Source organism: Sinohyriopsis cumingii, chromosome 6 (assembly GCF_028554795.1).
Source record: "Sinohyriopsis cumingii isolate HCF-2022 chromosome 6, ASM2855479v2, whole genome shotgun sequence".
Lineage (NCBI taxonomy): Eukaryota > Metazoa > Mollusca > Bivalvia > Unionida > Unionidae > Sinohyriopsis > Sinohyriopsis cumingii.
This window is the reverse complement of record NC_142966.1, coordinates 1456255-1528343: the sequence shown is the minus strand read 5'-3', so window position 1 is coordinate 1528343 and position 72089 is coordinate 1456255. Positions and strand designations below refer to the sequence as shown.

General features: G+C 35.3%; 1 protein-coding gene across 1 annotated transcript; it reads left to right on the top strand.

The window, feature by feature from the left end:
* The first annotated feature begins 14467 nt into the window (after nucleotides 1-14467).
* LOC149796265 (uncharacterized) lies at nucleotides 14468-64170 on the top strand. The gene is made up of 5 exons (XM_089960187.1): nucleotides 14468-14717; nucleotides 33942-34205; nucleotides 45944-46171; nucleotides 52674-52930; nucleotides 62647-64170. Exons 1-5 carry the CDS (start codon nucleotides 14567-14569, stop codon nucleotides 64168-64170), a joined length of 2424 nt encoding a protein of 807 aa, XP_089816313.1. The 5' UTR covers nucleotides 14468-14566.
* The last annotated feature ends 7919 nt before the right edge of the window (nucleotides 64171-72089 follow it).

Below are 72089 nucleotides of genomic sequence, written 5' to 3'. Positions count from 1 at the left end.
AGGAAAAGTCACGGTGAAACTCCATTTTCGAAAACGGTTCTCTCACGATTCGTAAGTAAGTCATGTATCCAGTGTACCAAGGGGTTGCACGACAGCGAGGACACGGTTTAGGAGACATGTTAAAATCGGCCTTTCGTTCGGTGGCCCCGGTGTTGAAACCGATGGTGACACGCGGATTGCACGCCTTGAAAGATGCGGCACTGACGCAAGGCAAAGAATTTCTCCAAAATGTCATCATCGACAAACAAAACCCTAAAGAAGCCTTCATGAGGGCAGGCAAAAATGTCCTGCTGCAAACGGGTAAAGACATTTTAGGCCGACGAGACACACCTATAAATGCCCTGCACGCTACCGAGTCAGGCATTCAGCAAGGACAAGGCAGAAAGAGACGACGAAGAAAACACCCTTTCACCAGACTTCAAGCTAGAAAAACCAAGAAAAGAAGAACCGTTCGAGACTTAGACGTTTTCGATTATTGAGACACAGAAAAAAATGATGCACCGAGAGTCATGTGCTTGTTCCAAGACGGAACTGGATATGTTTGCCATGCCCCCCACCATGATGACGATGCAAGAATCCCAGTGGGTGGAATTTCATCCCGTCTCCTCTTTGACGGATTCCGCTCCCATCGAGTTCGAAATCAAAGGACAACCCGAAGATTACATCGATCTGAATAGCAGTTACCTGTATTTGAAAGTCAAAGTGATCAAAACTGACAACACCAATCCTGGAGCCAATGATAGGGTAGCGCCCGTCAACAATTTCATGCATTCCTTGTTCAGCGAAGTGGACTTGTACTTGAATAACAAACTGGTCAGCAGCAGCATGGATACTTACCCATATCGTGCCTACTTGGAAAATCTCTTGACCTACGGAAAAGAAGCCAAGAATACTCATCTGGATGCTTGCGTGGTATGGAAACCTGACACGGCAGGTGCAGGCACGTTTAGCGACACAGCCCTGACAGAAGATGACAATCCTCACAATGTGGGGTTTAACACACGTAGAACTAAAATTTTGCAAGGACGTAGTTTAGAACTGATGGATCGTTTGCATTTGGACATGTGGTTACAAGAAAAGTATTTACTGAACGGAGTTGATATTCGCCTGAGACTGAATCGTAGCACTGCCGCTTTCCATTTGATGGCCCATGCCAACGAATACAAAACTGTTATCCAAGAAGCCAGACTTTACGTACGCCGTGTGGAAGTGTTACCTAAAGTGGGAAACGACATCAGTCAGACGTTGAGCAGAACGACCGCCAAGTATCCCATACGACGTGTGGAAGTGAAAACGTTCACCATTCCTGTTGGACAGTGATCCATGATCGAAGATCATCTGTTCCAAGGACAGTTACCCAAGCGTTTGATCGTTGGTATCGTCAGGAATTCAGCTTTCAATGGACTTCACAACGAAAATCCTTTTGAGTTTCGACACTCTAGCGTGTCCAAAATCGAAGTCAGTCGTGACGGCAAGACCTTGTGTACACGACCCTTTGAGCCTAACTTTGCCCAGAACAATTACTTGAGATCGTACTTGTCCCTGTACGAAGCCACCGGACAGTTAGGAACCAATACCAGTCACGGTATTACGTACGAAGATTATGCAGGAGGCTACGCTTTGTGGGCTTTCGATTTCACTCCAGACCAAGGCAGCGACGAGGGACATTTCCACCCTATAAAATCTGGCCAGATTCGTGTGGAAATTCAGTTTGCAAATCGAGACCCTGCTGATCCAACGTTGAACGTGATCTTGTATGCAGAATTTGACAATACGATAGAAATCAACAGTTTGAGAGAAGTCATTCTAGATTACTAGAAGCCATGGAAGACTGTTATCCCTCTTTACCTAGTGAAGAAACTTTGGACATGAAATGTGAGGAGACCGTGGAAGGAGAATCCCAAGACAAAGACGAAGAAATTGTCATGATGAAGTCGAGATGGCCAGAACAAGAAGCCCATTTAGTCTCCTGTTTTGCCAAACACTTGGTCGACAAAATGACGGAATTGATCAAGAAAAATTGTTATGGATGTCAAAACGATCATCCCAGTCAAATTCAACACGATAAATGCCTGATGTTGAGTCAAGAAGAAAAATTGGACGAGTATCTGGACGAAGCTTGGAGTCTCATCTCAAACAAAGACGTGTTGCACCAGTGGTATAAAGACTTGCGTGAACATTCTTGTCCACCATTAACCACTCAAGAGATCCATCGTATCGAAGCTCTCCTGAATCAGAGTGAGGAAACAGAACGAATAACCGTTTATTCGTCAGACATTTTCAAGCAAAAAGTCAGGATCGAATTGACGACTTATTATTACCTGTGAAGAAGAAAAAAACACAAATCAATGGATACCTGGGAACTTTATTACCTTTTGAACCATAGTTCGTATACGGCTTCTTGGAATCCTGTCGTCTGTGCTAAAGATGAACTCCCTCATCGCAAACCTAAAGACCATCAAGCTTACGTGATCAACACGGACGAAAGTCATCTCCCAGGAACCCACTGGGTAGCCGTCTACTTTCCTCAAGAAGGATGTGTGGAATATTTCGATTCGTACGGATTGCCCCCTTTGGAAGACGATATCATCGACTTTATGAGAAGAAATGCTCAAACCACCCGATTCAATAACGTGAAATTACAAGGCACAGATTCCTTGGTGTGTGGACAGTACTGTGTGTATTTTCTGCATCATCGCAGCCTGGGCTATTCCTTAGAACATTTAGTGACTCATTTTGATCCTCGTTCTTCTGCTAGAAACGATGTGAAAGTAGATCGATGGTTTTGTGACCATTATGCTTATCTTTTGTCTCAAGCTAGGAAACGTAGTGTCCATCAATGGCCTAATGATTTCCAACAGTGGAAATCACAATTTCATTCACAACGTTGTCAGCCTTGTTTTAAATTAGATGGTATTTGAAGAAAAAAATGTTTGTGATTTGAAAAAAATTGTTAGATGTTATAGTGTTGGATTAATGTTAAAAAATGTTAGAGTTGTTGTTGTTTAGTGTTAAGTGATTTTTGAATAAAAATGTTGTGTTTTGAAAAAATGCCTTTGTGGTTAGTTTAGCTATAAGAATATTGGATTGATGCTCTTTCATTTCTTACTATCCCTCTCATGAACGTTGCGGCTCGAAAACCGTGTGGGGGATGTTTTCCTTCACGTCCGCGCTTTCACTATAATAACCGGGGTTGTTTCAAGTCTAACCATCCATTGTCGACTCATCCTCCTAAGAAGATGTGCTCCAAACTAGCTAAGCTCAACGAAGCCTACGTGAATTTGCATAGGGTCAGACACAGTCTGATACCGAAGCCAGAAGAAATAGAGAATGTGAGAATGTTAAAAATCACTGAAGACCTAATAGAAGAGCTCTTCAGAGAAGAAGTGAACAGGGAAAAAGAAGAATGGACAGAGAAGTACAGACTTCAAAAACAGCAGCAACAACAAGAACAGCAGCAGCAGCAGCAGCAGCAGCAACCTGAACCTGACAGAGGCTTTGTCGATTGCCGTATCGACACCAAAGAGTTCTTCTTCTCTTTCCGAAGAAGCAGACCTATTGCCAGAAAGTCTATCCTCAGAGGACATCGCATTCTTAGAAACTAAAAAAGAATGCCATAGCAAAACAAAAAACAGCCCTTTTCAGGGCTACCCAATACTCTAGAAAAGAAGTAATGATCCATTTGCCAATGTGTGTAGGTAGAGTAGTGTGAAAATAAACACTAACTCTTCATTGATAGTGAGAGTGTATGTGTTTGTGTGTTAGTAAGTGAAAAAATAGATTGATGTGTATAGTAGATTAAAATGATGTTAGTTTGTTTTTTTGGGGGTGATTGAGGTGTATATTTGGGGTTAGATTGGATTGCCTTGCGTATGTGGATAGTCAATTGAAGTGATGGGTAGCATAAAAACGTGAGCGAGTGTTTCTTTTAGGTCCGCGCGTTGTTGTTGTTTTTTGGTAATGATCTAGGTAAGATGGATTTTATGTTTTTAGGGGATGTTTTAGTTCACGTCCGCGCTTTCAGTATAAATTGAAACTCGTTCGGCAGTCCAGCTACCCTTGTTGATTGATCAACACCAAATATGAACACGAGACTTGAGAAACTGTTGGAGCTTCATGTGCATCTGGAATATGCCAGGCGCATATTAAATGAACTGGCCGCGGAAGCCATTGTCGAGGAGGGAAGGATAAGAGAGGAGGAAAGAAGAAAAAAAGAAGAAGAAGAAGAAAGAAGATATAAAGAGGAAAGAAGAAACAAAGAAGAGGAGGAGGAAAAGGAGAGAAGAAATTTCAAAATCCCAGAGAGTGAAAATTGGGATTCTGAAGCGACATATCCTGCCTCTGCTCTCTCCCCCAAAAAGGTAAAAAGTAACTGGGGGATAAGATGTGTATGTGGCGCCAGGCCTGGAAGGTGCCACCATTAACCAGGTGCCCATGAAGTTCCAAACAAAACAGCCCTTTTCAGGGCTACCCAATACTCTAGAAAAGAAATAACTATCGATTTGCCAATGTGTGTAGGTAGAGTAGTGTGAAAATAAACACTAACTCTTTATTAATAGTGGAAGTGTATGTGTTTGTGAGTTTGTGTTAGTAAATGATGAAGTAGGTTGGTGTGAATAGTAGATTATGGGTTTCTTTATTGTTTCTTAGAGTATGTGGAGAGTATAGTTAGGGTTTGATTATATGAAATGAGAAAAGTGGGGATGTTTTCCTTCACGTCCGCACGTTGTTAGGTTATGATCTAGGTAAGATCCATTTTATGTTTTAGGGGATGTTTTCCATCACGTCCGCGCTTTTTGTATAAGAACCCACAGTATTCGTGGTTCAAACCATTCTGCAAAGAATAAAAAAGAAGATGGCTTCAAACCACCTTAACAAAATGGAAAAATTGCAAAACGTCATGGACAATTTAGGAATGTTTGAGCAAATGTTGGTTAACCTAAACGAGGATCACTACTCATATAGTCCCCATAGAGTGAAGATGGAGATAAACAATTTACGAAAAATGAAGGTAATCATCAGTGATCTGTTAAAAGAAATAAAGTAGGAAAAGGAGGATGAAGAGGAAAGGATAAGGATGAGAGAATGGAATGAAAAAATTGAAAAAGAAGAAGAAAATGAAAAGAGGAAGAAAGAAGAGGAGGAAGAGAAGAAGAAAGAAGAGGAGGAGGAGAAGAAAAAAAAGAAAGAGAAGAAGAGTGTAGGAGATAAAATAAGAAGTTGGTGGAGGAAAAGAAGAAATTAGAAGAAGAAGAAGAAGAAGAAGAAGAAAACCCAAAGGCCCTTTTCAGGGCCAGCCATATTTCTCGAAAAGAGATAGTCTTTGAATTGCCTACCCCTTTTTTTAAAAAAATTTTAAAAAATCCCATGTTAAATTCCCCTTGTCCGTAGATTGTCCCACGATTTATTCCCATGTTAAATTCCCCTTGTCCGTAGATTGTCCCACGATTTATTCCCATGTTAAATTCCCCTTGTCCGTAGATTGTCCCACGATTTATTCCCATGTTAAATTCCCCTTGTCCGTAGATTGTCCCACGATTTTTCGCCATGTTAAATTTCCATTGTCCGTAGATTGTCCCAAGGGGTTCTGTAATGCTAATTCCCATTGTCCGTAGGGTATCCCTATTCACTACTAGGGTTTTATAGAAGTCTAATGTAACGGGGTTAGGGTTTTATAGAAGACTAATGTAACGGGGTTAGGGTTTTATAGAAGACTGTCTATTTATTGATGATACTCTTGTACATTATGTGCTCATCGATAGTTTATTACAGTATTGTGTTTGTGTTATATATGTATCTATTCATGTAATATCGTGTCTGTGCTAGGAATGACCACTTTATATATTTTAATTTGCATTACATTTTTTATCTACTTGTTTATTTGCGTACAAATAAAACCGGTGTAAGGAATAATAGTTGTATAAAATTATGTGTATTGATGGCTCTCTGGTTTCTGTCTAGTAATTAATTTCTAATAGTGACGAGACCGCCGTTTTTGTACATATTATAATATATATATATATATATATATATATATATATATATATATATATATATATATACGTGCTGGCAATTCAATCTTGTGGAACTTAATTTTTTTCTCTGCGCCCTATTGTGAATGCGCCCTAGTGATAACCATCAATACACATAATTTTATAGAACTATTATACCTTACACCGGTTTATTCTTTGTTGCACGCAAATAAACAAGTAGATAAAAAATGTAATGCAAATTAAAATATATAAATATTTGGGCATTGAAAAACGCATTCAGAGACTGACGCTAATGTAAAAGGATGGGAACATTGATGCTATTGAACTGATAATTGTTATTAGCCATATTCTGAATCAACCCATTTAAAACGTAAAGTTAGTTAACAAATGTGTTTTTCATTCTGAATCAACCCATTTAAAATATAAAGTTTTCAGTTACCAAATGTGTTTTTCATTGTTCGCGCTCTAGTGATACTAATTCTTCGCGCTCTAATGGGATGCGCCCTAATAAGAATAGCTCTAGTAGGACAAAAATATTTTTTGCGCTCTAGTGTGATAAGCTCTAATGGTTTGCGCTCTAATGAGACGTTAGCATTCAGACCTCTCCGGTGGCCTAGTGGTTAAAGCATCCGCCTCGGATGCGGGAGGTCGCGGGTTGGTACTAACAGCTGTCTCTTGGCGCTCAGCATTAAGAGGTTAGTGTTAGGACTGGTCGGCCTGGTGTCAGAATAATGTGACTGGGTGGGAAGTCATGCTACATGTCTGCGGCATTATGCCCCAGTGCTAGACATCACTATAAACTGCCACACTGCAGACATTTTAGCGATATGACTGAAAATTGCTAAAGCTACGTTAAAAAATCCAAATCACACGCGTGCGCCCGCACATATATATTAAAAATCAACCAGTTTTTGTAATTTTCATAACTGATGCAGTTCCGTTATTGCAAATAAATCATATACGGGTATTTCTGATTTATTTTGTTATGGGATATTGGTATTCCTGCCAATACGTGTAAAATACAGTGTGACAATTTAAAAAAAGATTGTTGTGCTTTTGTGTTCAGCATTAAAATCGTCCTTTTTTGTTGCTGTAATAAGTTTTCTAAAACGCATTAGATAAAACAAAATGCAGGATAGATTAATTATTTAATTACAGAGAATTTTTCAAATTCTGTAACAGATTAGTCATATAAACGTTATTAAAATATATTTCCAACATTTGCACAACGCGGGACTGGTCAACAGTCTAAAGCTTTCCTTATCACCATAATGGCGGCCATGTACCTTTATAATATTACCAGCGGCTAGCCCACATGATTTTGTAATCACAAAGACGTTCAAGATCGGAGATAAACCAGCTATGCATCGCATCTGCCTCAGTCGTACATGACAAATGCATCATTTGGGGAAAATTCATATACCCACTAAAATCATAAAATCCCTAAGTGACAACACGTTATCAGCTCTCTGAAAGAATTAATTGTTTATTACCGGAAATAGCGATAATAAATTTAAGCCATACATGTAAAGGCGATAGTTCGATGGGCTTCCATGCGAAGGGTGAACCGACGGGAACATCCTTTTCATTTGTTCGCCTTCATCTTTGTGTAAGCGAGTCAATTCTTTTTAAAACTTTATATGGAAGGGGCGACAAGTTGACACTGGCATAAAACAACTGTTCTCTGTAGCAGAGTTGGGGTACTACTATAATACAGTGCCCCTAGCCCACCGGTGCAAAAAAAATCCCAAAACACTGGTCAAAGGCAAGCATTACCACTTTATTACACACAGGGGTTTTATCGCAGTCTATGGTTACACACACATACACACACGGTGTTGTTTATTTGTAAAGTGTAAGCATCAATACAAGACTTGTGGCACTGCATAGTCCTGGCCGATTCTGACTAGGTAGATCTGCATTTAAAATCTGAAAGGCTAACGTATTACAAACGACGTATAGTTATCTCTAACGTATTACAAACAGCTTACTGCTATCTCCAACGTGTTAGTTTTGCCTTTTCCAGCAGCTAATGTGCGACTTTATGGCAACAAGTTACTTCTTACCAGTTAATGTTTAGGAAGTTCATTTACATTATAACTTTCTTCTATCACGTCATTACTTTGGCCTTTTGACACATACGATAGTCACATAAAACAAAGAAAAGAAAGGAAGAAAAAAACATCTTGACTAGTAGTGGCAAACACAAAACATGTTTGATTAAACGTGATGCCCATTAATATCAAACAATGGGAGTTGAAAACGTATCGAAGCCTAGGCAATCAGATCTCCGCTGTCCTTCATGTATAACAATGGAGATCTGATTTTAATCAGATTGTCGAGGCAGTAGGACGCCATGGGGCAGAAAACCTATTCAAAGTCATCTTGGATTAAAACAGAAGCCGATGGAACATGATGCAATAGGGAGAGAATGTATGGACCAACTCAAAAACACCTTTGATCAAAATAGAAGCAGAAGGAATATGACGCAATGGGGAGGAAAGGTATGGACCAACTCAAAACATACATTAAATCAGAAGCCGAGGGAATATGATGCAATGCGGGAAAAAATTAAAGTCTCTTACTTCTTTGTAAAGGACTTTATTAAGTTGCTTAAGCTAATCCATAATCTCCATAAAGTCAAGTTTTCCTCAAACCTTATGACCTATTTATTTTGCAAGAAATTTACTTAGTTATGACAAAAAGGCTTTGCTTTGTATATGTTACTGTTAGGCTGCTGTCTGTTTGTTTTTTTTTTTTTTTTGTTTTTTTTTTGTAAAATGCTATTGACTTAATCTATCGCCAGTGTACACCTATTCATTCGCCTACATTATAATACAAAATCTAACTTGTTTCACTTGCCATTTCAACCGATATGATCGCTGCTGAAAATGTCACGAAGTATGGTGAATTTGTTTGTGTTGTATAGTACTAGTCGGCATGGTGATAGACATTAGACCGAGCACCAGTCATCTATGTACCAGACACTAGAATACTAGTCACTGTGACGGACATATCACAATAATATCCGTAAAACTTAGCATTGTTATCGTGATAACGTAATGCATTCTACATTTTTGGCGGTAGTTTTGTTATGCTGTCATTGGCTAGCAACGTTTATTTGACGTTGACATTCGGTATTATTCTAATTTGTCCACGGTTTTTGTAACTAAATTGCTAGTAAATAGTTTTATATGAATTTGTAATGCTTATTTCTCTTGGTGCACAAATACAGTTACATGACCTGTGTTCCCTTTGTGAGCAATGTAGCATTGTAATGTACATCGAAACTATGTAAACACTGAAAAATAAAAGTGTTTATCTGAATAGGTGATTATCTGACGCCTATTTCATACATTTGCACAATATGTTATTGCAGAACTGAAATTGGGAGATATTTAGAAAACAACTTTTAATGACGCCATTTTAGGTCATAGCGCTAGCATACACAAAACTGACGCCTATCGATGACTTCATAATGAAACAATCACGTCATTTTAAGCCACAAGTACAGCAATGAGTTTTAAAAACGTAAACAACCATAATTGCCGTACTTGGTAATTGTTTAAATGACGATAGTAATCTTGCACGCCTTACATGAAAGTTTTAGCTAATCTACGTATTTACTCTGGTTCATGCATTCACTGTAGACACGGCAGGAAAAGCTGGGGTCATGTGGGCGACACTGAGGTCAAGGCAGGTAAGCCTGGGGTCAAGTGGATGCCACTGAGGTCAAGGCGAGTAACACGGTGGTCAATGCATTGAAAAGAATATGATCTTTAAAACTGATGAGCCTCAAATTTCTGTGGACTGATGAGTAAGTAGATGGGACTGATGAGTTTGTGTTCATAGGACTAATGAATCTGACGGGATTGTATTCATGGGACTGATGAGCTTGTATACATGGGACTAATGACTCTGACGGGATTGTATAGATGGGACTGTTGAGTTTGCACACATGTGACTAATGAATCTGACGGGATTGTATGCATGGGACTGATGAGTTTGTGTACATAGGACTAATGAATATGACGGGATTGTATTCATGGGACTGATGAGTTTGTATACATGGGACAAATGAATCTGAAGGGATTGTATACATGGGACTGATGAGTTTGTGTACATAGGACTAATGAATCTAACGGGATTGTATACATGGCACTGATGAGTTTGTGTACATAGGACTAACGAATCTAACGGGATTGTATACATGGGACTAATAAATCTGACTGGAGTGTATACATGGGACTGTTGGGTTTGTATACACGGGACTGACATGATTGTATACAAGGGGCTGACCTTGCGGGCAGGGCAGATAACACTGTTCAATGTAGTTAAAAATAAACGATCTTGAAAACTGGTTTGCTTCATATTCGTATACATGAGACTCATTCGTGCAATGGTGTAAACATTTGTACATAACCTCGCAGTACATTCTGTCGTTGTCAGCGTAACACGTAACCATTAAGTCAGAGTTTTTCCGTATAAAGGGAACTTGGCTCAGATATCAGTAAAAAGTACACTTCTCGTCAAATAAATCAACCAGTGGACACGGGTCTGGAAATCTGAGAGACCAGAGAAGCGATAGAGAGATTTCTTAGATGATAAGCGAGTGAGGGTTTGGTAAGCACAAAGGTATTGTCTCAATCACATACCATATGCATTGATGTAAGTTTGTAATTATTTGTTGAATTTATTTGTTTTAAATTTTTACTTTAATTTTTCCTAGAGTTCAGAAAATAATCGTGCATACGTGGCTTGGAATGCTACATAATTCATGTATTGTAAGAATGTCATACAATAATTCGTTGGTATGAATGAGTTCGGATTTAGTGATCTGTATGTAATAGAACTCATGCATGTTAAAAATTGCATGCATTTCTCTGATACCGACTGTGAGAATTAATTTACCTGTGTCAAATGATGCATCATGTATGCTAAGAATTGAGTTTTCTATTTTTGGATATGTACGTCAATTAATCACTAATTAGCTGGATATGTAGTTAGGACAATGAGTGAAGTCCATTACATCGTTTGTGTAATTAAGTTGTGAATTCTTTTCAACCCTTAATCGATGGTGTTAGCATAGTCAGATACCAATTTTCAGCCCCTGATGGGGTGTAATGGTTTATCTAAGAGGTCTAGTTATATCATAGTTCCAGTAGGAATGCGAGTAGCCGCTAGAAAATACAAAAATTCACGTCATTGGGCTGTTTGTAACAGATCTGTTTGCAAACTTATCATAGATTAGTTCTGTTAAATTACGATAAGACAATATGTGACAAAATCAAGTGGGAAGAGTGTTTGATCCAAGAGGAAAAAAAGAATCTGACACGTGTTTAGGTTGGGTATTAAATTCTTATTTGAATGAAATAATAGCTCCATACCTGTACTGCATAGTGGAAAAGAGCGCAGTCTACAACCTAGATGGTCGATGACCTGAAGAGAGAGAGAGAGAGAGAGAGAGAGAGAAGAAGAAGAAGAAAAAAAAATACGGCAACACCGACATACCATCCACAGTAATTTGGAAAAAAGAAACAGAAGCAACCAAGCGATACTAACAAATCGGCAATTTTAATTCGATCAGTCACTCGATTATATGATGAACGTTCTGTTATCGGTATAACAGAAAGGCTATTTGAATTTCACATTTAACTCTGAATCATTAAAGTGTCATGTTCAATTTAATTTTGTTTATATAATTGATTAAACTGTTATACTTTACATACGTTGACTCGTGTTGTTCTATTATATATCCCTGCTCAGTTCGCTGTCATTCCAGCCATTTATTTCATATTTTATTCATTGTTTACTCGATCCGAGCAATAACACCGTGGTCGATATTGACCTAGATAACTATACCAAAACACCATAAGGAGCGAGGATCACTCCCAGATCACTATACCCAAAACACCATAAAGAGTGGGATCTCGCACCATACCACCTCTGAAAATGAGTTTTTTTACATGGGACTGACGAATTTATATACAAGGGATTGAGGAGTTTGTGTAAATGGGACTGATAAGACTGTATACATGGGGCTGATGAGTTAGTATACATGGGCCTGATAAGTTAGTATACATGAAACTGACGAATTTGCATACGTTGGACTGATGAGACTGTATACATGGGACTGGTGACATTGTACACAAGAGACTTATGAGTAAGTATACATGGCACTGATGAGTTTGTATACATGGAACTGATGAGACTGTATACGTGGGACTGATGAGACTGTATACATGGGACTGATGAGTTTGTATACGTGGGACTGATGAGACTGTTTACATGGGACTGAGGATACTGTTTACATGGGACCGATGAGACTGAATACATGGGAAGGATGAGTTTTGTATGCATGGGACTGAGGAGACTATACATGGGACTGAGGAGACTATACATGGGACTGAGGAGACTGTATAGATGGGACTGAGGAGACTGTATAGATGGGACTGACGAGTTAGTATAAATGAGACAGATGAGACTGTATACATTCGACGGATGAGTTATTTATTATACATGGGACTGATGAGTTTGTATATATGAGACTGAGGAGTTTCTATTCATGGGACTGATGAGAATGTATACATGGGACTGATCAGTTAGTATACATGGGGCAGATGAGACTGTATACATAGGACTGATGAGACTGCATACATGGGACTGATAATTTTATATACATGAGACTGATCAGTTAGTATACGTGGGACAGATGAGACTGTATACACAGGACTGATTAAATTGAATACATGGGACCTATGAGACTGTATGCATGGGACTGATGAGACTATATAAATGGGACTGATGAGACTGTTTACATGGGACTGATGAGACTGTATACATGGGACCGACGAGACTGTATACATAGGACTGATGAGTTTGTATACATGGGACTGGTGCGACTGTTTACATGGGACTGATGAATTTGTATAAATTAGACTGAAGAGTTTCTATACATTGGACTGATGAAATTGTATACATGGGACTGATAAGATTGTATACATGAGACTGATGAGACTGTATAAATGGGACTGACGAGATTGTATACATGGGACTGAGGAGCTTATATGCATGCGGTTGATGAGTTATATTCATATATATTTCCTTTGCATTGTGGACATATCATGTACAAAATTTTGATCTTATGTTATCCACCATTCATATTTGCTTTAGTAATACTAGAATCACCGGCGGACACTATTTAGCAAAAACAATATAATTGTATTATTTTTAGGAGTTTGTATCATTTTTCACTCCGTATGTAGATTCAATGTTCCACGCAAGTTTGTAAACATTCAAGGATTTAAACATTTTAATTTTTATTTTACTTTTCGAAATCGGCTTTTGTGTGGTGCCGATTTATTAAAGTATGCTAAATACAGATTAATAACCATAGCTAACGAAATACAGTAGTTAAAAGATTATGACACTATATACAAATGCCTTTGTGCTATATAACTAAATTGATCAAATTTGCACATGTCGAACACTAATGTGCCCTATATTTAAATATGCATTTACTGAGTGTATAAACCTGCATTTCTAAAAGTACGTCAGACTATATCACACACTGACCAATAGCTGAATCAAATGTTCATTTTCATCAACAGTTCCAAAAAGATATGACAAACTCCACCCCAGGGACGTCATTTCAACTGTTTTCAGTGTGTGTGGGGGTGGGGGGGGTGGGGGTGGGGCAAAATTGACGGGCTTGTTCATTTTCGTATATAGGCTACAGCAATTTTACAGCACATGCAAATTCGGGGGGGGGGGGGCTTATTCCCCCCCCCCCCCAATAACGTCCCTGCCCAACCCCTCCTTCATTTCAATTAACCAGGGCTATCCACCACTTCAACATCCTTGTTTAATTCCCTGATTAAGCAAGCCAATCCTGATTTGTTGTTTGTTTAAGTTTCCACATTTAGGATTTATTTTGTGGATTGATTGCACGTTTAACTGTTTTCGCAAATGGGGGACGGGGCTATTTTTAACAACACATATTGATCTATACAACTTTTCACTGTCCCCTTCAACGATCGTTCTTCATGCCCAGTTCTCTTCTCAATAAGATCTGATGAGAGAATAATAAATAAGTTTTTTAAAAAAAACTGCTGATAACGGCTTAAAATCACTGGAATGCAAATATGAACGTTAAAAATTTATATAACGTGTTTGTTTTTCATTTTTTTAAAAATCATTTTTGTCATTATTTCTTTTGTTCACTCTTGTTTCTTTTCATCTTTTGAAAGTAAACATTTAAAGCGACGGTTATGCTTGGCTTGACCACACCATGACCCTAATTGTTTTTATTATCTGACTTTTGAGATGGTCCCCAGTATTTATTATTGAGTAATGAATGACCCTCCAGGCATATAACAGGTAAGTGGAATGCAAGTGGAGGCGTTAGACTGACCAATACGCTAGACATAACACTGTATTTACAGCGCGTACAAACAGAACTGTGGCCAGTTTAAAAGTGATTTTGCAAGAGAAGGCACTACAAGATTTGATTGGGTGTCACCAAGACCTGCACTGTGCAAGTCCTTTCTTCCTACTGACTGCCCTTGGAAGTAATGTTTGCAATCATGGAAAGTAACAGCAAAGCCATTTGCGAGGACAATGAAAACCTGGAAATGCAGGATTTCAATGGGCACAAACCCACGAACGTGTATGACGAGTATGTTATCATAGAACTTGCTGATGTTTTCGAGTTAACCAAAACAGGTATCGCAACTTTCGTTACTTCGTTAATTGATAATACGAGTTTTATGTTACTTTATATTGCATTGTATTAGGCTGCATGTTGCATTTTTAAAAGTCCCTGTTTCCTTTACCATTAGGCAATCATGCTGATGTATTGTTAAACGTGAATACATAATTTTTCCCTACTACAGTAGAAACATCTTGCTTGGCACATGTTCATTCGTCAATCCAGCTGCCAGTCAATCCCAAGGCTAGTTCATTATAGTACGAATTTGACTAAGTAGTCTATGGTGAGACCCACAAGGTTAGTTTTGTTTTGTCTGAATGTTGCCTGTGTTCGCTGTCATTGACCGACATTTTGTTTTCGGAAGATCAAACCACTACCGCACTTGCACCTATGTACGCATGCGTGTACATTAACTACGCGGATTGCATATTTCGGCCATTACAGCTTTGGTCCATACAAATTTAATTAGATATCGTGACGGCCACGGAATCGTTGTTTGATAGATTAGGTCATTACGACTTTAATTTGAATTAACTGTCATGGTCGGCACAGACAATCCAACAATATCGGTTTCTGCAAAAGTTTGTATTTTTGTTTTTATCTTTACCTTTCTAAATGGCACACAATGCCCGTTTGTGGAAAGCGCATGTTTACTTCTTGAAATATTCCAGAAAAGATTGTTTTCGAAATTTAAACGTGAGGAAAACTGTTATTAGTAAATAAAAAATAATGAAAAAATATTACAATTATATCGGCCTTTTATGCTTCTTACTAACTTGCTTCAATGACAATGTCCCTGCGTCAAAAATTTATTAACACAGGAATTGGTAATGACCACTGTGTCCAGTGTTCTAAAACATGCAGTTGCTTTTAATTCTTGCAACTTATGTCAACCAAGAAATTGTAAATCAGGTATGTTACAAGAGGTTTTTTTGGTACAAAATGACATTTCCAATATCTTTTGCTGAACGATGACTTTGTTTTATAACTTAATAGGTAGACAAAACTGTTTAAAAAGCATTGGTCAAACATTTAAACATTTTGTCTTTATTTTTTGAATGGTCAAGGAAGGAAAATTGTCTGGTTATCTTCAAGATTTAAAACAATTATTGCAGCTTTTATCGGCAGGTGCTGGTTTTGATAGGATGATCACCTGGTAGAATATTAATAAAGCGGAAATAATAAATACGGCAATAGATGGCTTTTTCCTTTTAACTTTGGCAGGCGTGGTTCCAGGAATTTCGAACATTGGCGCGCATTATTCTTTGTTACGAAAATGTAAAACAAACAACACTACGTCTTTACTAAAAAAATATCCTGCATACTCAGTAATTTGTATCAAATTTAGAAGAATTTAATAAACATATTATAATTAACATATTCTGTTCATTTCAGCATACTGCTCAGTGTCCTTTACTGTTTATTTATATCTTACGTCCAATGGGGGGGGGGAGGGGGCATCTGGATTCCAACTCAGCTGTATGCCATCGTGATCGTCTAGGCTCATTTCCTCAGATACCATGCCCATGTTCACTACATCACTTCCACAGCTTCAACTTCAACATGGAGGTGCATGGTTTTTGCAAATTTTCAAATTTGTCGTTCATTCTTTGGATTATAGTCGCAGATCAAATGTAATGCATGTACGACCCCTTTAATGGCAAGCGTTTGCTTGCTACTTAATTAGAACGTTTAGCCACTATGCTAATACCTCCCTATCAAGCCACTATGCTAATACCTCCCTGTCAAGCCACTATGCTAATACCGCCCTATCAAGCCGCGAGAAAAGGGCGCGCATACTGTCTACGTACGTAGTCTTGTCTGTTCGCCTCTGCCTGCCGTCATTCACGCTTTATAAGTAGCTTCCCATTTTTAGTGGGGCGGTCCATAACCAAACGACAAACAGGTGTGACAGCAAAATACGATTTCCTACTGTTAATTATTTTTCATGTACTATGCGTATTCACCCTCCCCTCCCCCAAAGATGGAGCAAGTGCTGTTGGTTTCAAGTAGCCGGTACATTTAGTTATCTCAATTTCGATTTCGCGACAGTCGGTTCGTTTAGCAGCATTCCAATCATTGTCTTTTCAGGCGCTCGTCTTTTTACTCCAATAATCGTAAAATACAAAGTGGTCCAAAACATAGTTGAGTTTTGGTTGTTTGTGGATGTATTTTAGTTATAAAAGCTGTTATTTCCCCACCCTTTCTTGGTTTTTGATAAAAACTGTCCATATTGTTGGTTTCCGTTTTGTCTTTCCATCATGTGTTCATGTCTAAAATAAATTACCGAAACTTTCCGGACAAATCTTGCAAAATATCCGGTATGTAAATTTGATTTTATTACGATATTTATACATATAATGCATTTATGAAATTATAATTATACTTTATTTGAAAGTGATAACAAGAAAATAAACGTTAATAGAAAAAAATCAAGTAAAAGTATCAGTACATGTAAAAATATACACAAGTTTGTAATGAGTTATATGATTGACCTTAAGAAAATCTGTATAAAAAAATCAATATTAATCAAGTAAAAGATATTTTTGTTGATGCGAAAGAGTAATATGATTTCATGACTACATATAGTGGTGTTTGCTATCAATGGGATGAAGAGGCCATATGTAAATTACATTTATGTTTCGGGTTTGCTGAGTAAGAACACATAATGTTGGAGTAAAGGTTCTACAGACAGTTATAAATTTGTCCAAAACCAGTACTTGTTAAAATGTTACGCAAACCGTTCATTCTGCAGATTGGCGACGCCATAAATGGAAGCATTTTTTTTTAAATCAATAGGATGAGTTTCAGAGTAGCACCAACATGGGATGGAGTAATTTTCCTGACTGACTTAATGAAGGCATGTTTTTCGCGGAGTACTTTTGTTGTCTCACCACTTCGTTGTTTGAAGAGTCAATATGCCAAATTTAGTGTTGTGCTCGTGGGAGAAGCTGCAGAAAATGGCAAGTTCCTTTTGTACTGGTTTCCAAAGAAATTTAAGGGGGTGGGTTAAAGGACTTATTTAGGGATGAAATACTTTATGAAATGCAAACACATCGGTGTTCTTGGCACCATGTATACGGCAACCGTTGGTGCCCCAATTAAGCGAAAACTAGTAAAAGAAAAACACCCAAAGATGTATGGCCATCTTCGCTAGCCAGTGTTCCGATATGATAAGATAGGTTTATCGTATCGGAACCTTTGCTAGCGAAGATGAAACGTGACCAGTAAACCCTGAGTAAAAATCTTCTTTTCTGGTTAAACCACTCCTGAAACTTCATGAACTTAGCTTCTCACGTGTCACAAAATTGTAATCATTTATCTTGATTAGATGAGAGGTTTGCAATGTAACCCATTACATGAAGATAAAAAGCCATTTGCACGGGTTGATTTCGTCAAGGGGTTTAACATCTTTAGTTTTCCATTGTTAATAACTCGTCTATTTCTACTCCAGATTCTAATATCCTATTTGAGGCCTCTTCATGATTATCAACAATACACTGCTAACTGACCGTACAAGTCGACCCACAAAAGGTCTGCATGAACCTGTATACGGACAATTTGCTATAGGGTATCAGCAAATATTGACCTAGAACTTGACACAGTAAACCCTCTACTGTGTCAAGCGATATCAAAAATAGGAGCCTGTACAATATTATCCTGTACAAGAAATTTATAGGAAATTTGTTGTTACAAATATTTGTTGTTTACGCCAAAACTCTTATTACAATTTTTTTTCTTCAGTTTTTTTAAACAAAGCTTAAGGACATAGATGCAGTATATTTTGCAGTATACCCTTTGGATCAAAATTAGAAACATGGAAACAACTTAGTGAGATCCTGTTATCGTTGGGTTAGTATATATACCACCGGAAGGTTGTAAGGTTCAGAGTATACCCTATTTGCCGCGTTTAAGTCGATGCGGAGTACAAGTCAGATTTACAAAATTTTCTATCCTTCATCCATCTATTAAGTCGATGCTGAGGATAAGATGAGCCCAGATCAAAACATCAGCTTCATTTTTTTCTCACTTTGTTCCACACAGCATCTCGAATTTGAATTTTATACTATCTGTAACTCAGTAGATTTTCAGGTCAGCATAATTACATGTTGATAAAAGTATCCGATTTGCTTCACATGAAGTACTTTAAAGACTGACATATTCTTAGCTCCATTTGGTGAAGCTGACCTACAAATTTACTGAGTTACAGATAGAATAAAATTCGCGCTGCATTGTGGAATTAAACTTGTAACTTCCGGTTTCATGAATATTAATGGTATCACCGTATGCTATTTCAAATTAAAAGCAATAGGGAAGTTGCTTCACTGATGCTAAAATGCTTTTTGTCACATGTTTCGTTTTGAAGAGAGAGAGAGAGAGAGAGGAGCATGAGTATTCAATTGCATTTTTCTTCTTTGTGATACAAATAAAATATGCCCGATATGAGAGAGAGACCCCCAAGACATTTCGACTTAAAAAAAATCCCAAGATATTTCGACCCAAAGTAATTTGACCCCAAGGCATTCATTTTTAAAACAATAATTAGTGTGAAGTATCGAATTTTGAAGTACAGAAAATTTAAAGTTGAATATATTTAGCAATTAAAGTTATCGCAGTTAAGCCAGGAAAGTCTTTGTGAAGGGTCTCTCTGAACCTTCGTCTTTCATCTCCCCCCATGTCAGTGTAAACTTCAAAGGAACAATATTTCTGACCCAGTGAGATTGACTGGGGTATCTTAAAACGGTCTTTAGAAGTAAACATTTGAGCTACCAAACCTAGCCGCTTGGTAGGAACCTATGTCCACTTATCATATTTTCAAAGGAAAATTGTCACACACTGTCATACACAGATTTTGAGCTGTCTAAATCTGATGAAAGAATTTATTTCTTTGGAAAAGATTAGGGACCCTTGCCTGCGATTGGGTAGAATAAATTAGGGCGTACACTTTAGAACAACCTGACTTTAAAGTGACTACCTTAGTGTAAATTCTTTAGTCTGAAATTTTCCTAGAAGAGGAAACTTTGTCTCGACTCCGTGGAAGCCTAAAGATTAGCGCTTTCCTCGTGAAACAAGAAAGGGGACCAGTTGGTCGTCGCGTAAAAAGAAAGGCACGTTTAGTGCTTAGACGCTCAAGTCCTGAAGGAAAGAAACAAAAGAAAGAAAAACAGCGACGAGGAACAGCTTTTGGAGAGAAGGACGAGACAGTCCGAAGACAGGAGTACGGAAAGAAACAAAAAAGGACGATGTGAGAGTAAAAGGACCAGGAAGTCCATGAAGGGGCAGAACCTGGAGTTTTGGAAGGATGAAATAGGAGACGTTGAGATACGGTCAAAGTGAATGAAGGTGACGCAATCAGTCGTGGACATTGAGCTCTTTCACCTCTCGTTATGATGATGTAATAAATCCAAATTGGACACACCTGTTAAATTCTACTTATATAATCTAACTTGGATTTGAACTACTGTTTTAATTTGTTCTGATTAAATTTGTTATTATCGTGTCAAAGGGGGCTCGTATTGTTTTATTTCTTACCGAGTTCTCTGTTGAAATTCCATTCTTCTTTCACTCCCGCCAGGCTATAATATCGAGGCAGGTCATCCTCTGGATAACGCAGCCAAACCCAATTAACCACCCCTCTTTATAAGAGGGGGACGTTACAATTAGCATATTGCTAATGTCTATTCCCATTAAATACGGGTTGTTCATTGATGTCTGCAATTAATGAAGAGACTGACTTGTCAGCAATTAATTATAATTGAAGTCACTTTTTGAATTGATAAATGCAAGCTAATAATAATGAAAGAAATCAAATGTACCACATACTGTAAATTTGTATAAAAGAACCGAAAAGTTTTAAAACAAAAATTAGCACATTGCTAGTGGTCATACCCACTAATCACATGGTTATTCATCGTCTGCAATTACAGTACTGAGGCCTTTAATCCTTGGTTATTCATTGTCTGCAATTACAGTACTGAGGCCTTTAATCCTTGGTTATTCATCGCCTGCAATTACAGTACTGAGGCCTTTAATCCTTGGTTATTCATCGTCTGCAATTACAGTACTGAGGCCTTTAATCCTTGGTTATTCATTGTCTGCAATTACAATACTGAGGCCTTTAATCCTTGGTTATTCATTGTCTGCAATTACAGTACTGAGTCCTTTAATCCTTGGTTATTCATTGTCTGCAATTACAATACTGAGGCCTTTAATCCTTGGTTATTACTTTTGATAGTCGTAATCAAAACAGACCGCTAAGTCGCCGAAGAAATATGTTAACATTATATTTAAAGGTGTTTAGTATATTTTCGTGTAAATTTAGATTAATTTATATTAAATATAGCTTATATTGTGTCATTTGTGTTATAATCGAAATTCACTATGTTTTTAAACTAATTTAAATATTTATATATTTTCATGGCGATTGAAAATTTATTTTCATTGTTTGGCATAATCTGTTTTAATTTGTTATTCTGCTAAATATAATGCACTTAAACACTCGCGGAGAGAGAGGTCAACTTAACCTGCCACTGCATTTTACATATATTTACTTCAGGAGAAATTTATGCGTTCTTGAATTCTGCTAGGCGTAAAACGTTTATAATGCAGCGCCTCTGGTAAAACTGCATACATCTTTTCCCCATCAGACTAGAATAATAAAATTGCAATATAACAAGTGATTGAAGGACACAGTAAGATGAAGGCTAGTACAAAAATGGTTTCTTGATGAAAAAGACAAACAACAATATTCCAAATCGTACGTTGTATTAAATACGTGAAGGAAACATGCAACGGCGTAGCAAACGATGCCACGCTATTTAGAAGAAGAAAAAAGAAAAAATCAGAATTGCTATATGCATTTTTGTTTTCGGATAAATAAAAGAAAATAAAACCAGTGCTCAAGCTAGTGTTAACAAAATAGTGATAGTAAAGTAATGTGATTAATTAATTTGCCTTGTCCGTCAGTTGACGTGCGGTATATGCAGTGTAACGTGTCAGTAATTTTGAGGAGGATGTGACGCCTTACTGGTACTCTTCCCACGCTGACACACCGATAATATTCTCGCCTGCATTTTTTTTTGTTGGTATGTTTGTCTCTGGTCTCTTTTCTAATTTTCTTTTCGGATACCAATTGGGTCTGCGTAAGAATTGCAGTGGCTTCCACATAACAACAGGCAAACTGGCACATAGATCGGCTTTTGATCATACGAAGCCAACCCTCTACATCGTTTGCGGTTTGAACAAATCTTCGGAAGACAGTCCATGATAAGACTGGGAATGTTGTGTTTGTAATTCAGGTCAACTCTACATAGCCGTGTAACTGGGGAATCCTCGTAGACTATTCCTTAAGACGGCTGAAGGCATGGAAATGTTAGTGTCATCACCTTAAAACGAGGGACATAACGAATGCAACTTAAAAAATATAAAACACATTATAAGTTTTGTAAAAGTGAGGTAATCTAAAAAAAAAGCAACAAAGGAGATAATACATGAAAAGTTGCTAAATCTATGACAAACGTATTATCCAAAGATAATCACTGTCATCATGGCAATACCTGAAATGAAATATGTAACGGCTTGAAATATGGATGAAATATCTATTTATATGATAACAATTTATATGATTCTGGTGTTATGTTCTTACTGGGATGTGTAGCTTTGGGTACAAAACGCCAGCACGTGTTCTCGGCGGATTATCATAAGATATTCACTGTAATCAAGACAATACCTGACATCAAAATATGTAATAGTTTGAAATATGTAGGAACTATTTTTTCATATCATCTTGGTGTTTGCACTTCGATGTGTGCAATAAACAACCATAGTATTGGGCACGAAACGACTTATGTTTTGGGCACGAAACGACTTATGTTTTGGGCACGAAACGACTTATGTTTTGGATACGAAACGATTTGGGTAAGGAATGACCTGCTTCGAAGGAGTGGACATTTGTCGACTATTACATTAAAAGAATGAACAATTTAAAAAAACAAAACAAAAAATTAATTTTCTTTTTCCGCTTCACTGGCATCTTTGTACTGTATATAATTATTAGTTTGTGTTTGATTTTATTTCATAAAGTAAGGGACAAATGTCTTCAGCACCAAAAGCCGAGTACTTTCTTTGCTTCCTTCGACTTCGTAAAATAATTAAGTTCAACCATGTCATCCAAAACTCAAAGATAAATTTACTCCTAAAATTGCCGAATGACCAGTTAGTATAAATTTCAGGAAATATTTTTTTCAATATAATTTTTATTTATTACCGAACCAAATAGTTTTTTTATTATTTAAAAACATTGCAGCCCAGACCTGAGACCGAGGAAAAATCGTTTATATGAGAGAGAGAGAGAGAGAGAGAGAGAAGATATTTTGTTTTATATTTAGTTGCACTTGACATCGACAGTCCACTAAGGCAAGATTACCGCCCTCTTAAGCTTTAGTCAAAGAGAGAAAACAATAATAATTAGGAAATGGAACTATTAAAATACATGCCATATTAATACCATACTCCTTCAGTTTCAGTATTTTAATATTTATATCCATATAGACTATATTTAGGTTAATTCCCAAGAATGAAGATTTAGCATGCTATTTAATTTACTTTGCAATTACAACGACCTCTCCATTCCCAACAAATAAGATTATCCTTTATCAGTAAGTAAGATTATCCTTTATCAGTAAGTACACTTTCTGTAGTTGGGTGGAATTTGGTTTTGATCTTTACTCCAGCTAGTTGTTACTTGCTCTTGCTAGGTAATAATTTAAATCGCTGACAATTATGTCGGCGAGTACAAAAGGTGTCATTGGTTGAGAAACTGACATAAATAATCACCTCAGACATGACATTTCCTTTCATTACATGGAACCCTAATCACGTTACCCTATGGGAAGCTTTAGCTTTTTTTTTTGAAAGGATCATGGAGGATGCCTTGCATAATCACAAGGGCACTGTCAGCATCGGAGGAAGAACAATCACCAACCTTCACTTCGCAGATGATATTGATGGTTGAGCAGGAGATGAAAAAGAACCGTCTGACTTGGTTGTGCACCTCGACACAACCTCCACTGTATACTGTATGGAGATTAGCGCCGAAAAAACCCAAACTGATGACAAACAACACCAATGGCATCATTGGAGAAATAAGGTTCTGTGGACAGAAGCTGAGAAGAGTCAAAGCTTCAAGTACTTGGGATCAATTATCACAAATAAGGGCTCCAAACCAGAACTACTTTGCAGGATTGCCCAGACAACATCAGCAATAACAAGGTTGAGACCAATATGGAAAGATAGCAACATTGTTCTTGGCACCAAAATAAGACTGATATGCTCGATTGTCATATCCATCTTTCTGTATGCCTGTGAAACATAGATGCTCACATCAGATCTGCAAAGCAGGATTCAAACCTTCAAAACGAGATGGTACCGCAAGATCTTTTGCATCTCATACATTGATCATGTAAGCAACAAAGAGGTCCACAACATGATCCAATGAGCCATATGAAGACTCCTTGAATACTGTACAAAAAATGCGCAAACTTAAGTGGTACGGTCATGTATCAAGATCATCTGAACTGGCAAACCCAATCTTGCAAGGCACAGTGTGAGGGTACAGAAGAAGAGGTAGACAGAAAAAGAAGTGGGAAGACAACATTAAGGAGTGGAGTGGACAGGCATGGGATTTGGAGATTACCTCAGGGCAGTAAAGAACAGGAAAGATGGAGTGAGTTGGTTGTAAAGTCAAGTGTGATGCCCCAACAACCTCTTGGGTTAAGGGATTGATGATGATGATGAGCAGCTTGATTTCTTGCCTCACTAATTTGATCTGGCCTGCCGATCCTTGCTCTCAGACAGATGAGATCTTCGATGACCTTTCCACAGCTTTGATTACCTGACCACAGCTGTGTCATCTTTAATTAGTATGTGTATAACGCTGCAAAGTCATGTGCTTTTTGGGACAATACATACTGCAACTAAAGCATGAAGAAATTGTTTACTCAATGGTTCAGCTTTTGTTCAAGAGTAAGATCATATTGTCAGGCACATAAACAATTCAGATTGCTAACGTCCTCTCTCTTTCTCACACACTCTCTCTCTCTCTCTCTCTGGTATACTGAGAAGCAAGATGAAAAATGAAATGGAATACTAGTCGTCATGATTATGGTAGCACATAAGAAACGTTTACTAAAATAGAAAATGAAAGGCTGCATATTTCGAATAGCTCAAGTTGTATTTTTCTCATTGATGACTTTAATACCAGAATTGATAATTTGTCAAATAATAATAATAATAACTTTCTTAATACAAATCAACCAGAAATATTCAGTCTCAATACTGTGAATTGCATGAAGGGGACTGAGAGTCCAGACAAATATGGTACACAACAAGTCGGGTACTAACATGATTGAAACAGAAAATAGGTCCCATATGCATTTATTGAATTTTTGTAAACATGATGTATATTTGTAGTACAAGAGTGGGTGTAGATAGGGGAGCTGGAAGATGCTCATCCAGTGACAAGATTATTAAGAAGATTAATGACTCAATGACTTCCAATTATTAAAAGCTTGATCTTAATTGTTTTTAGACATTCACTTTGTATTCACATACAAAATTAGAAGTAATCAGCTGCATGTAATTGATGACTATTATATCATGGAAGTAACCATCTACATGTACTTTATTATTATATCATGGAAGTAATCAGCTACATGTACTTTATTATATCACAGAAGTAATCATCTACATGTACTTTATTATTATATCATGGAAGTAATCATCTACATGTACTTTATTATTATATCATGGAAGTAATCAGCTACATGTACTTTATTATTATATCCTGGAAGTAATCAGCTACATGTACTTTATTATTATATCATGAAAGTAATCAGCTACATGTACTTTATTATATCACAGAAGTAATCAGCTACATGTACTTTATTATTATATCACAGTATCACAGAAGTAATCAGCTACATGTACTTTATTATTATATCATGGACATAGTCAGCTACATGTACTTTATTATTACTTCATGGAAGTAATCAGCTACATGTACTTTATTATTATATCATGGACATAGTCAGCTACATGTACTTTATTATTACTTCATGGAAGTAATCAGCTACATGTACTTTATTATTACATCATATAAGTAATCAGCTACATGTACTTTATTATTATATCATGGAAGTAATCAGCTACATGTACTTTATTATTACATCATATAAGTAATCAGCTACATGTACTTTATTATTATATCATGGAAGTAATCAGCTACATGTACTTTATTATTACATCATATAAGTAATCAGCTACATGTACTTTATTATTATATCATGGAAGTAATCAGCTACATGTACTTTATTATAACATCATATAAGTAATCAGCTACATGTACTTTATTATTATATCATGGAAGTAATCAGCTACATGTACTTTATTATTACATCATATAAGTAATCAGCTACATGTACATTATTATTATATCATTGAAAATAGAACTAGAATATATCAGGATTTGAGAAGAAAAATTAATTCCTGTTGAATATAAATGTTCAAAATCTGAATTATATTTTTTGTGACTTGCAGGAACTTATAATAAAGGTAATATAACATGAGATGTAGTTAAGATAATCAATGACATAAGCATCAGTTTTATTACCTCTGCTGAACTGACATTTTCTTACAAATGACATAATCATCAGTTTTATTACCTCTGCTGAACTGACATTTTTTTACAATAACATAAACATCAGTTTTATTACCTCTGATGAACTGACATTTTCTTACAAATGACATAATCATCAGTTTTATTACCTCTGCTGAACTGACATTTTTTTACAATAACATAAACATCAGTTTTATTACCTCTGATGAACTGACATTTTCTTACAAATGACATAAGCATCAGTTTTATTACCTCTGATGAACTGACATTTTTTTACAATAACATAAACATCAGTTTTATTACCTCTGATGAACTGACATTTTTTTACAATAACATAAACATCAGTTTTATTACCTCTGCTGAACTGACATTTTTTTACAATGACATAAGCATCACTTTTATTACCTCTGCTGGACTGACATTTTCTTACAAATGACATAATCATCAGTTTTATTACCTCTGATGAACTGACATTTTTTTACAATAACATAAACATCAGTTTTATTACCTCTGCTGAACTGACATTTTTTTACAATGACATAATCATCAGTTTTATTACCTCTGCTGAACTGACATTTACTTACAATGACATAAGCATCACTTTTATTACCTCTGCTGGACTGACATTTTCTTACAATGACATAGCATGTTTTATTACCTCTGCTGGACTGACACTTTTTATTACAATGACATAAACATCAGTTTTATTACCTCTGCTGAACTGACATTTTCCTACAAATGACATAATCATCAGTTTTATTACCTCTGATGAACTGACATTTTCTTACAAATGATATAAAGGTGAAAGCTTATTGAAGGCACACATATGTAACAAAAGTATATTGCCCCAAATATAAATATGTAACAAAAGTACAAAGGCCCCAAATATAATTATGTAGCAAAAGTACAACAAAGGCCCCAAATATAATTATGTAACAAAAGTACAAAGGCCCCAAATATAAATATGTAACAATAGTATAAAGGCCCCAAATTTAAATATGTAACAGAAGTACAAAGGCCCCAAATTTAAATATGTAACAAAAGTACAAAGGCCCCAAATATAAATATGTAACAATAGTACAAAGGCCCCAAATATAAATATGTAACAATAGTACAAAAGGCCCCCAAATTTAAATATGTAACAAAAGTACAAAGGCCCCAAATATAACTATGTAACAAAAGTACAAAGGCCCCAAATATAAAAATGTACCAGAAGTACAAAGGCCCCAAACATAAATATGTAACAAAAGTACAAAGGCCCCAAGTATAAATTTGTAACAAAAGTACACAGGCCCCAAATATAAATATGTAACAAAAGTATAATGTCCCAAATTTAAATATGTAACAAAAGTACAAAGGCCCAAAATTTAAACATGTAACAAAAGTACAAAGGCCCAAAATATAAATATGTAACAAAAGTACACAGGTCCCAAATATAAATGTGTAACAAAAGTACAAAGGCCCCAACTATAAATATGTAACAAAAGTACAAAGGCCCCAAATATAAATATGTAACAAAAGTACAAAGGCCCCAAATATAAATATGTAACAAAAGTACACAGGTCCCAAATAATAATGTGTAACAAAAGTACAAAGGTTCCAGTTATAACTATGTAACAAAAGTACAAAGGTCCTAGTTATAACTATGTAACTAAAGTACAAATGTCCCAATTATTAATGTAACAAAAGTATAATGCCCCAAATTTAAACATGTAACAAAAGTACAAAGGTCCCAAAATTTAAACATGTAACAATAGTACAAATGTCCCAATTATAAATGTGTAACAAAAGTATAAATGTCCCAGTTATAAATGTGTAACAAAAGTACAAATGTCCCAATTATAAATGTGTAGCAAAAGTACAGATGTTGGGAAAGGATGGAAACCATAAAACTATGTTGCAGCAATGGAAGCTCCAAATTATTTTCATAACATTTTTACTACTTCACTATGAAACAGAGTGTGTACACACCTAGTAGCATTCACTATGAAACAGTGTGTACACACCTAGTAGCATTCACTATGAAACAGTGTATGTATACACCTAGTAGCATTCACTAAGAAACAGTGTATGTATACACCAAGTAGCATTCACTATGAAACAGTGTATGTATACACCTAGTAACATTCACTATGAAACAGTGTACATATACACCTAGTAGCATTCACTATGAAACAGTGCATACACCTAGTAGCATTCACTATGAAACAGTGTATAAACCTAGTAGCATTCACTATGAAACAGTGTATACACCTAGAAGCATTCACTGTGAAACAGTGTATAAACCTAGTAGCATTCACTATGAAACAGTGTGTACAAACCTAGTAGTATTCACTATGAAACTGTTTTTACACTTAGTAGCATTCACTATGAAAGTGTGTGTGTATACACCTAGTAGCATTCAATATGAAACAGTGTGTACACACCTAGTAGCATTCACTATGAAACTGTTTATACACTTAGCAGCATTCACTATGAAACAGTGTATACACCTAGTAGCATTCACTATGAAACAGTGTATACACCTAGTAACATTCACTATGAAACAGTATATGTATACACCAAGTAGCATTCACTATGAAACAGTGTATGTATACACCTAGTAACATTCACTATGAAACAGTGTATGTATACACCCAGTAGCATTCACTATGAAACAGTGCATACACCTAGTAGCATTCACTATGAAACAGTGTATAAACCTAGTAGCATTCACTATGAAACAGTGTCTACACCTAGAAGCATTCACTATGAAACAGTGTATACACCTAGTAGCATTCACTATGAAACAGTGTGTACAAACCTAGTAGCATTCACTATGAAACTGTTTATACACTTAGTAGCATTCACTATGAAAGTGTGTGTGTATACACCTAGTAGCATTCAATATGAAACAGTGTGTACACACCTAGTAGCATTCACTATGAAACTGTTTATACACTTAGCAGCATTCTCTATGAAACAGTGTGTATACACACCTAGTAGCATTCACTAAGAAACAGTGTATATACACCTATTGCATCTTTAATACTACACTGTGAAACAATGTATACACCTAGTAGCATTCACTTTGAAACAGTGCGTGTATACACTTAGTAGCATTCACTATGAAACAGTGTGTATACACCTAGTAGCATTCACTTTGAAACAGTGTGTGTATACACCTAGTAGCATTCCTTATGAAACAGTGTGTGTACACCTATTGTATCTTTACTGCTACATGATAATACAGTGTGTATACGCCTATTAGTATTCAACCTATTGTATCTTTGCTACTATACAATGAAACAATGTGTGTGTAAACCTGGTACCATTCACTTTGAAACAGTGTGTACACACCTAGTAGCATTCACTATGAAACAGTGTATATACACCTATTGCATCTTTAATAGTACACTGTGAAACAATGTATACACCTAGTAGCATTTGCTTTGAAACAGTTTGTGTATACACCTAGTAGCATTCAATATGAAACAGTGTATGTATACACCTAGTAGCATTCACTATGAAACAGTGTATACACCTAGTAGCATTCACTATGAAACTGTTCATACACTTAGTAGCATTCACTATGAAACAGTGCATACACCTAGTAGCATTCACTATGAAATAGTGCATACACCTAGTAGCATTCACTATGAAACTGTTCATACACTTAGTAGCATTCACTATGAAACTTGTTTATACACCTAGTAGCATTCACTACGAAAGTTTGTGTGTATACACCTAGTAGCATTCAATATGAAACAGTGTGTACACACCTAGTAGCATTCACTATGAAACTGTTTATACACTTAGCAGCATTCGCTATGAAACAGTGTGTATACACACCTAGTAGCATTCACTATGAAACAGTGTATATACACCTATTGCATCTTTAATACTACACTGTGAAACAATGTATACACCTAGTAGCATTCACTTTGAAACAGTGCGTGTATACACCTAGTAGCACTCACTAAGAAACAGTGTGTATACACCTAGTAGCATTCACTATGAAACAGTGTATACACCTAGTAGCATTCACTATGAAACAGTGTGTGTATACACCTAGTAGTATTCACTATGAAACAGTGTGTGTATACACCTAGTAGCATTCACTATGAAACAGTGTGTGTATACACCTAGTGGCATTCACTATGAAACAGTGTGTGTATACACCTAGTAGCATTCACTATGAAACGGTGTATACACCTAGTAGCATTCACTATGAAACTGTATACACCTAGTAGCATTCACTATGAAACAGTGTGTATACACCTAGTAGCATTCGCTTTGAAACAGTGTATACACCTAGTAGCATTCACTATGAAACTGTATACACCTAGTAGCATTCACTATGAAACAGTGTGTATACACCTAGTAGCATTCGCTTTGAAACAGTGTATACACCTAGTAGCATTCACTATGAAAGTTTGTGTGTATACACCTAGTAGCATTCAATATGAAACAGTGTGTACACACCTAGTAGCATTCACTATGAAACTGTTTATACACTTAGCAGCATTCACTATGAAACAGTGTGTATACACACCTAGTAGCATTCACTATGAAACAGTGTATATACACCTATTGCATCTTTAATACTACACTGTGAAACAATGTATACACCTAGTAGCACTCACTAAGAAACAGTGTGTATACACCTAGTAGCATTCACTATGAAACAGTGTATACACCTAGTAGCATTCACTATGAAACAGTGTGTGTATACACCTAGTAGTATTCACTATGAAACAGTGTGTGTATACACCTAGTAGCATTCACTATGAAACAGTGTGTGTATACACCTAGTAGCATTCACTATGAAACAGTGTGTGTATACACCTAGTAGCATTCACTATGAAACAGTGTGTGTATACACCTAGTAGCATTCACTATGAAACAGTGTATACACCTAGTAGCATTCACTATGAAACTGTATACACCTAGTAGCATTCACTATGAAACAGTGTATACACCTAGTAGCATTCACTATGAAAGTTTGTGTGTATACACCTAGTAGCATTCAATATGAAACAGTGTGTACACACCTAGTAGCATTCACTATGAAACTGTTTATACACTTAGCAGCATTCACTATGAAACAGTGTGTATACACACCTAGTAGCATTCACTATGAAACAGTGTATATACACCTATTGCATCTTTAATACTACACTGTGAAACAATGTATACACCTAGTAGCATTCACTATGAAACAGTGTGTATACACCTAGTAGCATTCACTATGAAACATTGTGTGTATGCACCTAGTAGCATTCACTATGAAACAGTGTATACACCTAGTAGCATTCACTATGAAACAGTGTGTGTATACACCTAGTAGCATTCACTATGAAACAGTGTGTGTATACACCTAGTAGCATTCACTATGAAACAGTGTGTGTATACACCTAGTAGCATTCACTATGAAACATTGTGTGTATGCACCTAGTAGCATTCACTATGAAAAAGTGTATACACCTAGTAGCATTCACTATGAAAGTTTGTGTGTATACACCTAGTAGCATTCACTATGAAACAGTGTGTGTATACACCTAGTAGCATTCACTATGAAACAGTGTGTGTATGCACCTAGTAGCATTCGCTATGAAACAGTGTGTATACACTTAGTAGCATTCACTGTGAAACTGTATGTATACACCTAGTAGCATTCGCTTTGAAACAGTGTATACACCTAGTAGCATTCACTATGAAACAGTGTATACACCTAGTAGCATTCACTATGAAACTGTATACACCTAGTAGCATTCACTAAGAAACTGTATACACCTAGTAGCATTCACTATGAAACATTGTGTGTATGCACCTAGTAGCATTCACTTTGAAACAGTGCGTGTATACACCTAGTAACATTCACTATGAAACAGTGTGTGTATACACCTAGTAGCATTCACTTTGAAACAGTGCATGTATACACCTAGTAGCATTCACTATGAAATAGTGTGTGTATACACCTAGTAGCATTCACTATGAAACAGTGTATACACCTAGTAGCATTCACTATGAAACATTGTGTGTATGCACCTAGTAGCATTCACTATGAAACAGTATACACCTAGTAGCATTCACTGTGAAACAGTGTGTGTACACCTGTTGTATCTTTACTAATACACTATGAAACTGTGTATATACCTATTGTATCTTTACTGCTACATGATAATACAGTGTGTATATGCCTATTAGTATTTAACCTATTGTATCTTTGCTACTATACAATAAAACAATATGTGTGTAAACCTGGTACCATTCACTTTGAAACAGTGTGTACACACCTGGTAGCATTCACTATGAAACAGTGTGCATGTATACACTTAGTAGCATTCACTATGAAACTTTGTGTATACACCTAGTAGCATTCACTATGAAACTGTGTATATACCTATTGTATTTACTGCTACATGATAATACAGCATGTATACACCTGTTAGCATTCAACCTATTATATCTTTGCTACTATATAATGAAACAATTTGTATATAAACCTGGTAGCATTCACTATGAAACAATGTTTGTATACACCTATTGTATCTTTACTACTGCACTATGAAACATAATGTGTGCATACACTAGTAGCATTCACTATTGTATCTTTACTACTACAGTATAAAACATAGTGTGTGTTTATACTTAGTATTCACTGTTGTATTGTTACTTATACACTATAAAACAGTGTGTATACATCTAGTAGCATTCACTATTCTATCTTTACTACTACACTATGAAACAGTGCATGTATACACCTAGTAGCATTTACTATTTTTAATTATATCTTTACTACTACACTATGAACTAGTGTGTGTACTTGTATACACCTATTGTATCTTTACTACTGCACTATGAATAGGTGTGTATATACACCTATTGTGTCTTTACTACTACATAATTAAAATAAGTGTGTATATATCTTTTATGTCTTTACTAATACACTATGAAACAGTGTGTGTATACCCTCATCAGCATTCACTATTGTTTCTGATGCTACTTGTGTTGGTTTTGTTAAGTATTTCATGCAACGAGCAGAGCGTGGTGTTTTTTAAAAATATAATCTGACCTGCATATCAGATGATAGGGTAATAAGCCCTTTGAATATATTTATTAAATGATTTTTAATTTATTTTTAGGTTAACCATGAAATAAAATAGCACCGTGCACATACCTCTGGTTTAAAAGAGGCAATAACCATATCCTGACATTTTCAGATACAAATTTTATAGTACTTTCAGTACTTTATTATCTTTTGGCATCACTTCTGGTTCTACATGTGTAACAATTTTCTCCTGATCATTCTCTAATTGACAAACTTTTCTTCATAAGCATTATATACCAAAACAAGAGTGTCACGAAGGGTACATTGTACTCATGCACCATGTTTAATTGTCCTCTATATAGGCACTGGAAGTTCATTGTTGACCATGTTTTTTTTTATTGATTAACTACACTCAGTGACCTTGACCTTTGGTCAGAGTATGTAGTCTAAAGCTTTGCATTAGGATCCAAGAAACCAATTAATCAAATTTTATTTGTGAATAAATTGTAATTTAATATATTTTCTTTTCAGATGCCCAGATTAATCAGGCACCTGTTCAGAATGGGCAACATCAAGTTGATATGGAGATACAGCAAGAACGATTGGAGTTGGAGAAGATTCTGAAACAGCTTAAAAGTCGAGCTAAGAAGGACTTCATCAAGCACTTGGAGAGTACGATTGAACATGTTTCCCGTTGCTCCAATCGGGGTAAAACTTGGCTTGAAATGGCTGACCATATACTGGACTTTTATGAGAGGATGCCATACAGAATGTCCACTGATAAATTGTACAAAGGTAAGCAGACCAGCTACAATTCCAATACCAACTTTGACTGATAAGCCCACCCAAATCCCAATTTTGTCACTGTTACCCCCATAACAATACCAATGTTAACTAAGCTTACACCAACCCCAACCTAGTCTGATAAGTCCACCAAAGCTCCAATTTTGTCCGATAATGCCACCCCAACCCAAGTTTACTCTTAACCCTAACCCGAAGCCCATCAAAATACCAACATTTCCTAAGCTCGCCCTGAACCAGCCTTGTCTGATAAGCCCATCCCAGCCCCAGTTTTGTCTGATAATGCCATCCCAACACGAATTAGTTGAAGCCTATCCAAACCCTGGCTTTGTCTAATGAGTCCACCCCATCCTCAATTTTATCTTACTTGCCAACTCCAACCCCAGTTTTCTTTAATAAGCCAATCCAACCTAGTCTTATAAGCAGACTCCAACCCCAGTTTTGTTTAATAAGCCAATCCAACCTAGTTTTATAAGCAGACTCCAACCCCAATTTAGTCTTGTAATCTGATCCAACCCCACCTTTGTCTGACAAGGCCACTCCAGCTATCCGGGAATTTATTTGTACTTAATGTAAAAGCATTAAATATGAACAGAAATGTACCATTACCACATAACAGCATTATTGAAGGTGGTTTATTTTCATCTTTAACTTGTCATGCAGTGAAATTGTACTTGTCTGGACAAGTTATGGTTATGTTATAGAAATTTTCTTCCTGGTATCTTCATAATTTTGATCACAGCTCCATATAGTACTAGTTTTCTATATGCAGACTAACCTGCCATATCCATCACAAGATCTAATTTAAACTGTGTGTTTGTCCATAATTTTTGAGGATTGAGGTTTGCCCTACCTGATTTTTTCATGTTTTGGGGGATGGTTATTAAGACTGTGTTCAAGACTTGGATTTTTCCTTAGGAAATTGTATTGTGTCTTGGGTTAAGTGAGATTAGTATATATATGATTTGGGTAAACAAAGTCTTTATCAGGACTTCATATATGTCTTTGGGACTCTATTATCAGAGTTATTAGATTTTGTGTTCAGATGTAATTTAAGAGGAATCATTTATTTAAATTATTCATTGGAATTACAAAAAGTGCTCATAGGTCTTTTGATCTAACACACTAGTTTTGAAATTGTCATGAATTCATTCAAAGACATTCTGGATTATGTCTTTGTGATGCTTCAAGACTGTTAGTACATAATCACATTTAAGACTATTGGTACATCAGTACATTCAAGATTATTGTTCATTAAGAAGATTCTTTACTTTTGGTTAGAACATTTAGGATTATTTGGGATATAATTCACAATACTGAATGGAATGAAAATTTCTGTAGTAAACAACTTACATACCTCTCCATTGATGTCACATAGCTGCCAACCCTCACGAATTTGGTGTGAATTTCATGACTTTTTCAGCGATTCATGGATTCACGCCACAAGCCAAAATTCATGAATTCTCCAATCCTCAATTATTTTAAATCTTTAATAAAATAAACAATTTCCCATGATATTCGCAGTTGCCAAAATGATTCGGTACTGCTGGCAGCGATATTAGCAGATCTACAGCCGGTTAGTGCGGTTGGCCCAAATTTTCCTGTGGAAGAACCAAATGTACTGCAGCTCCTGTGTATTCCTCAAAGCAACAGACAACAGTGATAGCAAAAGAGTATTTTCGATATTGAGGAAAAATAAGACAGACTTTAGTGCCTCCTTCGCTGCAGAAAATTTGTCAGCAATTTTAGTCACCAAGATCAACCAGCAGGCAAGAAGTCTGAAGTGTTTAGAAAACAAATTTACGATCAAGCAGTTGAGGAAGTCTGCCACAGTATCATTTCTTGATAAATAAATATTTCTGCATATATGTAGGGTTTTAGTTTTATATTGCGAACTTGATATAGTGTAGTTTTGATGGTCAGAGTGGATTATTGTCGTGGTATTTTTCACTAATTCATGTCCAAATTCACGACTTTATCCCTATTTTCACTAATTGTGAGCCTGAAAGGTTGGCAGCTATGTCACAATAATCATTTCTCCACAAACCAAATATGCATAGCATGTAATAATGGACAAAAGCCAACATACACTACAAACTAAATATACATAGCATGTAATAATGGATAAAGGCCAATACACTACAAACTAAATATACATAGCATGTAATAATGGATAAAGGCCAACACACTATACAAATTAAAAATACTGGTACGTAACATGTAATAATGGCTAAAGGCCAACACACAATACAAATTAAATATACATAGCATGTTGTTGTTGTTGCTATACTGTTTAATGCCATTTTTCAGCACACGATAGGCTATACATGGCGGCCAATATTGATGGTGGAGAAAGAACCTGGGAAAACCCCAGAAAGAATCAACAACCCATGAGAAGATACTGTCAAGCTTTCTCACATACCCACTTAGGCTGAATCCGAGACTCAGACCCATGCAGACAGAGGTGAGATGGCAGTGATCCGTAACAGGGAGCACTTTAGACCACTCTGCCACTCGGGGCCCCTACACAGGATGTAATCATGGATAAAGGCTATAACATACAATACAAATTAAATATACCTAACATGTAATCATGGATAAAGGCCAACACAATACAAATTAAATATACATAACATGTAATAATGGATAAAAGCCAACACAATACAAATTAAATATACATAACATGTAATCATGGATAAAGGCCAACACAATACAAATTAAATATACATAACATGTAATTATGGATAAAGGCCAACACAATACAAAATTAAATATGCCGAACTTGTAATCATGGATAAAGGCCAACATAATACAAATTAAATATACATAACATGTACTAATGGATAAAGGCCAACACAATACAAATTAAATATACATAATATGTAATCATGGATAAATGCCAGCACAATGCAAGTTAAATATACATAACATGTAATCATGGATAAAGGCCAACACAATACAAAATTAAATATACTGAACATGTAATAATGGATAAAGGCCAACGTAATACAAATTAAGTATACATAACAGGTAATAATGGATAAAGGCCAACACAATACAAATTTAATATACATAACATGTAATAATCGACAAAGGCCAACACAATACATATTAAATATACATAACATGTAATCATGGATAAAGGCCAACACAATACAAAATTAAATATACCGAACATGTAATCATGGATAAAGGCCAACGTAATACAAATTAAATATACATAACATGTAATAATGGATAAAGACAGGCACAATACAAATTAAATATACATAACATGTAATAATGGATAAAGGCCAACACAATGCAAATTAAATATACATAACATGTAATCATGGATAAAGGCCAACACAATACAAAATTAAATATGCCGAACTTGTAATCATGGATAAAGGCCAACGTAATACAAATTAAATATACATAACATGTACTAATGGATAAAGGCCAACACAATACAAATTAAATATACATAACATGTAATCATGGATAAAGGCCAACACAATACAAATTAAATATCCATAACATGTAATCATGGATAAAGGCCAACACAATGCAAATTGAATATACATAACATGTAATCATGGATAAAGGCCAACATACAATACAAATTAAATATACATAACATGTAATAATGGATAAAGGCCAACACAATATATATCAAATATACATAACATGTAATCATGGATAAAGGCCAACACAGGACAAATTAAATATACATAACATGTAATCATGGATAAAGGCCAACACAATACAAAATTAAATATACCGAACAAGTAATAATGGATAAAGGCCAACGTAATACAAATTAAATATACATAACATGTAATATTGGATAAAGGCCAACACAATACAAATTAAATATACCTAACATGTAATCATGGATAAAGGCCAACATACAATACAAATTAAATATACATAACATGTAATAATGGATAAAGGCCAACACAATACAAATTAAATATACATAACATGTAATAATGGATAAAGGCCAACACAATACATATTAAATATACATAACATGTAATCATGGATAAAGGTCAACACAATACAAAATTAAATATGCCGAACTTGTAATCATGGATAAAGGCCAACATAATACAAATTAAGTATACATAACATGTAATAATGGATAAAGGCCAACACAATACAAATTAAATATACATAACATGTCATCATGGATAAAGGCCAACACAATACAAAATTAAATATGCCGAACTTGTAATCATGGATAAAGGCCAACATAATACAAATTAAGTATACATAACATGTAATAATGGATAAAGGCCAACACAATACAAATTAAATATACATAACATGTAATAATGGACAAAGGCCAACACAATACATATTAAATATCCATAACATGTAATCATGGATAAAGGCCAACACAATACAAAATTAAATATACCGAACATGTAATAATGGATGAAGGCCAACATAATACAAATTAAATATACATGACATGTAATCATGGATAAAGGCCAACACAATACAAAATTAAATATACATAACATGTAATCGTGGATAAAGGCCAACACAGTACAAATTAAATATACATAACATGTAATAATGGATAAAGGCCAGCACAATAGAAATTAAATATACATAACATGTAATAATGGATAAAGGCCAACACAATACATATTAAATATACATAATATGTAATCATGGATAAAGGCCAACATACAATACAAATTAAATATACATAACATGTAATAATGGATAAAGGCCAAGAGAATACAAATTAAATATACATAAATTGTAATCTTGGATAAAGGCCTACACAATACATATTAAATATACATAATATGTAATCATGGATAAAGACCAACATACAATACATATTAAATATACATAACATGTAATAATGGATAAAGGCCAACACAATACATATTAAATATACATAATATGTAATTATGGATAAAGGCCAAAACAATGCAAATTAAATATACATAACATGTAATAATAGATAAAGGCCAACACAATACATATTAAGTATACATAACATGTAATCATGGATAAAGGCCAACACAGTACAAATTAAATATACATAATATGTAATCATGGATAAAGGCCAACACAGTACAAAATTAAATATGCCGAACATGTAATAATGGATAAAGGCCAACGTAATGCAAATTAAATATACATAACATGTAATAATAGATAAAGGCCAACACAATACATATTAAGTATACATAACATGTAATCATGGATAAAGGCCAACACAGTACAAATTAAATATACATAATATGTAATCATGGATAAACACCAACACAATACAAAATTAAATATGCCGAACATGTAATAATGGATAAAGGCCAACGTAATGCAAATTAAATATACATAACATGTACTAATGGATAAAGGCCAACACAATACAAATTAAATATACATAACATGTAATAATGGACAAAGGCCAACACAATACATATTAAATATACATAACACGTAATCATGGATAAAGGCCAACACAGTACAAATTAAATATACATAAGATGTAATAATGGATAAAGGCCAACACAAGGCAAATTAAATATACCTAACATGTAATCATGGATAAAGGCCAACATACAATACAAATTAAATATACATAACATGTAATAATGGATAAAGGCCAACACAATACAAATTAAATATACATAACATGTAATAATGCATAAAGGCCAACACAATACATATTAAACATACCTAATATGTATTCATGGATAAGAACCAACATACAATATAAATTAAATAACCATAACATGTAATAATGGATAAAGGCCAACACAATACAAATTAAATATACATAACATGTAATCATGGATAAAGGCCAACATACAATACAAATTAAATATACATAACATGTACTAATGGATAAAGGCCAACACAATACAAATTAAATATACATAACATGTAGTCATGGATAAAAGCCAACACAATACAAATTAAATATACATAACATGTAATCATGGATAAAGGCCAACACAATGCAAATTGAATATACATAACATGTAATCATGGATAAAGGCCAACACAATATATATTAAATATACATAACATGAAATCATGGATAAAGGCCAACACAATACATATTAAATATACATAACACGTAATCATGGATAAAGGCCAACACAGTACAAATTAAATATACATAAGATGTAATAATGGATAAAGGCCAACACAATACAAATTAAATATACCTAACATGTAATCATGGATAAAGACCAAGATACAATACAAATTAAATATACATAACATGTAATAATGGATAAAGGCCAACACAATACATATTAAATATCCATGACATGTAATCATGGATAAAGGCCAACACAATACAAAATTAAATATGCCGAACTTGTAATCATGGATAAAGGCCAACATAATACAAATTAAGTATACATAACATGTAATAATGGATAAAGGCCAACACAATACAAATTAAATATACATAACATGTAATAATGGACAAAGGCCAACACAATACATATTAAATATCCATAACATGTAATCATGGATAAAGGCCAACACAATACAAAATTAAATATGCCGAACTTGTAATCATTGATAATGGCCAGCGTAGTACAAATTAAATATACGTAACATGTACTAATGGATAAAGGCCAACACAATACAAATTAAATATACATAACATGTAATCATGGATAAAGGCCAACACAATACAAATTAAATATACATAACATGTAATCATGGATAAAGGCCAACACAATGCAGATTGAATATACATAACATGTAATCATGGATAAAGGCCAACATACAATACAGATTAAATATACATAACATGTAATAATGGATAAAGGCCAATACAATACATATTAAATATACATAACATGTAATCATGGATAAAGGCCAACACAATACATATTAAATATACATAACATGTTATCATGGATAAAGGCCAGCACAGTACAAATTAAATATACATAACATGTAATCATGGATAAAGGCCAACACAATACAAAATTAAATATACCGAACATGTAATAATGGATAAAGGCCGACGTAATACAAATTAAATATACATAACATGTAATATTGGATAAAGGCCAACACAATACAAATTAAATATACATAACATGTAATCATGGATAAAGGCCAAGACATTAGAAATTAAATATACATAACATGTAATAATGGATAAACGCCAGCACAATAGAAATTAAATATGCATAACATGTAATAATGGATAAAGGCCAACACAATACATATTAAATATACATAATATGTAATCATGGATAAAGGCCAACATACAATACAAATTAAATATACATAACATGTAATAATGGATAAAGGCCAGCACAATACAAATTAAATATACATAACATGTAATCATGGATAAAGGCCAACACAATACATATTAAATATACATAATATGTAATCATGGATAAAGGCCAACATATAATACAAAGTAAATATACATAACATACAATAATGGATAAAGGCCAACACAATACATATTAAATATACATAACATGTAATCATGGATAAAGGCCAACACAGTACAAATTAAATATACATAACATGTAATAATGGATAAAGGCCAACACAATACATATTAAATATACATAACATGTAATCATGGATAAAGGCCAGCACAATACAAAATTAAATATACCGAACATGTAATAATGGATAAAGGCCAACGTAATACAAATTAAGTATACATAACATGTAATAATGGATAAAGGCCAACACAATACAACTTAAATATACATAACATGTAATAATGGACAAGGGCCAACACAATACATATTAAATATACATAACATGTAATCATGGATAAAGGCCAACACAATACAAAATTAAATATACCGAACATGTAATAATGGATGAAAGCCAACATAATACAAATTAAATATACATAACATGTAATAATGGATAAAGGCCAGCACAATATAAATTAAATATACATAGCATGTAGTAGTGGATAAAGGCTAACACAATACAAATTAAATATACATAACATGTAATCATGGATAAAGGCCAACACAATACAAAATTAAATATACCGAACATGTAATAATGGATAAAGGCCAACGTAATGCAAATTAAATATACATAACATGTACTAATGGATAAAGGCCAACACAACACAAATTAAATATACATAACATGTAATCATGGATAAATGCCAACACAATGCAAATGAAATATACATAACATGTAATCATGGATAAAGGCCAACACAATACAAAATTAAATATACCGAACATGTAATAATGGATAAGGCCAACGTAATACAAATTAAGTATACATAACATGTAATAATGGATAAAGGCCAACACAATACAAATTAAATATACTTAACATGTAATAATGGACAAAGGCCAACACAATACATATTAAATATACATAACATGTAATCATGGATAAAGGCCAACACAATACAAAATTAAATATACCGAACATGTAATAATGGATAAAGGCCAACGTAATACAAATTAAATATACATAACATGTAATAATGGATAAAGGCCAGCACAATACAAATTAAATATACATAACATGTAATCATGGATAAAGGCCAGCACAATACAAAATTAAATATGCCGAACATGTAATAATGGATAAAGGCCAACGTAATACAAATTAAATATACATAACATGTACTAATGGATAAAGGCCAGCACAATACAAATTAAATATACATAACATGTAATCATGGATAAAGGCCAACACAATGCAAATTGAATGTACATAACATGTAATCATGGATAAAGGCCAACATACAATACAATTTAAATATACATAACATGTAATAATGGATAAAGACCAACACAATACATATTAAATATACATAACATGTAATCATGGATAAAGGCGAACACAATACAAAATAAAATATACCGAACATGTAATAATGGATAAAGACCAAAGTAATACAAATTAAATATACATAACATGTAATAATGGATAAAGGCCAACACAATACAAATTAAATATACATAACATGTAATAATGGATAAAGGCCAACACAATACATATTAAATATACATAATATGTAATGATGGACAAAGGCCAACATACAATACAAATTAAATATACATAGCATGTAATAATGGATAAGGGTTAACACAATACATTTTAAATATACATAACATGTAATCATGGATAAAGGCCAACACAATACAAAATTAAATATACCGAACATGTAATAATGGATAAAGGCCAACGTAATACAAATTAAATATACATAACATGTACTAATAGATAAAGGCCAACACAATACAAATTAAATATACATAAAATGTAATCATGGATAAAGGCCAACACAATACAAATTAAATATACATAACATGTAATCATGGGTAAAGGTCAACACAATACGAAATTAAATATACCGAACATGTAATAATGGATAAAAGTCAACGTAATGCAAATTAAATATACATAACATGTACTAATGGATAAAGGCCAACACAATACAAATTAAATATACATAACAGGTAATGATGGATAAAGGCCAACACAATACAAATTAAATATACATAACATGTAATCATGGATAAAGGCCAACACAATACATATTAAATATACATAACATGTAATAATGGATAAAGGCCAACACAATACAAATTAAATATGCATGACATGTAATAATGGATAAAGGCCAACACAAGACAAATTAAATATACATAACATGTAATCATGGATAAAGGCCAACACAATACAAATTAAATTGTTGTTGTTGTTCTAGGGTTTAATGCCATTTTTCAGCACAAGATAGTCTATACATGGCAGCCAGTGTAACTGGTGGAGGAAGAACTCTGGAAAACCCAGAGAAGAACCACCGATCCACGAGAAGCTACTGGCAAAGCTTTCCCACATACCCATGGTAGCCGAGCCTTGGACTCGAACCTACACAGACAGAGGTGAGATGACAGTGATTCGGAATGGTGAGCACTTTAGACCACTCGGCTACTCGGGGCCCCTATAAATTAAATATACATAGCATGTAATCATGGATAAAGGCCAACACACATTACAGATTAAATATACATAACATGTAATGATGGATAAAGGCCAACACACATTGCAAATTAAATATACATAACATGTGATCACGGATAAAGGCCAACACACAATACAAATTAAATAACATAACATACAAGAGTGTACCCAGTCATGCATAGTTTGCTGTGTTCAAACTTTACCAGAAAATGCAAGAGTGTATAGTCCTGCATAGTTTTCTTTATTCAGACTTTACCAGAACGTGTGAGAGTGTATCAATTCCCATATAGTTTGCTGGTTTTAGACTTTAGCAGTACATGCAAGAGTGTATCAATTCCCATATAGTTTGGCATGTTTACACTTTACCAGAACATGCAAGAGTGTATCAATTCCCATATAGTTTGCTGGTTTTAGACTTTACTAGAACATGCAAGAGTGTTTCAATTGCCATATAGTTTGCTGCTTTTAGACTTTACCAGAACATGCAAGAGTGTATCAATTCCCATATAGTTTGCTGGTTTTAGACTTTACTAGAACATGCAAGAGTGTTTCAATTGCCATATAGTTTGCTGGTTTTACACTTTACCAGAACATGCAAGAGTGTATCAATTCCCATATAGTTTGCTGGTTTTACACTTTACCAGAACATGCAAGAGTATCAATTGCCATATAGTTTGCTGGTTTTACACTTTACCAGAACATGCAAGAGTGTATCAATTCCCATATAGTTTGCAAGAGTATCAATTCCCATATAGTTTGCTGGTTTTACACTTTACAAGAACATGCAAGAGTGTATCAATTGCCATATAGTTTGCTGGTTTTACACTTTACCAGAATATGCAAGAGTGTACACAGTTGTACATTGCATGCTGTGTTCAAACTTTACCAGAACATGCATGAGTGTACACAGTTGTACATTGCATGCTGTGTTCAAACTTTACCAGAACATGCAAGAGTGTATCAATTCCCATATAGTTTGCAAGAGTATCAATTCCTATATAGTTTGCTGGTTTTACACTTTACCAGAACATGCAAGAGTATCAATTCCCATATAGATTGCTGGTTTTACACTTTACCAGAATATGCAAGAGTGTACACAGTTGTACATTGCATGATGTGTTCAAACTTTACCAGAACATGCAAGAGTATCAATTCCCATATAGTTTGCAAGAGTATCAATTCCCATATAGTTTGCTGGTTTTACACTTTACCAGAATATGCAAGAATGTACACAGTTGTACATTGCATGCTGTGTTCAAACTTTACCAGAATATGCATGAGTGTATCCAGTTATACCTGCTTTGTTAAGTTCAGACTTTACCAGAACATGCAAATCATTTTGGGACTTAATTCAAATTCTCAGAATACTAATAAGGGAAAATTAATGCTGAATTGATCTGTAAGCCAAATGTAGCTTGGATTATTACATGTTAGACTGACATATATCAAACTAAAATATTTATCCATTTTTTTACAGCAATGTATGCTGTGTTTGGTGAGCTCTGATGCAAAGAGCAGATGCTGAATTGGGTGAGACCCTGTTGCACAGGGCAGTTGTGCTGAATTCAGTGAGACCCTGATGCACAGAGCAGTTGTGCTGAATTCAGTGAGACCCTGATGCACAGAACAGTTGTGCTGAATTCAGTGAGACCCTGATGCACAGAGTATAAGTGCTGAGCTGGGTCAGACCCTGATGTACAGAGCAGAGAAGCACATGAAGTTGATAATGTACAACATATTCAATGAACTTAAATTAATTTTTCCCACTTGTTTTGTTACAGGAGTGAGTGCGGAGTTGAGTGAGATCCTGATGGACAAAGCAGAGAAGTACATGATGGTGAAATTGTACAGCAGCACATTCTGTCCTCCCACTACAGATGATGGGCAGAGTGACCTGAATATCCAGACCAAGATTGAGAATCTACATTGGATAGAAACTCGGCATATGGACGTGCCGATCAATGACCAGGATCCACAGGTCTGCAGCTTGTTTGTTCAGGCAATGACAGGTAACAATCCATTTGATAGATAAGACTGATTTTTCATTTAACCACATGTAACAATCCATCTGATAGGTAAAATTCTGATTTTTCATTCAGTACAGGTAATAATCAATTTTTTAAGGAAAACTGGTTGATCAGGGGATCACAAGTAACAATCCATTTGATAGGGAAGACAGTTGGATCAATCAGTGACAGGTATAAATCCATTTCATAAGAAAGACTGTTGGATCAATCAGTGACAGGTATGAATCCATTTCATAGACTGTTGGATCAATCAGTGACAGGTATAAATCCTTTTCATAAGGAAGACTGTTGGATCAATCAGTGACAGATATAAATCCATTTCATAAGGAAGACCATAGGATCAATCAGTGACAGGTATGAATCCATTTCATAAGGAAGACTGTTGGATCAATCAGTGACAGGTATGAATCCATTTCATAAGGAAGACTGTTGGATCAATCAGTGACAGGTATAAATCCATTTCATAAGGAAGACTGTTGGATCAATCAGTGACAGGTATGAATCCATTTCATAGGGAAGACTCTAGCCCTGTTTGTATGGTAAGAGCACACCAAGACGATCAGTTCAGATTGGTTTGGTTTTGTGGATTTAATATCATTTTTCAGTATGTGATAGGCTATATGGGGAACCAGACTATCATATATAGATCTACTGACACTGCTCAACCAGACTGTCATGTTTAGCTCTGCTGACACTGGCTCTTCTCAGCTTGACTATATACCATAAATGCCCTTGTAAACCAACCTCATCAATTTTATAAGGGAATAGATCTTAACTGTACAAGGTTGTTTTTGTAAAGTGTAAGAAACTGTCATAACTGCAGAGACTTTTGATGACAAATAATGAAATGGATCTTTGAAAGTTGTCCTGAAACTGCCATATACACTGGGAACCATGAACTGTATGTATATGGTATAACTGTATGTATATGGTATAAATGTGTATGGTATTACTGCATATGGCATAAATATATGGATATGGTATAAATATATGGATATGGCATAACTATATGTATATGGTATAACTGTATGTATATGGTATAATTGATGGCTGTGGTTAATTGGTTACTTTATTAAGAATTTGTTTATGGTTATTCAGGTATCAGAGTTATAAAATGTACGACACTTTTTGTTATTAAAATAGTACATTACATCTCTATTTATATTCAATACACTGCTCCATAATTTAAGGCTGACCAGATAACTTACAAACATGCTTCTGACAGTGGTACTGGTGTGGATACCATTTTTCGTTCAGAAAATACCAAAATGTTAGGTCCCTATTGCTCTGAAACCGAATAATAAGTGCCATCTTTTAATTTTGGTTTAGTGTAATAATCATAAATGTGATCTTGTATTCAAACATTGAAAAAAGTACAGATTATATATACATAACACAAATCAGCTCATTTCAATTCATGAATCAAATACTGTTTTGAATCGTATGTAGGTAACATAATTGAAATAAATAAGATGAATCAGTGGTTTTTCCGGATCGTAGACAAACACGATCAAAGTTAGGAAGGGACCAAAATGAAAATTATAGTCAATCCATAAAAAGCTTAGTTTAATAGATAGCAAAGTTTATAATGATCTTAAAATTCCTAAACTGAGAAGAAGTTTGGTGATTACTTGAATTTTTGGTTATTACTTGCAATGAAATTATGCAGTGATTACTTGCCGTGATTACATGCAATGGCATTTTGCAATGATTACTTGCAATGATATTGTGTAGTGATTATTTGCTATGTTGCCAAGTGGTCTAAAGCACTTTCTGTTATGGATCACTGCCATCTCACCTCTGTCTGCGTGGATTTGAGTTTCAGATTCGACTAATGTGGGTATGTGAGAAAGCTTGCCAGTAGCTTCTTGTGGGTCAGCGGTTCTTTCCTGGGTTTTCCTGGGTTCTTCCTCCACCATTAATACTGACTGCCATGTATAGCCTATCGTGTGCTTGAAAAATGGCGTTAAATCCTACAACAAAAACAAAAACTTGCTATGTTTATGTGCATTGATTACAGGCAATGATTACTTGCAGTGATTACATGCAATGACATTTTGCAGTGATTACTTGTAGTGATTACTTGCTATGTTTATGTGCAGTGATTACAGGCAATGATTACTTGCAGTGATTCCTTGCAATGTTTACTTGCAATGAAATCTTTCAGCGATTACTTGTGATGAAATTTTCACATGATTACTTGCAATAATTACTTGCAGTGATTACTTGCAATGAAATCACAGCCTAAATATTTTACTGACAAAGTAATAGAAAATCAAATATTTTACTGACAGAGTAAAAGAAAATCAAATTTTACATTGGTGAAAAACAAACTAACTGTTTATCTTTTTGAATCAAAATAATGATAGTATATATCCACATTCACATGCAAAATATTATGACACAGAAAAAAGTTTTTGCTGGTACACCTGTGATGTATTAAAACCTCTTTGAGTAATGTTTTAATAAACTTTTGCTTATCTTGAAAAGAAAGGTAATTATACAGAAAGGTAGTTATACAGAAAAGTTAACAAGTTCATTAGAAAAGTAATTTATAAAGAAAAGTAAACAAATTGAAAACAAAGGTTATTTATATAGATAAGTTAATAAATTGAAAAGTAAGGTAATAATAAGTGAATTGTATAATAATTTATACAGAAAAGTAAACAAGTTCTTTTGAAAGGTAATTTATACAGAGCATTAAAAAAATTGAAAGAAACTAATTTATCCAAAAAGATAACATGTTCATTAGAAAGGTAATATGGTATCTCTGTGTCCATTTGTACATACACATATATCTGTAACAGTTCTTACCTTGTGTCTGTCTGTCCATTTTTACTCTTCTGTATATTTAATTTGCATTGTTTGTTAGTTTGTCAATATTCTTTTCTAATTCATAATATGCAATGGATAATTGTATGTTGGACTTGACCTTGTCCAAAATCAAGTTCATTCCCTACTTGACCTGAATCATTGATTTTTTTATTTTATTTTGTAAACTAATAGAAAACTAAAATTTTCTCCATGAGTATGGGTTAACTATTAGGATTATTATCTTGATCTGAGTCAAGGACATCATGTTTACTGTGTTCTTTTTTATAATTTTAGTAAAAGAATTTCTAATAGTAACTAAGATTTTATCTTGTAAACATCTGGATGCTTCTAGAATGAAATTTTCTTTGGGTAATATGTTTTACAGAAATGCTAATTGTGACTTGAGGTCCAGTAGAGGACTATATAATCTGGAAAAACTATTTATTTGTGCTTTAAGATCTGAGCAGAATCAGTTGTATTATTGTTGTGTCCAGTGTTTCATTGGGCTGGAATTTATTGATTCAAATTATTTAACTCAGGTGATTCTTTGGAAATATAAATAGCTGAAAAATTACATTCTTGGAGGGGCCCCGAGTGGTCTAAAGCGCTCACCATTATGGATCGCTGTCATCTCACCTCTGTCTGTGTGGGTTTGAGTCGCGGGTTCGGCCTATGTGGGTATGTGAGAAAGCTTGCCAGTAGCTTCTCGTGGGTCAGTCATTCATTCTGGGGATTTTACTGGCCGCCATGTATAGCTTGTCTTGTGCTGAAAAATGGTGTTACACCCCACAACAACAACAACAATAACAACAACATTCATGGAAATAGAAACTTGGATTTAAAGTGCAATCTCAAATAAGGATATATTCTTGGATTGTATTATTTTCATATGGACAGAGTTCTTTTGCATACCAGGGCCCAGCAACGTGGAATGAATTGCCCACTGAACTTAGACACAAAGACACAGTGATCACATTCAAGAGGGCTCTCAAAACTCACTTATTTTTGACTGCAAGAACAAACTTAAAGACCTAATAATGTTTCCTACCTGAAATATTCTCAGCATTTTTTTTATATTTTAATGTTTTTCTAATTTCATGGTGTTTGTTTTTGTAATAATATTATTATATGTTTTTTATCTTATAGATGTTGTCTAATGTTGTAAAGTCTTTAGAGCTTCTAGAGATTAGGTGCTATACAAAGTCCTCATTATTATTATTATAATTATTGTGATTCAATAAAAGGCTGTTGGCACATCACCATGACACAGGCCACCTCAAGCATATCAACACTTCCAGCATAGGATTTATTTTGGAATATTACTAAAGTTTATTCACAACTTTAAATATTAGAACTTGTGTTAGAATTCACAGATTATTTGGAATTTTATTCCCAATAATGTTAGCTCCTTTTCTTTAAATTTTCACTTTTGTATTCTATCAAAATAAGTTATTTGTTGAATTTACAAATCGTGTTGGCTCATACTTGTTTTAAAACTATAGGGTCGTAATAATACATACATTCATGTTCGTGATAGTTCCTACCTTTTGAAATTTGGCATCTCTCTGCATGTTCATTTATAAACACTAGTATATATAAGTGAATTTTTTTGTCATTTCATTTTATTGATGAAACCAGTTTGACACAAAGGAGGTCTTTAGTTAATTGTAAATATTTTGAATACTGTACATTGTATTAGGTTGAGACTGAGAATCATATCAGAACCTTTGGCTCAGCATTCTTTCAAGGTCTAGTGGTTTTAGCATCCACCTCGGATGTGGGTGGTCATGGGTTTGATCCCCGGCTGAGTCATACGAAGGACTTACAAAAATAGTACAAACAGCTGCCTTGTTTGGTGCTCAACATTAAGGGGTTAGTGTTAGGACTGGTTGGCCTGGTGTCAGGATAATGTGACATGATGCCTCAGTGCTAGGCAAACTATAAAGTGCCACACTACAGACATTGTAGCAGTATGATTGAAAACTTGTTAAAGCTATCGTTAAAGATCCAAATCACACATACACACACACTTTCAAGAGTAAAGTCTATTTTGATTGTAATAAATAGTATATAAAATTATACATTTTTTGCATTTTATATATCATTGTTGCCTTCTGTTTGTAGAATCATTAGAATGGGATAGTATGAGAATACTATATTTCATGTCTATCATGATTGAGTGCTTTGTCAATTCAAGTACTACTTCATGTCTATCATGATTGAGTGCTTTGTCAATTCAAGTACTACTTCATGTCTATCATGATTGAGTGCTTTGTCGATTCAAGTACTACTTCATGTCTATCATGATTGAGTGCTTTGTCAATTCAAGTACTACTTCATGTCTATCATGATCGAGTGCTTTGTCAATTCAGGTACTACTTCATGTCTATCATGATCCATTGCCTGGTCAATTCAAGTACTACTTCATGTCTGTCATGATCCATTGCCTTGTCAATTCTAGTACTACTTCGTGTCTATCATGATCCATTGCTTTGTCAATTCAAGTACTACTTCATGTCTATCATGATTCATTGCTTTGTCAATTCAAGTACTACTTCATGTCTATCATGATTGAGTGCTTTGTCAATTCAAGTACTACTTCATGTCTATCATGATTGAGTGCTTTGTCAATTCAAGTACTACTTCATGTCTATCATGATTGAGTGCTTTGTCAATTCAAGTACTACTTCATGTCTATCATGATCCATTGCTTTGTCAATTCAAGTACTACTTCATGTCTATCATGATCCATTGCCTGGTCAATTCAAGTACTACTTCATGTTTATCATGATCCATTGCTTTGTCAATTCAAGTACTACTTCATGTCTATCATGATTGAGTGCTTTGTCAATTCAAGTACTATTTCATGACTATCATGATCCATTGCCTTGTCAATTCAAGTACTACTTTATGCCTATCATGATCAGTTGCCCTGTCATGGCAAGTACTGCTTCATAAAGGGAAGTTCATGAAAATAACCATGATACTGAGTTACTGAAATCTATAGCCTATACAGCCAGTCGCAACTCCATAAATAAACACATGAACACAGTAAAGAATGACAATATTCATTGTCCATGAGAGTTACCCATGTTCAGGCAACCCTGTTGTATTTGATATCAAACAAAGTCAAAACACACCTATCATAGCTTGGTTTCTTCCTCTACAACCAACATTGCAAATTAATAAAATTACTAAATTTACTTGTTTTATGTATATATTGCAATAAATAAAATTACTAAAATCACTTGTTGTTATAGGTATATATTTGAATGAATAAATATACCAAGATCACTTGTCTTTATATACATATACTGGAATGAACAAAAATTCAGAAATAATATTTTTCTATACATATGAAGAAATTAATAAATTACCCAAATCACTGCTTCCATGTGCATAGGTTCAGATTCAGGTAGCTGAGTAAGCATAGAATAATGCAGGAAAAATGTGTACAATGATCGAGGAGAATTGCTGTAATTTTTTTGTCTGACCAGTATGTTAAATGCCCGAAGGAAGTCACTGTCTGACCAAAGTCATTATAGATGTCCTTTTACTCTTTTTATGTGAATCCAAATATGTTTTGTTTTTGTTTTATTCATAGACCAGTTTTCATATGGTATAAATGTTTTTGTTATGTAATTTATAATATTATCTTTCTTTTTAACAGAAATTACTAGAATAAATTCAAGGAAGGCACCGCAGGACAAATTATCCTGTATTCTACAGTGCAGCAAATATATTGTTGAAATGGTGCAGCTATCAAAGTCACGACTGCCCAACGCAGATGATATGGCATCTTCAATGGTCTACATTTTAATGAAGGCAAATCCTCCATACCTCAAGTCCAATGTCCAGTACCTCTTTCGTTTTGCCAACCCTGCGAGACTTGGGACAGGGGAAATAGCTTATTGCTTCACCAATATGGTGAGGAAAATTTTTCTTCTGTTTTACTTTTCTTTTTTTATGCCCCACCATTAATATGGCAGGGACATATAGCATTAGGCTCCATCTTGTAATTCCACTCATCATTCCACAGAATATTTTGAAAGTGAGCAGATAGTGGTAACATGGGGTAAGCATGCACACATTATTCACATTTTAAATGTAAATATATATGACCCCCCCCCTTTAATGTATGCACATATTATTTCCCCCTTTTAAATGTATGTACATATGATCCTCCCATTTTAAATGTATGTACATATGACCCCCCTTTTTAAATGTATGCACATATGACCCCCCTTTTTAAATGTATGCACATATGACCCCCCTTTTTAAATGTATGCACATATGACCCCCCATTTTAATTGTATGCACATACGATTCCTTCCTTTTTAATTGTAGGCACATATTCCCCCTATTAATCTATATACATATTATTGCCCCTTTAAAATATGTGTGTGTATCTATCTATCTTTCTGTCTGTCTCTCTGTCTAGTTCCACAGCTTTTAAGCAAACATTTATGTAATGTCCTATCCCTGTACTCCTATTTTTCCAGAGTTATGCCCCTTTTTGGTGTTAAATGAATATGTATTTGATGACTTGCCATGACTAATATTATTGATGTAAACTAAATATTCACATAAGGTTTTCTCATCACACTCTGTAGCCTTTTTTTCCACAGTATATGTTCTTTTTTATATATAGCAAAACTGGTATTTAAGTATAGTGTGTGTATAATTTTAAAATTTGAATGATATTTACGTAGTCTGGTAGTGTTACATCTAGTTCTTCAAACAGACTGGAAATTGACTTTTTGATGGAACTTCAGTTGGAATAATGACTGCATTTAAAAATGTAATACAAATCAAATAGAAGTAATTAAGGATTTTTTTCATAACTTAAACCAGAACTATATAGTGAATGAAAATCTGACTTCAGTCCAGTCAGCTTAAACTAAAACTCATAAAATGGATCCTTTACAATTATATCTGCAGCAAATCTAAATTATGGCCAAATCTTAAAAAACCCTGCCATTTTATATGTTTAGAAAAAAATGAAAAGTTAAATAATCTTTTAGATCTCCAAGACGTTCTCATTTACAAAAAATGAATGTCATGCATTGTTGATATTCATTAGGGTTAATTGAATGTCATGCATTGTTTATATTCATTAGGGTTAACTGAATGTCATGCATTGCCAACATTCAGTAGAGTTCAATGAATGTCATGCATTCTTGATATTCATTAGGGTTAATTGAATGTCATCCATTGTTGATATTCATTAGGGTTAATTGAATGTCGTGCATTGTTTATATTCATTAGAGTGCAATGAATGTCATGCATTGTTGATATTCAGTAGGGTTAATTGAATGTCATGCATTGTTGATATTATTAGGGTTAGATAATTATGAAATCTCAAAATAGTTAATCCTAGAATAGATTGTGTAGTCGAGGCTGACCAGCATAGATTTGCTTTATCCCCCCCCCCCCAGCCTAACATGTAATATGGGTGGTGATGGAATGATATACAGTCTATATGTCTGTTCATAAACATTTTCAGGAGCACAGTTCTAAAACTGTTCCAGGTGCTTCAGTCAAACTTGGTACACAAGGCAGTGCTAGTGCCCTTGCGGTCCCATTTCATATTTAGAAATTTTTTAATCAATATTTTTATTTTACCACGACAACAGTGTACAGCATAAATAGTCTAAAAATTGACAGTACAAGACCATAGGGTATTAGCATGAATAGTCTAAAATTGACAATACAGCAGAAATAGTCTAAAATTGACAGTACAAGATCATAAGGTATTAGCATGAATAGTCAAAAAATGACAGTACAGAACCATTGGGTATTAGCATGAACAGTCTACAATGGACAGCACAAGACTATATGATATTAGCATAGTCTAAAATTGACAGTACAAAACCATAGGATATTAGCATGAATAGTCTAAAATTGACAGTACAAGACCATTGGGTATTAGCATGAATAGTCTAAAACTGACAGTACAGCATAAATAGTCTAAAACTGAAACTACAAGACTATATGTTATTAGCATAAAGAGTCTAAAATTGACAGTACAAGACCATTGGGTATTAGCATGAATAGTCTAAAATTGACAGTACAGCATAGCTAGTCTAAAATTTACAGTACAAGAATATAGGGTATTAGCATAATAATCTAAACTTAACAGTACAGAACCATAGAGTATTAGCATAAATAGTCTAAAATTGACAGTACAATACCATTGGGTATTAGCGTGAATAGTCTAAAATTGATGGTACAAGACCATGGGTTATTAACATAATTAGTTTAAAACTGATGGTACTTACATTAATACATTATTCACTAATGTTAATACCTATGGCCATGTACTGATGATTTTAAATTACTTTAAAATCCTATGATCTTGTACTGTCAGTTTCAAACTACTTATGATAATAGGGGCCCCGAGTGGCCGAGTGGTCTAAAGCGCTCTCCGTTACAGATCACTGCCATCTCACCTCTGTCTGCGTGGGTTCGAGTCTCGGATTCAGCCTATGTGGGTATGTGAGAAAGCTTGCCAGTAGCTTCTCGTGGGTCGGTGGTTCTTTCCGGGGTTTTCCCGGGTTCTTCCTCCACCATTAATACTGGCCGCCATGTATAGCCTATCGTGTGCTGAAAAATGGCGTTAAACCCTAAAACAACAACAACAACAACAACTTATGATAATACCCTATGGTCTTACACTGTTATGTTTAGACTACTTATGTTAACACCTATGGTCTTACACTGTCAAGTTTGGACTACTTATGTTAATACCTATGGTCTTACACTGTCAAGTTTGGACTACTTATGTTAATACCTATGGTCTTACACTGTCAAGTTTGGACTACTTATGTTAATACCTATGGTCTTACACTGTCAAGCTTGGACTACTTACATTAATACCCCATGGTCTTACACTGTCAAGTTTGCTCTACTTATGGTGTCATATTCAATAAATATTCTGAATCAAAATAAAAGGGTATCATTGAACTTATTGAACACAGAGCGCATGTGTGGATGCCTATTTTCCAATTTCTGGTAAAACGCATGGTTATATTATATCACTGTCATCTTTACCATGTGATGTCACTAAAAACAATCCAGTGTCGGTTAGGAAATTTGGTCATGGTTTTCTTTCAAATATGGTTGACCAGTTCATGCTACCATCTGGCAGATGTTATCAAGATCTACAACGGCATGACCAAATATGCAGCAAAGCATTCAAATATGCTAATAACATCAATTACATTGTCAATAATTCATTCACAGTTATGTCTGTTGTGACACATCGCACAACAAATAAAACAACTAGAGACCAAATCCAAAGAGTCTTCTCAGAGATGTTCAGCAATCCTGTATCAAATGGTGGTATCAGGAACACCTAGCACAATGTTGATGATGTTGTTAAAGTTTGACATGATCACTTGCCACCCCACCAGTTTACTCTGGTGTGGTGAATGCCAACCAAGTTTTGAGCAATTTGGACAACTCACACACTTAGTCACATAATGGACATGTACACTATATTAACACAACTGGATTTGCCAACGTCAACAGTTTCGAGTTCCATCCAAATGTCCATCTGGTTGTCCTTGAGTAGTTTGTATGTCACTGGTCTTCAGTATGCCATATCCCGATGAGGTATCAAAAATGCACATGAATCGGCCCAGTCAGTAAGCCATATCCCGATGAGGCATCAAAAGTGCACATGAATCGGTCCAGACAGTATGCCATATCCCGATGAGGCATCAAAAGTGCACATGAATCAGCCCAGATTGTTTTACTGCAACTTATGCTCCAGAATTTTTTTTTTTTACTAACCAGTCTTACTGTGTTAAAAGCAGTCATCATTTACAAGCCATACAAATGGGTTTGGCTTCCTGAAGCATCCATGGGTGCAGTACATGGCGAGATATCGCATGCCAAAGGCACAGAACAAAAGATTACTAGCAGATTTATCACAGATTCTTCAAACAATTGTATGTGCCAGTGTCATAGATTAGTCATTGATTCATTAGAATTAGAATTTCTGGTTCAAGATTGCATGCATAGCAGTATTTTCATTTCAGAACAAACTACTAACATGCCAAGGACCATTGAACACCTTGAATATATCATCAATTACCATGATGGTGAATAACCACAGTACAAACAACTGAGATCCTCCATTCTCGCAAACATGAGCATCAATTTGTACCCCTGATCAGATTGCCATCAGAGTTGCCACTGATTAATTTCACAATAATCTAAACCATCTCCAGCATAATGTCATTCCTGGTATTGTCTGATTAATTCATGCTACATGGACGAGAATAAACAATATACATGCAGAGAAAGATTGATATGATACAAAACACTGGAGAATAATGAAGAAAAAAAACCCATCATCATTGATCCAATCATGCATTATAAACTTGTTTATCTGAATGGTAGCAGTGGTTCTGGCAAAACCACACAGGCAATCAAATTGTTTCACAACCAGGATGTGATTGCGTTAGGGCACACCTATGGGCATGCACATAAATTGAGACAAAGACACATGCAATTTCAGGCTTGTGTTTATTTCTATTCTGTGGTGACACATGGGATGCGGCATGCATAGGTCAGAAGTATATTCAATGGATTACATTCCTGAATATGATCTGCATGCTTCCCAAAAGTTGCTAAAATTACTTCTCACATGGTTGTTGCAAAGCACACTTGATTGCATGTGGGGATCAAGGTCAACCTCCATCAATTGCCAGTGATACTCACTACAACTGATTGATTATTATGAAGTCAACAAAGATTATCATGCCAAAGATGAACAGTTAAAACAAATAAAACTCAGAATGTGCTTGAAATGAGATAAAAATCAGAGCAGAGTGGAATGAAAGTATTTCACAGACCCCCAACAATGATTTCCTGCATACATGGACACAATACAACACCATCTTCATTTCATGAAATGGGTGCAACAATCTTGAGCATAAAATAAAGCTTCCAACGACTCCTGTCCTGTTGTTGGAACATCAGCAGGATACTCATCGTCAAAACTGATGTAAATTCCTGGCAGTGACTAAATTCAGACACTCGTATTAAATGATGATATCATACACCTGCCAACGAGTGTGGTTGATACTGCACTGAAACCGACCACAGACCAAAAATTGTCTGGCAGTAAACCATCCAATGATAACTAACAGTAAACTGTTGCCTGGTACCTCAGATGCACAAACACAGACCACAAATCACAAAGACTGACAATATTGCATCCAAACATTATCTATCATCTATTGAATGGCCAAATCCAATGTCTTGCTGTGTCACACTTTGAATACATGTCACAATTGTCCAGGGTGGTCCTAGATGTTGCTTCCTGGGCCAGCACGGATTTGACCTTACCAACAATTACAGTCTCTGGATGTAAAAACAGCAAAACAATTCTTGCCACAAATGCAAATTCAAAATATTATGGGTTATCACTCTTGATTCTAGCCAGCTCACCATGTATCACATTGACAATTAGCTGGGTCCTGTATCACATTGACAATCAGCTGGGTCCTGTATCACATTGACAATCAGCTGGGTCCTGTATCACATTGACAATCAGTTGATTCCTGTATCACATTGACAATCAGCTGGGTCCTGTGTCACATTGACAATCAGCTGATTCCTGTATCACATTGACATTCAGCTGGGTCCATGGATGGTAACATGCTGATGTGCCTTGAGTGTAACCATTGTATATACACTAGCACCTGGGTGGTGCACTGTTGTCTAATATATGGGTGACAATTTTTTGCATATCCTGGGGTATCATCTGCAATTCCATATGGACAAAAGGAGGAGGGGGAGAGACAACCCCGGTCATATTGCGATTTAATATATTGCTGGAACAGGTTGCATATGTAATCCAGTGATATCAATGATTGTCAGGGTGTATTTGTACATTTATTCATGCATTTTGTTGTGCGGCAAATACAGTATATATGCCAGATGGACTTCTGGGTGCTCAAACATTTAACCATCTCGGTGGATTTTTGTGTGTCAGTGAAAAGATCTGCCATATCACCATTCAGGATAACCACCTGCATGCAACCCTTTTATCAACAAGTTCTACCCTCCAATAAACACTGGTTTTAGCATAAATAGTCTGAAAGCAACAGTGCAAGTCTATATGATGCTAGCGTAAATAGTCTGAAATCAACAGTGCAAATCTATGATATTAGCGTAAGTAGTCTGAAATAAACAGTACAAGTCTATATGATATTAGCGTAAATAGTCTGAAATCAACAGTGCAGGTCTATGATATTAGCATATGTAGTCTGAAATCAACAGTGCAAGTCTATATTATATTAGCATAGTATGTCTTAAATCAACCTTGGAAGACAATATGATAATAGCATACATAGTCTGAAATACAGTGCAAGTCTATGCTGTTAGTATATGTAGTCTGAAATAGTACAAGTCTATATAATATTAGCATAAATAGTCTGAAATAAAAAGTGCAAGACTATATGATATTAGCATAAGTAGTCTGAAATAAACAGTGCAAGTCTATGATATTAGCGTAAATAGTCTGAAATCAACAGTGCAAGTCTATATGATATTAGCATAAATAGTCTGAAATAAACAGTGCAGGTCTATGATATTAGCATATGTAGTCTGAAATCAACAGTGCAAGTCTATACAATATTAGCATAAGTAGTCTGAAATCAATGGTGCAAGACTATGATATTAGCATAAGTAGTCTGAAATCAACAGTGCAAGTCTATGATATTAGCATAAATGGTCAGAAATCAACAGTGCAAGTCTATATGATATTAGCATAAGTAGTCTGAAATCAACAGTGCAAGTCTATATGATATTAGCATAAATAGTCTGAAATCAACAGTGCAAGTCTATATGATATTAGCGTAAATAGTCTGAAATCAACAGTGCTGGTCTATGATATTAGCATATGTAGTCTGAAATCAACAGTGCAAGTCTATATGATATTAGCATAGTATGTCTTAAATCAACAGTGGAAGACAATATGATATTAGCATATATAGTCTGAAATACAGTGCAAGTCTATGCTATTAGTATATGTAGTCTGAAATAGTACAAGTCTATATAATATTAGCATAAATAGTCTGAAATAAACAGTGCAAGACTATATGATATTAGCATAAGTAGTCTGAAATCAACAGTGCAAGTCTATATGATATTAGCATAAGTAGTCTTAAATCAATGGTGCAAGTCTATATGATATTAGCATAAGTAGTCTGAAATAAACAGTGCAAGTCTATGATATTAGCATAAGTAGTCTGAAATCAACAGTGCAAGTCTATATATTAGTGTATGTAGTGTGAAATATACAGTGCAAGTCTATATGATATTAGCATAAGTAGTCTGAAATCAACAGTGCAAGTCTATATGATATTAGCATAAGTAGTCTGAAATCAACAGTGCAAGTCTATATGATATTAGCATAAATAGTCTGAAATCAACAGTGCAAGTCTATTATATTAGCGTAAAGAGTCTGAAATTAACAGTGCAAGTCTATATGATATTAGCATGAATAATCTAAAGCTTGAAAGTGCTGGCTTATGATGTCATTTTGGTAAGAGTCTTACACACCATGGGGACTTGGAAGCTTGATAGTGCATTTGTGGTTAAAATGTATGTGATAATTCACATGTGCTAACTTGTCCTACAGGTTTGGATGATTTTTAATAAATCATATTATTGTCATGACATATTTTGTCATCTGATGCATTTTCTTATATGTCTTTCTTGTGTGGAATGTACATGCTATCTATAACATGCACCTCCCTTCATAAATGGGTGGGTGGGGGTATTAGTGTCCTGTTGATACATTTTTGCTTCCTTCTTTTTTTATATATTTTTTAGGTAACACTACTACCTTGAGTTAATACTCAAGGTAGTAGTGTTACCTAAAATATATAAAAATAATATATAAATAATAATAATTTTAAAAATAAACTGCACTACATCTCATTTTATGCAAGTTGTAGAAAAAAATAAGGATAACAATGAGCAATGGAATCTAAAAATAAGGATGGATAACAATGAGCAATGGAGTCTAAAAATAAGGATGGATAACAATGAGCAATGGAATCAAAAAATAAGGATTGATAACAATGAGCAATGGAATCTAAAAATAAGGATGGATAACAATAAGCAGTGGAATCTAAAAATAAGAATGGATAGCAATAAGCAATGGAATCTAAAAATAAGGATGGATAACAATGAGCAGTGGAATCTAAAAATAAGGATGGATAACAATGAGCAATGGAATCTAAAAATAAGGATGGATAACAATGAGCAATGGAATCTAAAAATAAGGATGGATAACAATAAGCAGTGGAATCTTAAAGTAAGGATGGATAACAATGAGCAATGGAATCTAAAAATAATGATGGATAACAATGAGCAATGGAATCTAAAAGTAAGGATGGATAACAATAAGCAGTGGAATCTAAAAGTAAGGATGGATAACAATAAGCAGTGGAATCTAAAAATAAGGATGGATAACAATAAGCAATGGAATCTAAAAATAAGGATGGATAACAATGAGCAGTGGAATCTAAAAATAAGGATGGATAACAATGAGCAATGGAATCTAAAAATAAGGATGGATAACAATGAGCAATGGAGTCTAAAAATAAGGATGGATAACAATAAGCAGTGGAATCTTAAAATAAGGATGGATAACAATAAGCAATGGAATCTGAAAATAAGGATGGATAACAATGAGCAATGGAATCTAAAAATAAGGATGGATAACAATAAGCAGTGGAATCTTAAAGTAAGGATGGATAACAATGAGCAATGGAATCTAAAAATAAGGATGGATAACAATGAGCAATGGAATCTAAAAGTAAGGATGGATAACAATAAGCAGTGGAATCTAAAAGTAAGGATAGATAACAATAAGCAGTGGAATCTAAAAGTAAGGATGGATAACAATAAGCAGTGGAATCTAAAAATAAGGATAACAATAAGCAGTGGAATCTAAAAGTAAGGATGGATAACAATAAGCAGTGGAATCTAAAAGTAAGGATGGATAACAATGAGCAATGGAATCTAAAAATAAGGATGGATAACAATGAGCAATGGAATCTAAAAATAAGTATGGATAACAATGAGCAATGGAATCTAAAAATAAGGATGGATAACAATGAGCAATGGAATCTAAAAATAAGGATGGATAACAATGAGCCATGGAATCTAAAAATAAGGATGGATAACAAAGAGCAATGGAATCTAAAAATAAGGATGGATAACAATGAGCAGTGGAATCAAAAAATAAGGATGGATAACAATAAGCAGTGGAATCTAAAAATAAGGATGGATAACAATGAGCAATCAAATATAAAAATAAAGATGGATAACAACAAGCAGTGGAATCTAAAAGTAAGGATAAATAACAATGGGCAATGGAATTGACAAACTCTTTCATATTCATTTTGAAGCAAATCATTGTATCCAGTAAAAATTTGTTTGACATTATCTGCTGTTCAAGATTTCACTGGATATCCAAGCTGGAATAATTTTATTTTGTTAAAGAATAAAATATTGCCTTGCAGTCCTGTCTGCCATGTTTGTATGACAGCATTTTTACTGTAGACTTTTTGTGTTTTTAACTGTACCTATTTATACTCTTTGATGTTTTTCAGATCTGTGCTGTTACTTTCATAGAAACCATGGCAGTCAAGTCCCTGATCCTTACTCGACAGGAATACATCAAATACGTATCAAAGGAGGTCTTCTTTCCCCGTGCAGCAAATACGTTCATATCTGAGGATTTACGCCTCAAGTATGAGAATTTGAAAACTTTAGCAGAACTCCAACAAAGACATGATAAAGTCATGTCTGAAGCTCTAAGGCTACAACAGGATATGAGAGAATTTAAGGAGAGTTTTAAACAGGAGGTGGGAAACAAATTATCAAGAACCCCTCATAAAGTACAGCCTATGGAAATGGAAGTACAAACTGACTCAGATTCGTATTCAGAGGAGCTGCCTCCCTCTATGATACTTGAGCCTGCTGTTACCCAGACACTGTCAGTAGTACCTGACAATTATGTGCAGAATGATGCAGAATCAGTTGCTGTTACCCAGGCACTGTCAGTAGTACCTGACAATTATGTGCAGACAGATGTAGAATCAGTTGCTGTTACCCAGGCACTGTCAGTAGTACCTGTCAATTATGTGCAGACTGATGTAGAATCAGTTGCTGTTACCCAGGCACTGTCAGTAGTACCTGACAATTATTTGCACAGTGATGTAGAATCAGTTGCTGTTACCCAGGCACTGTCAGTAGTACCTGACAATTATTTGCACAATGATGTAGAATCAGTTGCTGTTACCCAGGCACTGTCAGTAGTACCTGACAATAATGTGCACAATGATGTACAATCAGTTGCTGTTACCCAGACACTGTCAGTAGTACCTGACAATTATATGCAGAGTGATGTAGTATCAGTTGCTGTTACCCAGACACTGTCAGCAGTACCTGACAATTCTATGCAGACTGATGTAGAATCAGCTGCTGTTACCCAGGCACTGTCAGTAGTACCTGACAATTATATGCAGGCTGATGTAGAATCAGTCACTGTTACCCAGACACTGTCAGTAGTACCTGACAATTATGTGCAAAATGATGTAGAATCAGTCACAGTTACCCAGGCACTGTCAGTAGTACCTGACAATTATATGCAGACTTATGTAGAATCAGTCAATGTTACCCAGACACTGTCAGTAGTACCTGACAATTATATGCAGACTGATATAGAATCAGTTGCTGTTACCCAGGCACTGTCAGTAGTACCTGACAATTATATGCAGAGTGATGTAGTATCAGTTGCTGTTACCCAGACACAGTCAGTAGTACCTGACAATTATATACAGAATGATGTAGACTCAGTCGCTGTTACCCAGACACTGTCAGTAGTACCTGACAATTATGTGCAGACTGATGTAAAATCAGTTGCTGTTACCCAGACACTGTCAGTAGTACCTGACAATTATGTGCAGAATGATGTAGAATCAGTCGCTGTCACCCAGGCACAGTCAGTAGTACCTGACAATTATATGCAGACTGATGTAGAATCAGTTGCTGTTACCCAGACACTGTCAGTAGTACCTCACAATTATATGCAGAATCATGCAGAATTAGCTGCTGAATTGGGTGACAATTGACAAATTAACTTGATTATGGTTGTTTTTAACCTGCACTTGTACACAGTGTGGGTTGAAAACAGTATAATCAAAACTTTTTAATCTAATTTCCTGCTAATTAGTAAAATATACCAGCTGTAAGCATGTAGACTGTTAATTAATGTGGTTATATTTCATAATCGATTGACCATTTAAATTTTTGGGAGGTTTGGATGGAGGCCTATGATTTTCTTTTGAACCAGAACACTGGTTAAATTTCTTTTAACTTCAAGATAATTAATTTTCTTTCAATAAATATAATGGATCTAATTACTGTATATACTTGCATATAAGCCGAATAATTTAGGAAAAAATAAAGCCCTGGAAGAAGGGGGAAGGGGTCAGCTTATCCATGGGCCAATGTCTAAACTTGACAGTTATCAAGTCTTTTTGTTGATTACTGTAATGGCTGTAAATCTTGGGACACAAAAAAATAATTTTTTCCATGTCCTAAGACACATGCATGTAAGAAAGATCATTTTCGGTGTCCCGACACTTTTTTAACTGTTATAAAGTAATATGATTGATTTTGTTATTATTTTGCATGTGCATATTTTCTGATTTCTCCAACAAAAATTAAAAGTAAATGCAGACTTCATAATTCATGGGTTGGTTGAGTTTACCTGCGAGAACAGGCTGAACTATAATGTACAGTACTTACACAGTGCAAAGCGTGCATAGTGTCACTTAGCTCCTTATTTATTCCCAAACATATTAGATGCAGATTTTGTTAAATTTTATTGTTTAGACCAAATTGCATTCTTCCAGATAACATTTAAGATAGTCCTTTATAGCTGTTTCATTTACGCTGAATCATGCGCTCATGAGTTATGCATTTTTAATGATACAGGCGATCCAACAAACTGAAGTAATATTTATGAAAATGTATGCACTTTTAATTGTACAAGGCACATAACCAGCATAACTTACATGTTCATGAAGAGTGGTAATAATAATAAAGGCTTAAATTCTCATTATAATCAACTATGATCATCATTAGTCTACTTTAGTTTTGGTTGAACAGCATCATAACTTTCCACACAATGGAACGTTTGAGGTTTTGGCATCTTCTTTGTTGAAAGTAGGCCTGATTTGTCTTTCATTTTCCTACAGCAATACAGGCCAGTTAATTATTAAAAACCCAACACTGGCTTGTGTTAAGAGGGAATTTTGACTGGCAATTATACCAGTACATTGCTGTGTAATTGCTTTTCATTCCATAATATTACCATAGTTTTGTAAAGCGGGATGGGATGCAAGGCATACTTGACAACATTTTCAAAATCCAAGTAGGGAGACTGAATAAAAAATATGGAGATTGGGACCTACAATCAGGAGATTTTTTTTGTGGCATTTTTGAAGCCTTGGTTTCACTGAATATTGACTGATCTTCCAGGTCCAATATACGTGAAAATTTGCAAAAGATGCACTGTTTTTCCCTGTGATGCTCCTTATTTTCCCCCAGGACATGCCCTATTTTCATATTCTGGTCAGCTGTGGCCAAACTGCACAATAGCTAAAGGTTAGTCTTAAATAAACAAGTAACAATGTCAGCCCAACTAATTAACAGTTGATACTGGCCCTCCAACATAATTCAAAGAAACCATGTTCTACATTACTTATATGCAAGTATATACGGTAGCTCTCTCTATCAATCCAAGCAAAAATAAGCAATATTTTGTTCAGGTTATTTTGGATCAGAAATAAATTTCCAAAATTCCCAAGTGCCCCTACCTCTTTTAAAACTTAAATGGCAGGTCTTGAGTTTTATTTTATTCATGCAGGTACCACTTATTTGGTGGGTTTCCACATTTTAATGATATAATTGTAGGTGAGGTCAATAATTTCATTTGCAATATAAAATAATGTACATCTTGTATTATGATTAGTTATTAGCATTAGTCCAGACAAATTATTGTCACTTAGGAATTAATACATATCACTGTTTTAGAAATTAGCATTCTAGTTTTATAGTGTTATAATTATATATAATCTTATATCTTCATTTTCTTTTAATAAGGGATGATTCTCATAAATCCAGACAAGACTGATGTGAATGCCACAGTGTATGGATTGTTGATTACTTTGAATGATGGGTTGGAATAAAAGTCTGGATTAATGGGCTTGCATCTTAGAATCACTCATTTTTCAATAAACTCTACCAAGACCATAGTTTTTGCTATTTTGTTATGCATGTATTATATATCAGGATCCAGACACTGCAGGAGACTGACAGAAATCACCATTTCTATCTATCCACACATTTTGCAATGAGCATAGGTCAGCAACCCTTTCATAGAATGATGTAAATATGCAGATTAATTGCCAATTACATGTTCATGGCTTTTTCTTTCAATTATGAAGGAGCTTTTGCATCAGTATTACATATCTACTGACTATTTAACATACACTGGTGCATGAATTGACTCAAAGACCTAAACATGCCTTTTATAGCTTGTGTATCAAAAACTCCGTTTGGTTTCAAGATGGAATTTGTGGTGGCCATACTGGACATTATGATGGCTTGGTTTGGTTTCAAGATGGAATTTGTGGTGGCCATACTGGACATTATATTGGCTTGGTTTGGTTTCAAGATGGAATTTGTGGTGGCCATACTGGACATTAATTTGGCATGGTTTGGTTTCAAGATGGAATTTGTGGTGACCATACTGAACATGATATTGGCTTGGTTTGGTTTCAAGATGGAATTTGTGGTGGCCATACTGGACATTATGATGGCTTGGTTTGGTTTCAAGATGGAATTTGTGGTGGCCATACTGGACATTATATTGGCTTGGTTTGGTTTCAAGATGGAATTTGTGGTGGCCATACTGGACATTAATTTGGCATGGTTTGGTTTCAAGATGGAATTTGTGGTGACCATACTGAACATTATATTGGCTTGGTTTGGTTTCAAGATGGAATTTGTGGTGGCCATACTGGACATTATGATGGCTTGGTTTGGTTTCAAGATGGAATTTGTGGTGGCCATACTGGACATTATATTGGCTTGGTTTGGTTTCAAGATGGAATTTGTGGTGGCCATACTGGACATTAATTTGGCATGGTTTGGTTTCAAGATGGAATTTGTGGTGACCATACTGAACATTATATTAGCTTGGTTTGGTGGCCATGTTCAACATTATATTGGCCATACTGGTTTGGTGCTTTATGTCCCAGCAACACAAGTAGAATATTTAATGCTGAAGCAGTTGGAGTAAATAACTTTGCTCAAGGACACAGTGGTAGCTGACCCAGGCAGGTCTTATCTTAGAATTCAAACCCACACCAAATGGTCACAAGTCCAGCATGCTAACTACTGAGCCACTGTGGCTCTAATACCATTTTGAACTGAGTCATGGCCCATGAAAATGAACAGATACCTTAACATGGGAAGTTATTTCAAAATGACATGCCACAAGAACTATTATTCTTAGACAGACTGTGATGAACATGGTCTTAAAGACCTATTTTCCAATTTTTTGGATGCCTTGAAAACAACATAGCAGACTTAGTGTTACTAAATACATAAGAGCATAAATCATTTATAATGGGATCCAGGTTAAAGAAATCCTTAATTTGTAATGGATTCCAAGTCATAGAAATGCTTCATTTATAATAGAATCCAGGTCATAGAAATGCTTCATTTGTAATGGGATCCAGGTCATAGAAATGCTTCATTTATAAAGGAATCAAGATCATAGAAATGCTTCATTTATAATGGAATCCAGATCATGGAAACGCTTTATTTGTAATGGGATCCAGGTCATAGAAATGCTTCATTTCAAACTACAAGAGTGACATCCTTTTGACCAGTAGTTCCCAACCTCAGGTTGAAACCCAAATCAGGATCATTGGGGAAGTAGGGTCAGAAAGGGTTATGAGAACAAATTCTTTGTTGCCTTTTCTTTTACACTGACCAAAAATTTGTTCCTTCCATATCCCAACATTTCAAGTACAAAGTAAAAATTGTGATGCAGTTTTCAAAGTGGGAGGGGTGGCAGGTCCTATAGGTGGCCAGTTTAGGGTCACATCATAAAGAGGCTGGAAACTTATGCCTTAGTCCATGGGTTAACTCTCACCTGTAATAAAGTTATGACCCTGCTTGGTCAGCTTTTAAAGTTGTTGGTAGAATCCATTCTCAGCTCGACTACTATTCCCTTGATAACTGCATCTGATTACCTAGGTACAGTCTGTTGTTCATTTGTCTACAATGACCTCAGGGCTCTCAAAAGAATTTCAAGTTAGGTGTTATCATTGGGTAATGTTTTAAAAAGAAACGAATTTAAAAAAAAAGTAAAATAGGTTTCTTTGAAAATAATTACCCAATGACAAGACACATACACCCTCCTAGCCACCATCCATATCGTGAGCATGCCTTTGTCTTTAGATTTAAGTGTTGTGTTAGAATCATGTTAAAATGTATTTTCTTTAACTTAAGTGTAAGTGTTTGCCTTTAACTATAAGAGTTTAATTTTTCACTAAGTGCTAATTAGCAACAAAATTCATTTTTTTAAAATGGACATAACAATGTAGACTTTAATAACTTATTTCTTCCATCAAAATGTATTTGTAAATGGGGATTATAGACTGCAAGAATGTATGCTTGACAGTGAAAGTCAGTGTATGTAATTACATACAAACTATAAGTCCATTTTAGTTGATATTTCAATCTCTGCCTTTTTTTCTTATTGAAAAATTTAGACATCCCAATTATACATACTAAATTGAGAAGGCTGCATATCTTGAGCTGAGACTCATCAGCTCCATTCGCAATTATCTTTCGGTTGATGCCACTAGTACCTTCAAAACTGGACTATTGTAACTCAATTCTGTGTGGTTTGTGTCAATATCTACTTCAGAAACTTAAAAACGTTCAAATCACAGCTGCTAGGATCATCCTTAGAGTACTATGATCAGAGCACGCCTTCCCCTGCTCCGTACCCTACACTGGCTATCCATTCGATCCAGAATCAAACACAAAATTTGTTCTCTGTGCTGCGTATCACTGACAGGCTCCAAATCCAACAGCCCTTTCCGACCTCACCACTGTGTACACACCAGCAAGATACTTGCGCTCTTCTTCTGACAATCGTATACTCATTATTCCCACTATGAAAATGAAGTCATATGGACATCGTTCTTTTACATACCAAGGCCCAGCAACGTGGAATGAATTGCCCACTGAACTTGGACACAAAGACACAGTGATCCCATTCAATAGTGCTCTTAAAACTCACTTATTTCGACTGCAAGAACAAACTTAAATACCTAATAATGTTTCTTTACCTTAAATATTTTCAGCATGTTTTCTGTTTTCTAATTTAATGGTTGTTTTTTGTGTGTAATCATATCAATATATATGGTCTTGTTTAATGTTTTAAAGCACTTAGAGCTTCTAAAGATTTGGCACTATCCAAAGTCCTCATTATTATTATCATTATTATTATTATTAATTAAGCAAAATATATATAAGCTTGCTTCTCTCTCTCTCTCTCTCTCAATCTCTCTCTCTCTCTCACACACACACAATATTAACTGCTATTTTTCTTCTCCTGAATAAACTGATCTCCGTCTAAATTCTAACTCTGTAAAACAAATTTCTCATGTGAAGCTTTTTTCACAATGCATCAACATGTTTATTTTATTTTAGGTTGTCTTTGAGTACAATTGTTATAAAAGCAAAACTGGACCATTTAAAGTTTAAGAATGCATTGTAGATATTGCATCAACAAACGTCCATCAAGTGTCTTGAAGATTAGCTGACAACTGCTGTTTTTCACTCTTTAAAAATTAACTGGGCAAGATAATACAAACTATCTATATTTCTGTAAAAAAGTGATTATCATCAAGTGTATTGTTGATAAGTTGTGGGGCCATCATCGGGTGTATTGTTGACTAGCTGAGGCCATCATCAGGAGTATTGTTGACAACCCATGGGGCCATCATCAAGTGTATTGTTGACTAGCCGTGGGGCCATCATCAGGAGTATTGTTGACAACCCATGGGGCCATCATCAAGTGTATTGTTGACAACCCATGGGGCCATCATCAGGTGTATTGTTGACAACACATGGGGCCATCATCAGGTGTATTGTTGACTAGATGAGGCCATCATCAGGTGTATTGTTGACAACCCATGGGGCCATCATCAAGTGTATTGTTGACAACCCATGGGGCCATCATCAGGTGTATTGTTGACAACCCATGGGGCCATCATCAGGTGTATTGTTGACTAGATGAGGCCATCATCAGGTGTATTGTTGACAACCCATGGGGCCATCATCAGGTGTATTGTTGACAACCCATGGGGCCATCATCAAGTGTATTGTTGACAACCCATGGGGCCATCATCAGGTGTATTGTTGACTAGATGAGGCCATCATCAGGTGTATTGTTGACAACCCATGGGGCCATCATCAGGTGTATTGTTGACAACCCATGGGGCCATCATCAAGTGCATTGTTGACTAGCCGTGGGGCCATCATCAGGAGTATTGTTGACAACCCATGGGGCCATCATCAAGTGTATTGTTGACAACCCATGGGGCCATCATCAGGTGTATTGTTGACTAGATGAGGCCATCATCAGGTGTATTGTTGACAACCCATGGGGCCATCATCAGGAGTATTGTTGACAACCCATGGGGCCATCATCAGGTGTATTGTTGACAACCTGTGGAGCCATCATCAAGTGTATTGTTGACAATCCATGGGGCCATCATCAAGTGTATTGTTGACAACCCATAGGGCCATCATCAGGTGTATTGTTGACAACCTGTGGAGCCATCATCAAGTGTATTGTTGACAACCCATGGGGCCATCATCAAGTGCATTGTTGACAACCCATGGGGCCATCATCAAGTGTATTGTTGACAACCTGTGGAGCCATCATCAAGTGTATTGTTGACAACCCATGGGGCCATCATCAGGTGTATTGTTGACAACCTGTGGAGCCATCATCAAGTGTATTGTTGACAACCCATGGGGCCATCATCAAGTGTATTGTTGACAACCCATGGGGCCATCATCAGGTGTATTGTTGACAACCCATGGGGCCATCATCAGGTGTATTGTTGACTAGATGAGGCCATCATCAGGTGTATTGTTGACAACCCATGGGGCCATCATCAGGTGTATTGTTGACAACCCATGGGGCCATCATCAAGTGTATTGTTGACAACCCATGGGGCCATCATCAGGTGTATTGTTGACTAGATGAGGCCATCGTCAGGTGTATTGTTGACAACCCATGGGGCCATCATCAGGTGTATTGTTGACAACCCATGGAGCCATCATCAAGTGCATTGTTGACTAGCCGTGGGGCCATCATCAGGAGTATTGTTGACAACCCATGGGGCCATCATCAAGTGTATTGTTGACAACCCATGGGGCCATCATCAGGTGTATTGTTGACTAGATGAGGCCATCATCAGGTGTATTGTTGACAACCCATGGGGCCATCATCAGGAGTATTGTTGACAACCCATGGGGCCATCATCAGGTGTATTGTTGACAACCTGTGGAGCCATCATCAAGTGTATTGTTGACAACCCATGGGGCCATCATCAAGTGTATTGTTGACAACCCATGGGGCCATCATCAAGTGTATTGTTGACAACCCATGGAGCCATCATCAAGTGTATTGTTGACAACCCATGGGGCCATCATCAAGTGTATTGTTGACAACCTGTGGAGCCATCATCAAGTGTATTGTTGACAACCCATGGAGCCATCATCAAGTGTATTGTTGACAACCCATAGGGCCATCATCAGGTGTATTGTTGACAACCTGTGGAGCCATCATCAAGTGTATTGTTGACAACCCATGGGGCCATCATCAAGTGTATTGTTGACAACCTGTGGAGCCATCATCAAGTGTATTGTTGACAACCCATGGGGC

Bases quoted from the DNA above. Each gene is read 5' to 3' on its own strand.
- LOC149796265 (XM_089960187.1), top strand. From the start codon at position 14,567: ATGTTTGCAATCATGGAAAGTAACAGCAAAGCCATTTGCGAGGACAAT. The intron at 34,206-45,943 runs GTAAGCAGACCA...GTTTTGTTACAG, and splicing joins CACTGATAAATTGTACAAAG to GAGTGAGTGCGGAGTTGAGT. The intron at 46,172-52,673 runs GTAACAATCCAT...TCTTTTTAACAG, and splicing joins GTTTGTTCAGGCAATGACAG to AAATTACTAGAATAAATTCA.